This window comes from Pituophis catenifer, unplaced genomic scaffold (assembly GCF_029215685.1).
Source record: "Pituophis catenifer annectens isolate HBS135680 unplaced genomic scaffold, rPitCat1.0.hap2 SCAF_15, whole genome shotgun sequence".
Taxonomy (NCBI): Eukaryota; Metazoa; Chordata; class Lepidosauria; order Squamata; family Colubridae; genus Pituophis; species Pituophis catenifer.
The window spans coordinates 19939864-20011952 of NW_027256895.1; the positions used below are offsets into that span (position 1 = coordinate 19939864).

A 72089-nucleotide genomic window follows, 5' to 3' on the forward strand; every position below is an offset into this window, starting at 1 on the left:
GGACGTTGTGATCGCATGAATTCCATGCTTTAAAAACTATGCAATCCTCACTTAACAATGGTAACTGGGGTCTGCCAAAATTATTGTTGCTAAACCGCATGGTCAAGTGATGTCACAACTTATACCTGCATCACTTAGCAATGGAAACTCAGGTCCCAATGACCGTCATTAAGTAAACACTGCCAGTAAAATTTACAATATAATCAAAGATAGACTTACTTTTATGAAGTAAAATCTAAAATTAATGACCTACCCCGAAAATACAACCTAGCATGTTTTTTCATGCTGTTCGCAATATAAGCCCTAGTTCAGAGAATCAGCAGCGGTGGTGGGGCGGTTGGGGTAGCCAGCATAGGAGGTGGCAAGGATGCACATGGGGAAGACGATGTCCGGAAGCAGGTTCAGCCTTTATGGCGCCAGGGAGAAAGGAATGTAATACGTTCCACCACCTGTCTTTCCTTGCAGAGTGTGTGGCAAAGCTGGAGGACCCTATTTGTCAGTTGGAACTGCAAAGGCAGGGGCTGTACCATGGCACCACCTTACCCCACCATTTGCTGGCTGTGAGAGGCGGTGCAGTCAGCATGGCTCCACTGGCAGCAGGGGGGTGGTCTGGAGGTCATAGATCTGGGACGACTCGGGTAGCCGAGAGCAGCACTACCAGGAGGGCAAAGAGACCCCATGAGGTCAGCAGCAGCATAGGCCACTGTTTGGAGGCCAGCGGTTGAGAAGTGCCCTGGTAGCAACAGGGCCAGTAAGCATTGGGACCAAGAGAACGGGGCTGGTTGGCTTTCCATCCCCTGTATGTTAAAAAAATAAGAAACCCGAAAATAAGCCCAAATTCTTATTTCGGGGCCTAAAAGAAAATAAGACCAGGGCCTATTTTTCAGGGAAACACGGTATATTCTACCTAGGAAATAAAGTCTTAGTAGAAGAGGTTAGGCAATGGGAATTGAGGACCAAAGGGCAATGACTTCTGGGTGAGATCATCCGTAGCTTTGGGGTGAAGTGTCAACTGTATGCCGATGACACGCAGTTGTACATTTCAACCCCAGGCCACCCCAATGATGCCCTTGACGTGATGTCCCGCTGCCTGGAGGCCGTGCGGATCTGGATGGGGAGGAACAGGCTCAGACTCAACCTCTCCAAGATTGAGTGGCTGTGGCTCCCGATGGCCCGATATAGCCAACTAGAACCATCGCTGGCTATTGGTGATGAGATCTTACGCCCCTCAGAGAGGGCTTGCACCTTGGGCGTCCTCCTGGACTCACGGCTGTCTTTGGAAGATCATATGACGGCCGTGGCCAGGGGGGGTTTCTATCAGGTTCGCCTGATCTCCCAGTTGCGTCCCTTTCTGGATCGGGATGCCCTGCGCACAGTCACTCATGCCCTCGTCACTTCCCAGCTGGACTATTATAATGCTCTGTACATGGGGCTCCCCTTGAGGAGTACCTGGATGCTCCAGCTGGTCCAGAATGCAGCCGCATGAGTAATAATGGGGGTGACTCGTCGCTCCCATGTAACACCCTTCTTGTGCGAGCTGCACTGGCTCCCGGTGGTCTCCGGGTGCGTTTCAAGGTGTTAGTTACCACCTTTAAAGCGCTCCATGGCTTAGGACCTGGTTATCTACAGGACCGCATTCTGCCAGCAATTGCCTCCCACCGACCAATATGCTCCCACAGAGAGGGCGTCCTCAGAGTGCCGTCGGCCAAACAATGTAGGCTGGTGACCCCCAGGGGGAGAGCCTTCTCTGTGGGGGCCCCGGACCTATGGAACGAACTGCCCCTGAACATACGAAGGATCCCTGACCTCCGCGCCTTCCGTCATGCTCTAAAGACCCTATTATTCCAGCAAGCTGGTCTGACGGGATAAAGGATTTTAAATTGGGTTTTGATAGGGGTTTTAAAATGATTTTAGTTGGGTTTTTAAATTCGGCCAATGATTGAATTATTTTAATTAAGTTTTTAAAATGTTGTTGTATATTGTTTTTACCATGGCTGTTCACCGCCCTGTGTCCTTCGGGAGAAGGGCGGTATATAAATATAATAAACTAACTATCTAATGACATTTCTTTTATTGGATGCATTAAAGTAGAACCAGAGTCAACATCAGCAGGGCTGCTGGAATTTAAAATCCTGCATTAAGCGGATGCTGAATATGATGACCGAAATGTCTATCATTTGAAATCTATGATTGTTTCATCCAATGGGAGTACACTGCGCCGAGGTGGTGCAGTGGTTAGAGTGCAGTACTGCAGGCTACTTCAGCTATTTCAGCTGACTGCTAGCTGGAGTTCAGCAGTTCAAATCTCAACAGCTCAAGGTTGACTCAGCCTTCCATCCATCCAAGGTGGGTAAAATGAGAACCCAGATTGTTGGGAGCAATGTTGTAAACTGCTTAGAGAGGGCTTTAAAAGCACTTTGAAGCAGTATATAAGTCTAAGTGCTATTGCTATTGCTAAATGTCTCACATTAATATCTCACATAGGCTCAAATTAACATCCCACCTTGGTCCTCTTCTATTTAGTGCCTGAGATATTAAAAACACTTTTACTCCTTTCCCTTCTTCTCGCAGAGCCGTGTTCCTAGAAGCATATAAGGCTGCTCTCATTCCATCCATTTGCTCTAAAACTATGCATGTGTTGTTATGAATAACTGAGTGTTGAAATGCAGGTGACTCTCAAATGGTCTATGAACAGGTCAGAACCAATGCCTCATAAAATGGGAACATTACAGCTGGCTGAATCTTCTTTGAATAAGAATGACACAATATATCAGTCCTTCCTCTTCCACCCATGGATTGTATGGGAAGATCCTAATCAGGAAATACCAAAAAATATTGGCATGATTCAGTGGTGGGTTCCACTTGCCTTCACTACCAGTTCACTATCGTGAATGCAGATGCCCAGAACGTCCATGATGAAATCCGGGCGGTGGGCGGAGCCTCCTGCCATTGCCACTACCGGTTCACGCAAACCTGGGCGAACTGGTAGGAACCCACCACTGGCATGATTGTACTTTCAAGAATCAATGAATTGTGTCTGCAAATGCAAACATTCCGAATAAAGCATATATAGATCAGAACGAAAACCGAACAGTTGATATACAACTCACAGAAAGGAAATTAGGATGGAGATCAAACCCGCAAAAAGTCAAGAAAAAAAGAAATAGGTCTCACAAAAATAAAAATTTTTAATCTAGGCAACAGCGAAGCCAGTTATCTAAAAGATGACTGAATACATGAAAAGACAGTTGAGGTGAAGTATTGGTTAATATCATCCTGAGGAGAGTGACAGATCTCTGCAATGCCGTATTTTTGGGATGTGAAAAGGCCTTAAACTGTTGGATTGGAACTATCTATTTTGGATTCTTTGATAAATGTATTACGTTTATGATGAGTTATATGGCAAGAGAGTTATGATGGGGCACGCAGAAGATCTGGTTATTACCCCATTATGATGTTTGGAATTAATAATCCTGAAGGAAGCCACTACCACAGATACTATATGGAATATAATTATAATGTTACTCGGGTGGTTGTTTTCTTTTTTTATATATACATACATACATGAAGATATCTATTACTGATGGGGGCAGATAATAACTGAGGATTCTGAATATTTTGTTGGAATTAGGATGTGATATAACCCTAATATGGATGATGGAGTCAACAATCCAGTTTAAAGACATTACAGAAGACATTATATGGAATATAAGTTTAAAGTTATTGACTTTATCTATATAAGGGATATCTTTTTTTTTTTCTTAGTTGGGTGGGCAGAAGAATAAAGATATTAAGAATTGTTATTTTGTAGGAAAGTGGGTGGAGATAGGTCAGCTTACTGATTGTTTAGTTTACGAAAAGGGAAATCTAAGAGATATATTTATGAGAGTGGAGTAGACTAGGAGTTGAATATAAGTAAAATCAGGATTTATTATATAGTTTTATAGTGGAAGGCCGCTTTGAAACGTTATATTATTATATATAAAAGAATAAATATTAAATTAGGATTAATTATATAGTTTTAGTAGAAGGCTGTTTTGAAATGTTATATTAATACATATAAAAGGTTTGACTTAAGAGATATATGTATGGGGGAGGAGAAAAAGGGCAGATTACTGCTAAATCAGAATGTTATTTTGAAATGTATAGTAAAAGGGGGATATAATAATATTATTAGAAAGAAAGGGTCAGTATTTGGGGGATAGAGTAAGGGAATGGTAAAGTATTATACAATCTGTTATGAATTTGGATTTTACTTTGAAGAAGTCACAGGGGGAGGGGTGGTGAGGGGGGGTTAGGGAGGAGGGGGGAGAAAAAAGGGGGGGAAATTTGTATTTGAAAAACTTTTTCAATAAAAAAAAAAGAATCAATGAATTGTGTCTGCAAATGCAAACATTCCAAATAAAGCATATATATAAAAAACAACCACCAATACAGCTTCAACATTCAGTAATAACCTCCCTCCATTTATTCATAGACTGAATTTATGGAACAATAAGGAAGTGGCTTCGCAGGATGGAGGGGGAGCATTTCAGAGAAGTAAAAGACAATTCAGACAATTATTCACAGAATAAATTGCAGATACAGATAGGAGAGTGCTCAGATTGACAAAATTTTATCTATACAAGAAGAAATAATCTTAGAAGAATTACTATCTGTCATTCTTGATTTTGGGCTTGACAGGAGGCTAATTTCATGGAGAGAAACATATTTTAAGAAATTTTGTAGAAGGCCATTTACAATTTTAATATCAGCCTATGAATATTTTGATTACTTAATCCATTATTAAATCTCACTTTTGGGTTTTCAGACATCAATATCCCTGGAGAATATTGTTTGCTGGAGTTTTTGGACACATGTTGCAACTACAGATATGGTGGTTTCTCACTACCCTGATAACACACTTACCTGCCACCACACTTGATTGTGAAAATGTTTCCTTCTTTCTTTTATCATTGTTGTTTCTCTAGATTTGGATAGAGAGAGAGATTGCAAAGCATGTGCCACAGCATAGACCGCATTGTAAATATTATAACTCTGGCCACTCATGCTTGTTTCAAACACAGATGTAGGAAGGGTTTCAAGCTTCTCCTGTCCAGTACATTTCTTCTCAGACTCCTCCATTTTTGAGTTTGGGAAGAAACAACTGAATGCCTGTTCCCAGAAATCTTTCCGAAAATGATCATTCTGATTGTTGGTTGGATTTAGATTGTGAAGAAATTCCTGGAAGTTTTGGATCTCCTTTGTGTGAACTGCAAAGGATACAGCACCGTGCAGAGAATGGATATCCCAAGTTTTATGAACGGAAATTGAAGTATAATCTGTTTGAGCAGTTATAAGCCAAATCTTATTCTTCTTTGGTATATCATCCACTTCTGAAATCTGGAGGATAGTTCTGAGAACTGTTAAGGACTGAATTTCACCATATAAGATTATTACATTGGCTGTGCTGTTCATGAGAACATGGTATATATGTCGGACTTCATCTACGGTTTCATCAAAATCACTGTAAAAAGCTCCATTTGGGAATTCTGCTATGAATTCAGTGCAGATGCCATGCTCAGAAAATGTGGGGAGTACCTTTTGGAGGAATATCTCTCCTTTTTCATCTGTTACTATAAGAATTCCAATCCAGATCCATCTAAAATACAGCAATAACTGCAGGAGGCCCTTTTGTTGGTGGGATTCATTTGGAAACATTTGTTGGAAGAAAACTGCTTCAGTCTCTTTATCTATGACTGGAGAAGAGCCATAGGTTAACTACAGAAAGATAAACATATGCAATTGAAAATTCTATTGTATGTGAGCCTCTGAAATCATATATTCATTTCAGTTGGGTATCTTTCACCTTTTAAACTGAAATTATGCAACTAGTTGTGTTTATTATGAAATATCAACCAAGATGTCACTCTTGAGGTATCAGAAAATATTTTTTTTCCCCTGAAAGTAGTCTCATTGTGAATATTTCAAATTTGAGCCTTAGTTCAATGTCTGGAACGGGGGCACATTTTGCTGTGTCAAATATCACCACCATCGGTTCAGAGTGACAATGATTCATAGTGCTATGATGATTCTATCAAGCAGATAATAATATCTAGGAATCTGAAAGGTCTCTCTTTTTACAAAAAGAAGCATACCAAAGTTTGTGGAGATATGGCAAAATGATAATGTATATCCTCATCACATCTTACCTGAGGAACTTTGTAGATTCCCAATACAGTTACCATGTGAAGAGACATGTCCGGTGCCCCAATGACTGCAGCCAAGGTATTTGTGATCCCACACTTGTAGTTAGGGTTGAATTTGCCCTGAGTGAAAGGCAGAAGCATTGAGGCAAAGAAAGTCTGGCTTGGACTAAAATTGCTGTTAAAAATGTGGAAGCCCAGCGTGACATTGGGTAGGATCTGGGGATTTTCATTTATCTCTTTTACAGTAAACACTAAAGCCAGGATATGCTGGTAATTCTGAAAAACTATTCTGTAAAACAGAATTAGAAACAGCACATTAAGAAAGGTCTGTGTCTCATTATGGCACTTACAATCCTTTCGTACAACATATTTTGTGGAATGTGTGAAATAATTCTTGTTTCTATATGTGAGAATGGTTCACTATCAAACTGCAGCTTTTAAGAATGGCTTACATGGAAAAGGAAATTGCTACATTTTGGTACCTGAAATAAAGAATGAGAAAACATGTCATGGGAAATATGCTTTTTCTTCCGTAATGGTAGAAACAGCTTCATATTCATATGGAATTAATTTGTATGGAATTAAGCCATACATACCTGTGATTTGTTATAAATGGAGATTTGATCTCCATTTCAACTATTTCAACTTTAGCTAGAAACTGAAAATATAACATCAGATAAAATAAACTGAGGCATCATATTTTAGATGTTTCTATCAGGAGTTTTTACCACCAGTGGAAAACATTTCAAGAATGATATGATTTACCAGTAAAGTTCAGAGCTTGACAATAAATTAATGATATACTTACATAAGTCCATCATGAAATGCCTGCGAAGGATGTTGAGTGAACTCAATGGGGTCAGAAAATATCATGAATGCAGAAATAATGCCAGCAATGTTAACATCTCCAAGCTGATGATAGGTGTGCCGAATAGGAAGAGGCTCCCGAAAGTCACATTGAAGGATAGGATTATTCTTGCACAGCACTTTAGGCAATACTATTAACAGTATCTCCACCAATAGTAACATCTTTGATGAGTGTCTTCTTTCTATGTAGAAATGCCTCTGTCTTCTACAAGATCTTTGAAATAGACCAGAGAGATCTGCCTCCTGGTGATGTTCTTCAGACAAAACTAGGGAGTGCAACAGACTATCAAATCAACTCACAGAGCTTTGGGGCTCCCAGCCATGGGTTGGAATAGGATGGGGACAATAATTATCATTATTCAGTGTTAGTTGCTCCTATTTTCATGGAGTCCCATAGCATTTGGAAGAGGCAAACTGGCTAATTTTATTATGATCGTGAGGCAGTCACATATGTCTCATTCACAATTTCAAGACATGTGAGGACTTGCAGAGGCAGGAACGCATGAGCCACAAGACAAAAAATAAAATCATTAGGTCCATAAAGCGAAATAGAGCTGAAAATATATGTATTTATAAAGGCATTACTGTAATTCTATTCTGTCCTGTCCTGTCCTGTCCTGTCCTGTCCTGTCCTGTCCTGTCCTATCCTATCCTATCCTATCCTATCCCATCCCATCCCATCCCATCCCATCCCATCCCATCCCATCCCATCCCATCCCATCCCATCCCATCCAGAGGTGGGTTTCAGCAGGTTCTGACCAATTCTGGAGAACTGGTAGTGGAAATTTTGAGTAGTTCGGAGAACCGGTAGTAAAAATTCTGACTGGCATTGCCCCGACCTATTCTCTGCCTCTCAAGTTCCAGCGGATTGGGAGGAAATGGGGATTTTGCAGTATCCTTCCCCTGGAGTGGGGTGGGAATGGAGATTTTACAGTATCCTTCCTCTGCCATGCCCACCAAGCCACACCCACCAAGCCATGCCATGCCATGCCACGCCACCCAAGCCATGCCATGCCATGCCATGCCATGCCATGCCAACCAAGCCACAAACACAGAAACGGTAGTAAAAAAATTTGAAACCCACCACTGATCCCATCCCATCCCATCCCACTCCATTCCATTCCATTCCATTCCATTCCATCCCATCCCATCCCATCCCATCCCATTCATTCTTATACTATACTACACCACATTCTCTACCCCATTGCATTCCACTCCATTCCAGCTGGTGTAGTGCAGTTATTTGTGGGCTTTCATGAAATGCCTTTTCACCACGGGTTGATTGCTTCACTTTTTAAAAATCTATTGTTAATTATTTGATCTAGTCATTGGTATTTTCATGATTGATTCTTGTATATTACATCATCAATATTTTTTTTTCTGGAGACCCATAGGAAGACATGTGAAACATCACAATGAGACTGATAGGAGTATGAATTTAATAAATCTATCAATTATAACTCTGGTCCAACTAAGAGTGCCTTTTATTTATTTCATTCATGAGTTCAGGATGAGATTGAAGAAAATATCCTATGGGTGCAATATAAACAAAAAAAGGACGCAGGTTTGCATCATACAGACATCGAAGCAGGGGAAGATACAAATTCCAACTTCCTACAATCCATTAGACTACAAAATATTGAACCAGCTAGGATCAAACTACTGGCAGTTGGTAGAATTAGACTCCAGTACTGCATTCAAATCACTGTGCCACCACAGTTCTTTGATGCCTCACTTAATGATTTCACCACTTAATAATGAATGTTGAGGTACCAATGGTGGCTGTAAATTGCAAACTACCTGAAGTTTTAGATTAAGTTGACAAATGTCTCAGCTAGAGGGCAGGGAATGGGCCACAAAATCTGTCTTCTTCAAAGCCAGAAAGAAAGTTTGCAGGTGTGGGGAAGGGAGGGTGAGGATGAGGGGGGAGAAACAATTGTTGTGCCTCTCATTCAAGGGTTGCAAAACTATCTATTCAAAATGACTTATGACCATTGAACCTCCGGTTCTACCCAGTTATTCAAGTGTTTCAAAGCTCTTATCTACTCAAACAGACTTATGACCATGAAACATGCTGTTCTACACAGTCATCATACTTGATTGAATCTCTTAAAAGGAGACAATTATGCAAATTGGATACTAGCATGTATTGGACTTCTGAGGGAATTTATTTGAATTTACTAGAATTATTTTTTGTGCCAGAGATTTCTTTGATCTTTGCTATTGAGAAGAAGACATATGGCCTGCATTTTAATTTACCCCATGTTTCGTACGTGACAACTACAAGTGATGTGCATCGGGGAATTCCCCGTCTGACTGCTTCAGAAAAAAAATAAAATCATAGAGTTTCCCTGTTTAAACAAATTCTCATTTCTATTTAACTGCACTTCTTTTTACACTTTCTTTTTTTATTGGTTTTACCACAACAATACAACACAACACAACATACAAAACACAAACACATGATATGTGTTTCTTTTTACACATCAGTTTCGTTCCTCTTACTTTCTACTATATACGTTCCCCATTTTTCCCATCCTTTATTATCATTATCTTTATCGTCCCTTTATTTTTAATTTTCTTCATTTACACTATTTTGCACATTTGTCACCTTCTTGTATCAATCACTTATTCACATTTACTTTTCCTAATCTCGAGCCAATCATACCATTTAGTCCATACTAGATACTATTCTATATCTTCCTTTTCTTTTATTTCTTTCGTTAATTTATCCATCTCTGCACAGTCCAGGATTTTCTTAATTATTTCTTCCTCTATTGCAATCTTTTCACTTTTCCAAGACTGTGCATAGACTATCCTTGCTGCTGTAATTATATGCAGAATCAAATATCTAATTTCTTTACTAATTTCTTTACTGTAAGTTCTGTTCAATATCCCCAGTAAAAACATTTCTGGTTTCCAATCCACATTATAGCCAATTATCTCTTCTATCCAACTTCTAATTTTAATCCAATATTTTTTCGCATTGGAACATGTCCACCAGAGATGATAATATGTTCCGGGGACTTTTTTACATTTCCAACAATTTGGAGAATTGTTCAAAGACATTTTAGCAAGTCGTACTGGTGTGAAGGGCTATCTGTAGAACATTTTTAACTGGTTTTCCTTGAATGCCGTTGAAAGAGTCAATTTAATATTTATTTCCCATAATTTTTCACATTTCTCCAATTCTATATTGTAACCAAAATTTTTGGTGCATCTAATCATGGTATCTTTAACTACCTCTTCTTCCATTTTATACCTCAGTCGCTACTGGTATATATTACTAATTAATTTTATCTCTGTTCCACAGATAATTTAATCTAAATCTTGTGGCTTCTTTCGTATTTCATACATCTTTTTATCTCTTGCAAATTTATATTGCACTTGTGCAAATGTCCACCAATCCATCACCCTACCAATTTCTTGCTCCAATTCTTGTTTCATTTTCAAATCTCCTTAATCATTTACCAATTCCTTATATCTAATTATCTTATTTTTCTCCAATAAATTTGGATATATTTATTTATTTATTTATTTATTTATTTAATTTAAATTTGCATACCGTCCTTCTCCTGGTGGACTCAGGGCGGTGCACAGCCAAGTAAAAAACATCCAATACAAAATTTAAAAATTTAAAAGAATTATACCCTTTGGCCAAAAATTAAGAACCTTACGACTAAAACCCATTAAACAATTAAAAATCTAATATCTCAAAAATGGGGGGGGGGTTCACGCCAGCCCTGCTTGATGGAAGAAAAAAGTTTTAGGGCGCGGCGAAAAGCCCGGAGATCTGATATCCTCCGTATCTCTGGGGGCAAATCGTTCCAGAGGGCAGGTGCTGCCATAGAGAAGGCCCTCCCCCTGGGGGTCGCCAGCTGACACTGCTTAGCTGACGGCACCCTGAGGAGTCCCTGTGGGAGCGTACTGGCCGGTGGGAGGCTATTGGCGGCAGAAGGTGGTCCCGCAAATACCCAGGTCGGATGCCATGGAACACTTTAAACGTGGTAACCAGTACCTTGAAGCGCACCCGGAAGTCCACTGGGAGCCAATGCAGCTCACGCAGGAGAGGTGTCACATGGGAGTGCCCTCTCGCTATCAATGCTCCTGTTGGCGATAACCACATTGGAATGCTAATATAGTGTTTTTGTTTTATTTTTTTCCAAATCTGTAGCAATGCTTTCCTGATCAAATGCGTTTGAAAATATTTATGTGATTTATATTTCTTATGTTTCGTAATGTTCCATTCTACTAATTTCTTGTGTACATTTGTAAAGAATTCTTGTTGATTTTTATTTGGTGCATGAATTACTGTAAGTAGCATTTGTTTCTGTTCTATCTCCAATTCCACCATCAAAATTCTACCTTTGTCATCTGCATATCTTAGATTTGATTTGATTTTTTCCTTTACATATATGGCAATACCCCCTTTCTTTTTATCTGCTAAAGTTGTGTATAAGGTTCCTAATTTTCTATTTTCTAATAATTTTCTATATTCTTTTTGTATATGAACCTCTTGGAGGCATATCACTTCAACCCTTCCAAGCTATCCAAATCTCCAGAAGACGGGGCAACATAGAACATCACTGTCTCAATACATTGTTCTCTGGCTTAAATGTTGAAGTGGGGAAGTTCCCAAACATGTACATATAAAGAATATCAGGCAAACATAAAGATTTATTAAAGCTTTCTCTTCATGAGCTGGTGCTTATCATTAAGCTCAGGTCTCATCACAATGATAAAACACTTGGGAAAAAAGATGCACACCAATAAGCCAGCACTGGAGGAGACCATGGAGAAGATCTCCACAGCCAACGTATATTTTCCCCTTGTGCTTAGATAGGTTGGAATAAAACACAACCAAACACTGCAGAAGACCAACATGCTGAAGGTGATGAATTTGGCTTCATTGAAACTGTCAGGTAAATTCCTAGCTAGAAAAGCAGCAGAGAAGCTAAGCAGAGCAAGAAAACCCATAAAGCCCAAAACACAGTAGAACATGACCGAGTCTTCATTGCACTCCAGGATAAGTTCTTCAGGTATTGAATGTGCATCAAAATCTGGATATGGTGGGGATGTTATCAGCCACACAGCACAAACACATATTTGAATAAGGGAGCAGGATAGAAGAATAAAACTGACCATCCTTCCCCCAACCCATTTCCTCAATCTGGAACCGGGTTTGGTGGCCATGAATGCTAGAACCACAACAAAGGTTTTGGCCAAGACACAAGAAACCGCCACAGAAAAGATGAGGCCAAAAGCTGGTTGTCGAAAGAGACACACAATCAAATTGGGCCTCCCAACAAATAGAAAGACACAAAGGAAAGAGAGGAGAAGAGAAAGTAGGAGTGTATAAGTGAGATTCCGGTTGTTGGCTTTGACGATGGGAGTGTCTTTGTGTTTCATGAAGATTGTTATTACCAAAGCTGTCATTAAAGAAAAGCAAAGAGAAAGAACAGTCAGACTGATCCCCAAGGATTCTTCATAGGACAAAAAGGTGATCTGCTTTGGAATGCACATATTTTTCCCGGGATTGGGGTATTGATCTTCTGGACATGGAGAGCAGTCATCTATGTCTGAAAAAGAATGCAGATGAGTTGATATAGGAAATTATAGTGTTGTCTTAATCCCAGTATAACTGAAATTTTCCTACCCTTCTCGTTTGATATTTTCCCCTCTGGACATAGATGGCAATCATAGCAACAAAACAACTTTCCTTCTTTCTTGGCCTTGCTGTGTCCTGTCTCGCAAGGATCATTACATAAAGATAAAGGTAATGCCTATCAACAAATGAAGAAGAATATATTAAGATACAAAGAGGAAAGGAAGTGCTTTGAGTGTTTCTATGGAATCAGCAGATTAAAAATGAAGTAGCAGGATGACATAATTTTAGATGTAATTGCTCTGAAATTATAACTAATTAAATTTCTACAAGAATTGTATCGATAGCCTTTGTTAACCATCATCACTCTTCATAGACAATTTCTGTGCTAGTTAGTTAAGGTTGGTTTTTTCAACTTCTGAATTTTGATGTCAGCAAACTGAAGAGATTTATTGTCCTGGCTTGCAGCTTTTACTTAAAAACTGTTAAAACCATTGCCCATAATTAACAGGGATCCAGGAAAGTATATTTCCTAATATTTAATAGTAATTGCTAGAAAATTAAAGAAAAAACCCAAACTTACTGATATCATTCCTTTTCCAGGAAATTTCTACCTAGATTAGTCAGAGATGATACTGTGAGACTTTCATCAATAAAGATATTTAAACAAAGACAAACAAATCTGTATTCAAAAAACTAACCTGGTTAAAGCCTACTGGCCATATGATGGAATCTACAGAAATACTGAAGAACTTCTCTGCTGGAACTGTGGGATCTATCACTCCAACTTTGACCCTAAGAAAGGATTGGTTTGGGAATGTGATCCAGTTGATAATATCAAATCCACCAATGAATTCTCCATTTTTATCAAAGGAGATCTTTTCACCAACACTGTTGTTGAATCTGACACTTCTCAGCAAAGAATGAACCTGAAACACAAAAGCAATCAGAGAGGAACAAACCAAGGAAGGGAAAAATAATTCATATATTCAAAACATGCATATGAATGTTTCTTTAAAGTTGTAATCCCTCAAACAAATAAATAACAATCATTCTAAAACAGAGATAGAGATATCAGATTTCTGAAATAAAATTAACATAGAATTGCAAAATAAACAACCATAATAAAATAAAATTAAACTCTAGTTTACTTGCAAAAACTACTTAAGCCAGATCACTTCTAATAAATATATAATAAATATATAATAAATACTATGATGTATAAAACAACCATATAATTGAATTCATTTTATACACTAGCAAGGTTATATTCAAAATTCACTAGCAAGGTTATATTCAAAATGGTACAAGTTAGGCTTCAGCAGTATGTTAACTGAGAACTAAGAAGTACAAATAATTTTTTTGAAAAGGCAGAGGAACTGGAGATCAAATTTCCTTCATTTGCTTGATTATGAGACAGTAGGGTAGTTACAGAAAACCATCTATTTTGCTTCATTGACCATGCTAAACCATTTGATTATGTAGATCACAACAATCTGTGGCAAGTTCTTAAAGTGTTGGGAGTACCAGACAACCATAACTGTCACCTGAAAAGGCTAATGTCAGCTCTTCCTGATTCAGCTTGGCACCTCACCTGCTTCCTGCCATTAAAGGCCAGAAGTGGAGGGGATGAAGGATTAAAGGGCAATAAAGCTGTGTTTATATGTGATGGGAAATCAGGAGAGTGGAAGGATAGGTGATAAGGACCAGAGCAGCCAGATCCTGTTTTTACCAGCATCCCAAGGCCAAGCACCCAGAGAAATATGTGGATTATCCCCAAACATCTCAGCATTCTCAAAACATCTTGCTGAGCTGTGGTTGGCTGGAAATGGACTGGTTACAGGGGGGTAAGAATGGACTCTTGGTGAACCTTTTTTGTATCTTGCAAATGCTGGAGAATTCAGAGCTGGCTTTATATTACTGCAACCAACACCTTTAGCAAAAGAACCCTTTACTTTTACCAAATGGAGTCAAAGGTCTTCCTTTCCTAAGGGATCAGTTTAGGGCAGACCTGACATCTGTATGACAGCCAAGAAGCAACAGTTAGAGACAGACATGGAAGAATTGATTGCTTCAAAATAGGGTAATAAGTACAACAAGGCTCTATATTATCACCTTGCTTATTTAAATTATATGCAAAGTACATCTTGTGAAATGCCAGGCTGGATGAATCACAAGCCAGAATTAGGATTGGTGGAAGAAATATCAACAACCTCAGATAAGCAACTATACCACTCTAATGGCAGAAAGTGAAAAGGAACTAAAGGGCCTCTTGATCAGGTAAAAGAGTAGAGTGCAAAAGTTGGCTGGAAACACAATATAAAAAAAGCTAAGTTTATGGCATCTGGTGCCATCACTTCATAGCCAATAGAAGTGGAAGAAATGAAAACAGATTTTATTTTCATGGGCTCCAAGATCACTGCAGATCCCCCTTTTTTAAAAAGAAAAAATCCTTTTCAAATTTTTAAATTGCTTTTTTCAATTTTTTAATTATTTGTTCCCAATTTTAATCTTTTTTCAACTTTTAAATATTATTTTTAATTTTTAATTATTTCTTTTCAGTTTTTACATCTTTTTCCATTTCTTTTTTCAACTAAACATTTGAAAACATATAGTTTACTTATTTTAATTCTGTAGAAATTTTTAAATTCTTAATGCTCTAAGTGGAAACATAAATAAAAAACCACAGAAAAAAGAGACAGACACTTAAGACAGGAAAGATAGTGATGAAATTTTCAAGAGAACAAATGGTCAAGAACTCTTATAAACTATTAGCAATGGGGAATGTATTTAAATTTTTAGAAATGTTTAACTTTTTAGCAAACAAAGAAAAAAAGTGATGGAAATGGACACTGACAGTATAATTACTTGCAATGTTTGCCATATGTTTCAGCTTATGCCCACATAGCTCAGATACTTTGGCACACTTTGGACTCATTGGACACCACCCTGAGGTTGTGAAAGATTGAAGGCAAAAGGAGAAGTGGATAACAAAGGATGAGATGGTTAGGTAGTGTCATCAGCACAATGAACATTAATATGGGCAAATTGTAGAAGATACTGGAGGATAGGAGTGCCTGGGGTGCTATGGTTCATGGGATTGCAAAGATTCAGAGAGGAGTTAGTGACATACCAACAACAATAACTGAGGTAGCACAGCAACCCATAAGTACAGGTGTTTATTGTTTAATGACTGCTTGTTCAGCAACCATCTGAAATTATAAGAAATTGTAAGTGCAGAACAAGTGATACTTATGATTTCCTTACTGTGCTTGTATGATCACAATTCGGGAAGTCAGGAATGGGCCTTTATTTCTGACTGTCATGGCATTCCACAGTTACTTTTTTTTTTTTAATTTGATTTATATGCCGCCCTTCTCCGGAGACTCAGGGCGGCTTACAATGTGTTAAGCAATAGCCTTCATTCTTTTGTATATTTTATACAAAGTCAGCTTATTGCCCCCACAAACTGGGTCCTCATTTCACCTACCTTAGAAAGGATGGAAGGCTGAGTCAACCTTGAGCCTTGGAGAGATTCGAACCAGCAGAAATTGCAGGCAGCTGTGTTAATAACAGGGTGCACTAAACCACTGTACTATCAAGGCTCTTGATTGTTTAGTTTAGTTTAGTTTATTTGATTTGTATACCGCCCTACTCCCAAAGGACTCAGGGCAGTGAACAGCCAGAAGATAAAAACACATAAATACAAAATTTAAAAACAGAATAAAACCAAATTAAACAATTTGGCCGAAGACAGATTTAAAAACACCTCAATAAATTAAAAACAAATTAAAATTTGTGTTTTAAAAGGGAAAAAGGGAAAAATTAGGCCTGGCCAGCCTGATGGAATAAAAAGGTTTTAAGAGCGTGGCAGAAGGTGCGTAGATCCGGGATCCTCCGTATCTCTGGGGGGAGTTCATTCCAGATAGTAGGTGCCCCCACAGAGAAGGCTCTCCCTCTGAGGGCCGGCAGTAGATATTGTTTGGCCGACGGCACCCGGAGGAGCCCCTCTCTATGAGAGCGTACCAGCCGATGGGAGGCTACTGGTGGCAGCAGGCGGTCCCGTAGATAACCATGGAGCCATGGAGCACTCTAAAGGTGGTAACCAAGACCTTGAAGCGCACACAGAAGACCACCGGGAGCCAGTGCAGCTTGAGCAGGAGAGGTGTTACATGGGAACGCCATGTCGCTCTCATAACCACCTATGCGGCAGCACTCTGCACCAGTTGGAGCCTCCGGGTGCTCCTCAAGGGGAGCCCCATGTAGAGAGCATTGCAGTAGTCCAGGCGGGAAGTGATGAGGGCATGAGTGACCGTGCGTAATGAGTCCCGATCCACAAAGGGACGCAACTGGCGAATTAGGCAAACCTGATGAAAAATCCTCCTGGTCATGGCCATCAAATGCTCTTCTAAAGACAGACGTGAATCCAGGAGGATGCCCAAGTTGCGAGCCCTCTCCGTGGGGGCCAGCAATTCACCCCCAATAGTGAGTGATGGCACCAACTGACTATATCAGGACGTCGGAAATCACAGCCACTCAGTCTTTGATGGGTTGAGCCTGAGCCTGTTTCTCCCTATCCAGATCCGCACGGCCTCCAGGCACCGGGACATCACTTCAAGGGCATCGTTGGAGTGGTCTGGGGTGGAGATGTACAGCTGAGTATTGTCAGCGTACTGATGGTACTTCACCCCGAAACCACAGATGATCTCACCCAGCGGCTTTACATAAATGTTGAACAGAAGGGGTGAGAGGACTGACCCTTGTGCACCCCACATATGAGGTGCCTCGGGGTCGACCTCTGCCCCCCTGCCAACAGAGACTGCAACTGGTCGGAGAGAAAGGAGGAGAACCACGCAATACCATGCCCCCCACCCCTAACTCTTTCAACCAGTGCAGCATGATACCATGGTTGATGGTATCAAAAGCCGCTGAGAGATCTAATAGGACCAGGACAGAGGAGCAACCTCTGTCCCGAGCCCTCCAGAGATCATCAACCAACGCGACCAATGCCATTTCCGTGCTGTACCCAGGCCTGAAGCCCAACTGGAACAGATCCAGATACGTCATTTCATCCAGGTGCTGGGGGAGCTATCGCACAACCACACTCTCAACAACCTTCACCACAAAGCGAAGGTTGGAGACCGGACAATAATTAGACAATACTGCCGGGTCCAGGGAAGGCTTCTTGAGGAGGAGGCAGGGAAGTCACCCTAACCCAATGAAGCATTTATAATCCCCTGGAGCCAGCCTCGCGTCACCTCCCGAGAAGCCAGCACTAACCAGGAGGGACACGGGTCCAACAAACATGTGGTCGTGTTCAGTCTACCCAGAATCCTGTCCACGTTGTCAGGAGTCATAGGATCAAACTCATCCCAGATAACATTCTCAAGACCTGCCTCCGTCATCCCCCCTGAAACTACCCAGTCGGAGTCCAGACCTTCCCGAATCTGAGTGATTTTGTCATGCAGGTACTGTACAAAGTCCTTGGCTCTACCCTCCAAGGGGTCTCCCGCACACCCTAGTGGAGCAAGGAGTGGGTCACCCTAAACAGAGCGGCCGGGCGGTTCTCTGATGATGCAATAAGAGCAGCAAAATAATTACATTTTGGTGCTTTTATTGCCACTAGGTAATTCTTAATATGAGATCTTACCAGTGTCCGGTCAGATTCAGAAAGACTGGTCCTCCAACTACTCTCTAGGCATCTTTTCCGGTGCTTCCTCTCCCTTAGCTCCTCAGTGAACCAAGGAGCCAGATGAGATCGGCGCCGGGTCTGAGGCCGCAAAGGCACGACGTGATCCAGAGTTCCAGCGGCCGCCCAATCCCAGGCGGCCACTAGGTTTCAGTTGAGGTGTGAGCCAGAGCCTCAGGAAATGGCCCAAGCTCCATCTGGAACCTCTCGGGCTCCATCAGGCTCCTAGGGCAGAACCATCTTACCGGCTCCGCCTCCCTGCGGTGAGGTGCAGTGGTTCGAAGGTCAAGGCAAAGGAGAGAGTGATCTGACCATGACAAGGGCTCGGTGACTATATCCCCTATCTCAAGATCACTCAACCACTGTCCAGAGACAAAAACCAGCATATTTCCCCCCGTGTGGCTAGGGCCATGAATTAGCTGGGTCAGGTCCATAGCTGTCATGGAAGCCATGAACTCCTGAGCCACCTCAGACGTCTCACCCATGGACGGCAGGTTAAAATCCCCCATGACCATAAGTCTAGGGGTGTCAACCGCCACCGCTGCGATAATGTTGAGGAGCTTGGGCAGGGCTGCTGCCACGTGGCAGGGAGCCAGGTATGTGATCAGCAAACCCATCTGTACCCCATGACCCCACTTCACAAGGAGGGACTCACAGCCGGCGGTCTGAGGAACAGTGGCCTCCCTCGGTCTAAGACCTTCTTTAATAATAATCGCTATCCCCCCACCCTTCCTCTTCCACCCATGGATTGTATGGGAAGATCCTCATCAGGAAATGCCAAAAAATATTGGCATGATTCAGTGGTGGGTTCCACTTACCTTCACTACCGGTTCACTATCGTGAATGCAGATGCACAGAACGTCCATGATGAAATCTGGGCAGTGGGCAGAGACTCCCACCACCGCCACTACCGGTTCGCACAAACGTGGGCGAACTGGTAGGAACCCACCACTGGCATGATTGTACTTTCAAGAATCAATGAATTGTGTCTGCAAATGGAAACATTCCAAATAAAGCATATATAACAACAACCACCACCAATACAGCTTCAACATTCAGTAATAATCTCCTTCCATTTATTCTTAGACTGAATTTATGGAACAATAAGGAAGTGGCTTCCCAGGATGGAGGGGGAGCATTTCAGAGAAGTAACAGACAATTCAGATTGGATATTGTGTCTGTGAGAAAGAGAACTTAACAACCCCTCCCCCTAGTAACACACAGAGTAAAATCCAGATACAGATAGTAGAGTGCTCAGATTTTTACAAAATTTTATTTATAGATGTAAAACAAGAAGAATTCAGCTTATAAGAATTACTATCTGTCATTCTTGATTTTGGGTTGACAGGAAACTAATTTCATGGACAGAAGCATATTCTAAGAAATTTTGTAGAATGCCATTTACAATTTGAATATCAGTCTATGAATATTTTGATTACTTAATCCATTATTACATCTCACTTTTGGGTTTTCAGACATCAATATCCCTGGAGAATATTGTTTGCTGGAGTTTTTGGACACATGTTGCAACTACAGATATGGTGGTTTCTCACTACCCTGATAACACACTTACCTGCCACCACACTTGATTGTGAAAATGTTTCCTTCTTTCTTTTATCATTGTTGTTTCTCTAGATTTGGATAGAGAGAGAGATTGCAAAGCATGTGCCACAGCATAGACCGCATTGTAAATATTATAACTCTGGCCACTCATGCTTGTTTCAAACACAGATGTAGGAAGGGTTTCAAGCTTCTCCTGTCCAGTACATTTCTTCTCAGACTCCTCCATTTTTGAGTTTGGGAAGAAACAACTGAATGCCTGTTCCCAGAAATCTTTCCGAAAATGATCATTCTGATTGTTGCTTGGATTAAGATTTTGAAGAAATTCCTGGAAGTTTTGGATATCCTTTGTGTGAACTGCAAAGGATAAAGCACCATGCAGAAAATTTATATCCCAAGATTTATGAAAGGAAATTGAAGTATAATCTGTTTGAGCAGTTATAAGCCAAATCTTATTCTTCTTTGGTATATCCTCCACTTCTGAAATCTGGAGGATACTTCTCAGAACTGTTAATGACTGTTCACCATATAAGATTATCACATTGGCTGTGCTGTTCATGAGAACATGGTATATATGTCGCACTTCATCTACGGTTTCATCAAAATCACTGCAAAAAGCTCCATTTGGGAATTCTGCTATGAATTCAGTGCAGATGCCATGCTCAGAAAATGTGGGGAGTATTTCTTGGAGAAATTTCTCTACTTTCTCATCCTTTATTACAAGAATTCCAATCCAGATCCACCTAAAATATAGCAATAGCTTCAGGAGGCCCTTACGTTGGTGGGATTCATTCGGAAACATTTGTTGGAAGAAAACTGCTTTATTTATGACTGGAGCAGAGCCGTAGGTCAACTACAGAAAGATAAACATATGCAATTGAAAATTCTATTGCATGTGAGCCTCTGAAATCATATATATTCATTTCAGTTGGGTATCTTTCACCTTTTATACTGAAATTATGCAACTAATTGTGTTTATTATGAAATATCAACCAAGATGTCACTCTTGAGGTATCAGAAAATATTTTTTTTTTCTGAAAGTAGTCTCATTGTGAATATTTCAAATTTGAGCCTCAGTTCAATGTCTGGAATTGGGGCACATTTTGCTGTGTCAAATATCACCACCATCTGTTCAGAATGACAATGATTCATGGTGCTATGATTCTATCAAGCAGATAATAATATCTAGGAATCTGAAAGATCTCTCTTTTTACAAAAAGAAGCATACCAACCTTTGCGGAGATATGGCAAAATGATAATGTATATCTTCATCACATCTTACCTGAGGAACTTTGTAGATTTCCAATACAGTTGCCATGTGAAGAAACATCTCAGGTGCCCCAATGGCTGCAGCCAAGGTATTTGTGATCCCACACTTGTAGTTAGGGTTGAATTTGCCCTGAGTGAAAGGTAGAAGCATTGAGGCAAAGAAAGTTTGGCTTGGACTAAAATTGCTGTTAAAAATGTGGAAGCCCAGCGTGATGTTGGGTAGGATCTGGGGATTTTCATTTATCTCTTTTACAGTAAACACTAAAGCCAGGATATGCTGGTAATTCTGAAAAACTATTCTGTAAAACAGAATTAGAAACAGCACATTAAGAAATGTCTGCATCTCATTATGGCACTTAAAATCCTTTCGTACAACATATTTTGTGGAATGTGTAAAATAATTCTTGTTTCTATATGTGAGAATGGTTCACTATCAAACTGCAGCTTTTTAAGAATGGCTTATATTCAAAAGGAAATTGCTACATTTTGGTACCTGAAATAAAGAATGACGAAACATGTCATGGAAAATATATGCTTTCTCTTCCTTAATGGTAGTAACAGCTTCATATTCATATGGAATTAATTTGTATGGAATTAAGCCATACATACCTGTATATTAATAGTTATTGAGATGTGATTTGTTATAAATGGAGATTTGATCTCCATTTCAACTATTTTAACTTTACCTAGAAACTGAAGTAAAATATAACATCAGATAAAATAAATGGAGGCATCCTATTTTAGATGTTTCTATCAGGAGCTTTTACCACTAGTGGAAATATTTCAGGAATGATATGATTTCCCAGCAAAGTTCAGAGCTTGACAATAAATTAATGATATACTTACAGAAGTCCATCATGAAATACCTGCGAAGGATGTTGAGTGAACTCAATGGGGTCAGAAAATATCACGAATCCAGAAATAATGCCAGCAATGTTAATATCTCCAGGCTGATGATAGGTGTGCCGAATAGGAAGAGGCTCTTGAAGGTCACATTGAAGGCTACCATTCTTACACATCACTTTAGGCAAAACTATTAACAGTATCTCCACGAATAGTAACATCTTTGATGAGTGTCTTCTTTCTATGTAGAAATGCCTCTGTCTGCTACAAGATCTTTGAAATAGACCAGAGAGATCTGCCTCCTGGAGATGTTCTTCAGGCAAAATTAGAGAGTGCAACATACTATCAAATCAACTCACAGAGCTTTGGGGGTCCCAGCCATGGGTTGGAATAGGTTGGGGACAATAATTACCATTATTCAGTGTCAGTTGCTATTTTCATGGAGTCCCATAGAATTTGGAAGGGGCAAACTGGCTAATTTCATAATGATAGTGAAACAGTCACATCATGTCATTTCAAGACATGTGAGGACTTGCAGAGGCAGGAACGCATGAGCCACAAGACAAAAAATAAAATCATTAGATCCATAAAGCGAAATAGAGCTGTAAATATATGTATGTGTAAAGGCATTATTGTAATTCTATTCTATTCTGTTCTGTTCTGTTCTGTCCTGTCCTGTCCTGTCCTGTCCTGTCCCGTCCCGTCCCGTCCCGTCCCCTCCCATCCCCTCCCGTCCTGTCCTGTCCCGTCCCATCCCATCCCATCCCATTCATTCTTATACTATACTACACCACATTCTCTACCCCATTGCATTCCACTCCATTCCAGCTGGTGTAGTGCAGTTATTTGTGGGCTTTCATGAAATGCGTTTTCACCATGGGTTGATTGCTTCACTTTTTAAAAATCTATTGTTATTTATTTGATATAGTCATTGGTATTTTAATGATTGATTCTTGTATATTACATCATCAATATTTTTTTTCTGGAGACCCATAGGAAGACATGTGAAACATCACAATGAGACTGATAGGAGTATGAATTTAATAAATCTATCAATTATAACTCTGGTCCAACTAATAGTGCCTTTTATTTATTTCATTCATGAGTTCAGGATGAGATTGAAGAAAATATCCTATGGGTGCAATATAAACAAAAAAAGGATGCAAGTTTGCATCATACAGACATCGAAGCAGGGGAAGATACAAATTCCAACTACCTACAATCCATTAGACTACAAAATATTGAACCAGCTAGGATCAAACTACTGGCAGTTGGCAGATTTAGACTCCAGTACTGCATTCTAATCACTGTGCCACCACAATTCTATGATGACTCATTTAATGATTTCACCACTTAATAATGAATGTTGAGGTACCAACTGTGGTTGTAAGTTCTAAATTACCTGAAGTTTTAGATTAAGTTGACAAATGTCTCAGCTAGAGGGCAGGGAATGGGCCACAAAATCTGTCTTCTTCAAAGCCAGAAAGAAAGTTTGCAGATGTGGGGAAGGGAGGGTGAGGATGAGGGGGGAGAAACAATTGTTGTGCCTCTCATTCAAGGGTTGCAAAACTATCTATTCAAAATGACTTATGACCATTGAACCTCCGGTTCTACCCAGTTATTCAAGTGTTTCAAAGCTCTTATCTACTCAAACAGACTTATGACCATGAAACATGCTGTTCTACACAGTCATCATACTTGATTGAATCTCTTAAAAGGAGACAATTATGCAAATTGGATACTAGCATTATTGGACTTCTGAGGGAATTTATTTGAATTTACTAGAATTATTTTTTGTGCCAGAGATTTATTTGATCTTTGCTATTGAGAAGAAGACATATGGCTAGCTTTTTAATTTACCCCATGTTTCGTACGTGACAACTACAAGTGATGTGCATCGGGGAATTCCCCGTCTGATTGCTTCAGAAAAAAAATAAAATCATAGAGTTTCCCTGTTTAAACAAATTCTCATTTCTATTTAACTGCACTTCTTTTTATACTTTCTTTTTTTATTGGTTTTACCACAACAACACAACACAACACAACATACAAAACACAAACACATGATATGTGTTTCTTTTTACACATTTCTTCATTTACACTATTTTGCACATTTGTCACCTTCTTGTATCCATCATTTATTCACATTTACTTTCCCTAATCTCAAGCCAATCATACCATTTAGTCCATACTAGATAATATTCTGTATCTTCCTTTTCTTTTATTTCTTTCGTTAATTTATCCATCTCTGCACAGTCCAGGATTTTCTTAATTATTTCTTCCTCTATTGCAATCTTTTCACTTTTCCAGGACTGTGTGTAGACTATCCTTGCTGCTGTAATTATATGCAGAATCAAATATCTAATTTCTTTACTGATTTCTTTACTGTAAGTTCTGTTCAATATCCCCAGTAAAAACATTTCTGATTTCCAATCCACATTATAGCCAATTATCTCTTCTATCCAACTTCTAATTTTAATCCAATATTTTTTCGCATTGGGACATGTCCACCAGAGATGATAATATGTTCCGGGGACCTTTTTACATTTCCAACAATTTGGAGAATTGTTCAAAGACATTTTAGCAAGTCGTACTGGTGTGAAGTGCCATCTGTAGAACATTTTTAACTGGTTTTCCTTGAATGCCATTGAAAGAGTCAATTTAATATTTTTTTTCCATAATTTTTCCTATTTCTCCAATTCTATTTTCGGCTCATCTAATCATGGTATCTTTAACTACCTCTTCTTCCATTTTATACCTCAGTAGCTATTGGTATATATTACTAATTAATTTTATCTGTGTTCCACAAATAATTTTATCTAAATCTTGTGGCTCCTTTTGTATTTCATATATCTTTTTATCTCTTGCAAATTTATACTGCACTTGTGCAAATGTCCACCAATCTATCACCCTACCAATTTCTTGTTCCAATTCTTGTTTCATTTTCAAATCTCCTTGATCATTTACCAATTCCTTATATCTAATTATCTTATTTTTCTCCAATAAATTTGGGTATATCACATTGGAACCACATTGGAATGCTAATATAGTGTTTTTGTTTTATTTTTTTCCAAATCTGTACCAATGCATTCCTGATCAAAAGTGTTTGAAAATATTTATGTGATTTATATTTCTTATGTTTCGTAATGTTCCATTTTTCCTTTATCTTTTTTATTTTGTGGATCCTTTTGTACTTCATATTCAATTTTTTAAAATACTTCCTGCAAATTTTCTACTTGTACTCCACTCTAACATCTGTCTATATTTTTTTCTTTACACAAATTCTGATTCATTGTTCATCATTTATTTTGTTTTTGGGTTTTCCATTTTAATATAATTGGATTGTGATCGGCCCAATCATTTACTCCTATTTCAATTTCTTCTATTTCATTTTGAATTTCTGCTGTTGTCCAGGCCATATCGATCCTGGACCACAATTGATGTGAGTATGAATAAAATGTATATTGTTTATGTGTTCTATGTGTCTCTCTCCATTCATCTTGCAGATTGAACTCAGATGCTATATCAAAAAAGGCTCTTGGTAACACACTTTTTTTCTTTTTATTCTTTTTACTACTTTTATAGTCTCTTTCAACTTCCACCACTGAATTAAATTCCCCAATCATACAAATCCTTTCATAGTCCATGTCTACTAATTTCTTGTGTACATTTGTAAAGAATTCTTGTTGATTTTTATTTGGTGCATACATTACTGTAAGTAGCATTTGTTTCTGTTCTATCTCCAATTCCACCATCAAAATTCTACCTTTGTCATCTGCATATCTTAGATTTGATTTGATTTTTTCCTTTACATATATGGCAATACCCCCTTTCTTTTTATCTGCTAAAGTTGTGTATAATGTTCCTAATTTTCTATTTTCTAATAATTTTCTATATTCTTTTTGTATATGAACCTCTTGGAGGCATATCACTTCAACCCTTCCAAGCTATCCAAATCTCCAGAAGACAGGGCAACATAGAACATCACTGTCTCAATACATTGTTCTCTGGCTTAAATGTTGAAGTGGGGAAGTTCCCAAACATGTACATATAAAGAATAACAGGCAAACATAAAGATTTATTAAAGCTTTCTCTTCATGAGCTGGTGCTTATCATTAAGCTCAGGTCTCATCACAATGATAAAACACTTGGGAAAAAAGATGCACACCAATAAGCCAGCACTGGAGGAGACCATGGAGAAGATCTCCACAGCCAATGTATATTTTCCCCTAGTGCTTAGATAGGTTGGAATAAAACACAACCAAACACTGCAGAAGACCAACATACTGAAGGTGATGAATTTGGCTTCATTGAAACTGTCAGGTAAATTCCTAGCTAGAAAAGCAGCAGAGAAGCTAAGCAGAGCAAGAAAACCCATAAAGCCCAAAACACAGTAGAACATGACTGAGTCTTCATTGCACTCCAGGATAAGTTCTTCAGGTATTGAATGTGCATCAAAATCTGGATATGGTGGGGATGTTATCAGCCACACAGCACAAACACATATTTGAATAAGGGAGCAGGATAGAAGAATGAAACTGACCATCCTTCCCCCAATCCATTTCCTCAATCTGGAACCGGGTTTGGTGGCCATGAATGCTAGAACCACAACAAAGGTTTTGGCCAAGACACAAGAAACCGCCACAGAAAAGATGAGGCCAAAAGCTGGTTGTCGAAAGAGACACACAATCGTATTGGGCCTCCCAACAAATAGAAAGACACAAAGGAAAGAGAGGAGAAGAGAAAGTAGGAGTGTATAAGTGAGATTCCGGTTGTTGGCTTTGACGATGGGAGTGTCTTTGTGTTTCATGAAGATTGTTATTACCAAAGCTGTCATTAAAGAAAAGCAAAGAGAAAGAACAGTCAGACTGACCCCCAAGGGTTCTTCATAGGACAAAAAGGTGATCCGCTTTGGAATGCACATATTTTTCCCGGGATTTGGGTATTGATCTCCTGGACATGGAGAGCAGTCATCTATGTCTGAAAAAGAATGCAGATGAGTTGATATAGGAAATTATAGTGTTGTCTTAATCCCAGTATAACTGAAATTTTCCTACCCTTCTCGTTTGATATTTTCCCCTCTGGACATAGATGGCAATCATAGCAACAAAACAACTTTCCTTCTTTCTTGGCCTTGCTGTGTCCTGTCTCGCAAGGATCATTACATAAAGATAAAGGTAATGCCTATCAACGAATGAAGAAGAATATATTAAGATACAAAGAGGAAAGGAAGTGCTTTGAGTGTTTCTGTGGAATCAGCAGATTAAAAATGAAGTAGCAGGATGACATAATTTTAGATGTAATTGCTCTGAAATTATAACTAATTAAATTTCTACAAGAATTGTATCGATAGCCTTTGTTAACCATCATCAGTCTTCATAGACAATTTCTGTGCTAGTTAGTTAAGGTTGGTTTTTTCAACTTCTGAATTTTGATGTCAGCAAACTGAAGAGATTTATTGTCCTGGCTTGCAGCTTTTACTTAAAAACTGTTAAAACCATTGCCCATAATTAACAGGGATCCAGGAAAGTATATTTCCTAATATTTAATAGTAATTGCTAGATAATTAAAAAAATAACCCAAACTTACTGATACCTTTCCTTTCCCAGGAAATTTGTACCTAGGTTAGTTAGGGATGACACTGTGACACTTTCATCAATAAAGATATTTAAACAAAGACAAACAAATCTGGATTCAAAAAGCTAACCTGGTTAAAGCCTACTGGCCATGTGATGGAATCTACAGAAATACTGAAGAACTTCTCTGCTGGAACTGTGGGATCTATCACTCCAACTTTGACCCTAAGAAAGGATTGGTTTGGGAATGTGATCCAGTTGATAATATCAAATCCACCAATGAATTCTCCATTTTTATCAAAGGAGATCTTTTCACCAACACTGTTGTTGAATCTGACATTTCTCAGAAAAGAATGAACCTGAAACACAAAAGCAATCAGAGAGGAACAAACCAAGGAAGGGAAAAGTAATTCATATATTCAAAACATGCATATGAATGTTTCTTTAAAGTTATAATCCCTTAAACAAATAAATAACAATCATTCTAAAACAGAGATAGATATATCAGATTTCTTAAATAAAATTAACATAGAATTGCAAAATAACAACCATAAAAAAATAAATTTAAACTCTAGTTTATTTGCAAAAGGTACTTACGCCAGATCACTTCTAATAAATATATAATAAATACTATGATGTATAAAACAACCATATAATTGAACTCATTTTATACACTAGCAAGGTTATATTCAAAATGGTGCAAGTTAGGCTTCAGCAGTATGTGAACTGAGAACTAAGAAGTACAAATATTTTTTTTGTAAAGGCAGAGGAACTGGAGATCAAATTTCCTTCATTTGCTTGATTATGAGACAGTAGGGTAGTTACAGAAAACCATCTATTTTGCTTCATTGACCATGCTAAACCCTTTGATTATGTAGATCACAACAATCTGTGGTAAGTTCTTAAAGTGTTGGGAGTACCAGACGATCATAACTGTCACCTGAGAAGGCTAATGTCAGCTCTTCCTGAATCAGCTTGGCACCTCACCTGCTTCCTGCCATTAAAGGCCAGAAGTGGAGGGGATGAAGGATTAAAGGGCAATAAAGCTGTGTTTATATGTGATGGGAAATCAGGAGAGTGGAAGGATAGGTGATAAGGACCAGAGCAGCCAGATCCTGTTTTTACCAGCATCCCAAGGCCAAGCACCCAGAGAAATATGTGGATTATCCCCAAACATCTCAGCATTCTCAAAACATCTTGCTGAGCTGTGGTTGGCTGGAAATGGACTGGTTACAGGGGGGTAAGAATGGACTCTTGGTGAACCTTTTTTGTATCTTGCAAATGCTGGAGAATTCAGAGCTGGCTTTACATTACTGCAACCAACACCTTTAGCAAAAGAACCCTTTACTTTTACCAAATGGAGTCAAAGGTCTTCCTTTCCTAAGGGATCAGTTTAGGGCAGACCTGACATCTGTATGACAGCCAAGAAGCAACAGTTAGAGACAGACATGGAAGAATTGATTGCTTCAAAATAGGGTAATAAGTACAACAAGGCTCTATATTATCACCTTGCTTATTTAAATTATATGCAAAGTACATCTTGTGAAATGCCAGGCTGGATGAATCACAAGCCAGAATTAGGATTGGTGGAAGAAATATCAACAACCTCAGATAAGCAACTATACCACTCTAATGGCAGAAAGTGAAAAGGAACTAAAGGGCCTCTTGATCAGGTAAAAGAGTAGAGTGCAAAAGTTGGCTGGAAACACAATATAAAAAAAGCTAAGTTTATGGCATCTGGTGCCATCACTTCATAGCCAATAGAAGTGGAAGAAATGAAAACAGATTTTATTTTCATGGGCTCCAAGATCACTGCAGATCCCCCATTTTTTAAAAGAAAAAATCCTTTTCAAATTTTCAAATTGCTTTTTTCAATTTTTTAATTATTTGTTCCCAATTTTAATCTTTTTTCAACTTTTAAATATTATTTTTAATTTTTAATTATTTCTTTTCAGTTTTTACATCTTTTTCCATTTCTTTTTTCAACTAAACATTTGAAAACATATAGTTTACTTATTTTAATTCTGTAGAAATTTTTAAATTCTTAATGCTCTAAGTGGAAACATAAATAAAAAACCACAGAAAAAAGAGACAGACACTTAAGACAGGAAAGATAGTGATGAAATTTTCAAGAGAACAAATGGTCAAGAACTCTTATAAACTATTAGCAATGGGGAATGTATTTAAATTTTTAGAAATGTTTAACTTTTTAGCAAACAAAGAAAAAAAGTGATGGAAATGGACACTGACAGTATAATTACTTGCAATGTTTGCCATATGTTTCAGCTTATGCCCACATAGCTCAGATACTTTGGCACACTTTGGACTCATTGGACACCACCCTGAGGTTGTGAAAGATTGAAGGCAAAAGGAGAAGTGGATAACAAAGGATGAGATGGTTAGGTAGTGTCATCAGCACAATGAACATTAATATGGGCAAATTGTAGAAGATACTGGAGGATAGGAGTGCCTGGGGTGCTATGGTTCATGGGATTGCAAAGATTCAGAGAGGAGTTAGTGACATACCAACAACAATAACTGAGGTAGCACAGCAACCCATAAGTACAGGTGTTTATTGTTTAATGACTGCTTGTTCAGCAACCATCTGAAATTATAAGAAATTGTAAGTGCAGAACAAGTGATACTTATGATTTCCGTACTGTGCTTGTATGATCACAATTCAGGAAGTCAGGAATGGGCCTTTATTTCTGACTGTCATGGCATTCCACAGTTACTTTTTTTTTTTAATTTGATTTATATGCCGCCCTTCTCCGGAGACTCAGGGCGGCTTACAATGTGTTAAGCAATAGCCTTCATTCTTTTGTATATTTTATACAAAGTCAGCTTATTGCCCCCACAAACTGGGTCCTCATTTCACCTACCTTAGAAAGGATGGAAGGCTGAGTCAACCTTGAGCCTTGGAGAGATTCGAACCAGCAGAAATTGCAGGCAGCTGTGTTAATAACAGGGTGCACTAAACCACTGTACTATCAAGGCTCTTGATTGTTTAGTTTAGTTTAGTTTATTTGATTTGTATACCGCCCTACTCCCAAAGGACTCAGGGCAGTGAACAGCCAGAAGATAAAAACACATAAATACAAAATTTAAAAACAGAATAAAACCAAATTAAACAATTTGGCCGAAGACAGATTTAAAAACACCTCAATAAATTAAAAACAAATTAAAATTTGTGTTTTAAAAGGGAAAAAGGGAAAAATTAGGCCTGGCCAGCCTGATGGAATAAAAAGGTTTTAAGAGCGTGGCAGAAGGTGCGTGGATCCGGGATCCTCCGTATCTCTGGGGGGAGTTCATTCCAGATAGTAGGTGCCCCCACAGAGAAGGCTCTCCCCCTGAGGGCCGGCAGTAGATATTGTTTGGCCGACGGCACCCGGAGGAGCCCCTCTCTATGAGAGCGTACCAGCCGATGGGAGGCTACTGGTGGCAGCAGGCGGTCCCGTAGATAACCATGGAGCCATGGAGCGCTCTAAAGGTGGTAACCAAGACCTTGAAGCGCACACAGAAGACCACCGGGAGCCAGTGCAGCTTGCGCAGGAGAGGTGTTACATGGGAACGCCATGTCGCTCTCATAACCACCTATGCGGCAGCACTCTGCACCAGTTGGAGCCTCCGGGTGCTCCTCAAGGGGAGCCCCATGTAGAGAGCATTGCAGTAGTCCAGGCGGGAAGTAATGAGGGCATGAGTGACCGTGCGTAATGAGTCCCGATCCACAAAGGGACGCAACTGGCGAATTAGGCAAACCTGATGAAAAATCCTCCTGGTCATGGCCATCAAATGCTCTTCTAAAGACAGACGTGAATCCAGGAGGATGCCCAAGTTGCGAGCCCTCTCTGTGGGGGCCAGCAATTCACCCCCAATAGTGAGTGATGGCACCAACTGACTATATCAGGACGTCGGAAATCACAGCCACTCAGTCTTTGATGGGTTGAGCCTGAGCCTGTTTCTCCCTATCCAGATCCGCACGGCCTCCAGGCACCGGGACATCACTTCAAGGGCATCGTTGGGGTGGTCTGGGGTGGAGATGTACAGCTGAGTATTGTCAGCGTACTGATGGTACTTCACCCCGAAACCACAGATGATCTCACCCAGCGGCTTTACATAAATGTTGAACAGAAGGGGCGAGAGGACTGACCCTTGTGGCACCCCACATATGAGGTGCCTCGGGGTCGACCTCTGCCCCCCTGCCAACAGAGACTGCAACTGGTCGGAGAGAAAGGAGGAGAACCACGCAATACCGTGCCCCCCACCCCTAACTCTTTCAACCAGTGCAGCATGATACCATGGTTGATGGTATCAAAAGCCGCTGAGAGATCTAATAGGACCAGGACAGAGGAGCAACCTCTGTCCCGAGCCCTCCAGAGATCATCAACCAACGCGACCAATGCCATTTCTGTGCTGTACCCAGGCCTGAAGCCCAACTGGAACGTCATTTCATCCAGGTGCTGGGGGAGCAATCGCGCAACCACACTCTCAACAACCTTCACCACAAAGCGAAGGTTGGAGACCGGACAATAATTAGACAATACTGCCGGGTCCAGGGAAGGCTTCTTGAGGAGGCGGCGGGGAAGTCACCCTAACCCAATGAAGCATTTATAATCCCCTGGAGCCAGCCTCGCGTCACCTCCCGAGAAGCCAGCACTAACCAGGAGGGACACGGGTCCAACAAACATGTGGTCGTGTTCAGTCTACCCAGAATCCTGTCCATGTTGTCAGGAGTCATAGGATCAAACTCATCCCAGATAACATTCTCAAGACCTGCCTCCGTCATCCCCCCTGAAACTACCCAGTCGGAGTCCAGACCTTCCCGAATCTGAGTGATTTTGTCATGCAGGTACTGTACAAAGTCCTTGGCTCCACCCTCCAAGGGGTCTCCCGCACACCCTAGTGGAGCAAGGAGTGGGTCACGCTAAACAGAGCGGCCGGGCGGTTCTCTGATGACGCAATAAGAGCAGCAAAATAATTACATTTTGGTGCTTTTATTGCCACTAGGTAATTCTTAATATGAGATCTTACCAGTGTCCGGTCAGATTCAGAAAGACTGGTCCTCCAACTACTCTCTAGGCATCTTTTCCGGTGCTTCCTCTCCCTTAGCTCCTCAGTGAACCAAGGAGCCAGATGAGATCGGCGCCGGGTCTGAGGCCGCAAAGGCACGATGTGATCCCAGGCGGCCACTAGGTTTCAGTTGAAAAATCATAGAGTTTCCCTGTTTAAACAAATTCTCATTTCTATTTAACTGCACTTCTTTTTACACTTTCTTTTTTTATTGGTTTTACCACAACAACACAACACAACACAACATACAAAACACAAACACATGATATGTGTTTCTTTTTACACATCAGTTTTGTTCCTCTTACTTTCTACTATATACGTTCCCCATTTTTCCCATCCTTTATTAACATCATCTTTATCGTCTCTTTATTTTTAATTTTCTTCATTTACACTATTTTGCACATTTGTCACCTTCTTGTATCCATCATTTATTCACATTTACTTTCCCTAATCTCGAGCCAATCATACCATTTAGTCCATACTAGATAATATTCTGTATCTTCCTTTTCTTTTATTTCTTTCGTTAATTTATCCATCTCTGCACAGTCCAGGATTTTCTTAATTATTTCTTCCTCTATTGGAATCTTTTCACTTTTCCAGGACTGTGCATAGACTATCCTTGCTGCTGTAATTATATGCAGAATCAAATATCTAATTTCTTTACTGATTTCTTTACTGTAAGTTCTGTTCAATATCCCCAGTAAAAACATTTCTGATTTCCAATCCACATTATAGCCAATTATCTCTTCTATCCAACTTCTAATTTTAATCCAATATTTTTTCGCATTGGGACATGTCCACCAGAGATGATAATATGTTCCGGGGACCTTTTTACATTTCCAACAATTTGGAGAATTGTTCAAAGACATTTTAGCAAGTCGTACTGGTGTGAAGTGCCATCTGTAGAACATTTTTAACTGGTTTTCCTTGAATGCCATTGAAAGAGTCAATTTAATATTTTTTTTCCATAATTTTTCCTATTTCTCCAATTCTATTTTCGGCTCATCTAATCATGGTATCTTTAACTACCTCTTCTTCCATTTTATACCTCAGTAGCTATTGGTATATATTACTAATTAATTTTATCTGTGTTCCACAAATAATTTTATCTAAATCTTGTGGCTCCTTTTGTATTTCATATATCTTTTTATCTCTTGCAAATTTATACTGCACTTGTGCAAATGTCCACCAATCCATCACCCTACCAATTTCTTGTTCCAATTCTTGTTTCATTTTCAAATCTCCTTGATCATTTACCAATTCCTTATATCTAATTATCTTATTTTTCTCCAATAAATTTGGGTATATCACATTGGAACCACATTGGAATGCTAATATAGTGTTTTTGTTTTATTTTTTTCCAAATCTGTACCAATGCATTCCTGATCAAAAGTGTTTGAAAATATTTATGTGATTTATATTTCTTATGTTTCGTAATGTTCCATTTTTCCTTTATCTTTTTTATTTTGTGGATCCTTTTGTACTTCATATTCAATTTTTTAAAATACTTCCTGCAAATTTTCTACTTGTACTCCACTCTAACATCTGTCTATATTTTTTTCTTTACACAAATTCTGATTCATTGTTCATCATTTATTTTGTTTTTGGGTTTTCCATTTTAATATAATTGGATTGTGATCGGCCCAATCATTTACTCCTATTTCAATTTCTTCTATTTCATTTTGAATTTCTGCTGTTGTCCAGGCCATATCGATCCTGGACCACGATTGATGTGAGTATGAATAAAATGTATATTGTTTATGTGTTCTATGTGTCTCTCTCCATTCATCTCGCAGATTGAACTCAGATGCTATATCAAAAAAGGCTCTTGGTAACACACTTTTTTTCTTTTTATTATTTTTACTACTTTTATAGTCTCTTTCAACTTCCACCACTGAATTAAATTCCCCAATCATACAAATCCTTTCATAGTCCATGTCTACTAATTTCTTGTGTACATTTGTAAAGAATTCTTGTTGATTTTTATTTGGTGCATACATTACTGTAAGTAGCATTTGTTTCTGTTCTATCTCCAATTCCACCATCAAAATTCTACCTTTGTCATCTGCATATCTTAGATTTGATTTGATTTTTTCCTTTACATATATGGCAATACCCCCTTTCTTTTTATCTGCTAAAGTTGTGCATAATGTTCCTAATTTTCTATTTTCTAATAATTTTCTATATTCTTTTTGTATATGAACCTCTTGGAGGCATATCACTTCAACCCTTCCAAGCTATCCAAATCTCCAGAAGATGGGGCAACATAGAACATCACTGTCTCAATACATTGTTCTCTGGCTTAAATGTTGAAGTGGGGAAGTTCCCAAACATGTACATATAAAGAATAACAGGCAAACATAAAGATTTATTAAAGCTTTCTCTTCATGAGCTGGTGCTTATCATTAAGCTCAGGTCTCATCACAATGATAAAACACTTGGGAAAAAAGATGCACACCAATAAGCCAGCACTGGAGGAGACCATGGAGAAGATCTCCACAGCCAACATATATTTTCCCCTTGTGCTTAGATAGGTTGGAATAAAACACAACCAAACACTGCAGAAGACCAACATGCTGAAGGTGATGAATTTGGCTTCATTGAAACTGTCAGGTAAATTCCTAGCTAGAAAAGCAGCAGAGAAGCTAAGCAGAGCAAGAAAACCCATAAAGCCCAAAACACAGTAGAACATGACTGAGTCTTCATTGCACTCCAGGATAAGTTCTTCAGGTATTGAATGTACATCAAAATCTGGATATGGTGGGGATGTTATCAGCCACACAGCACAAACACATATTTGAATAAGGGAGCAGGATAGAAGAATGAAACTGACCATCCTTCCCCCAACCCATTTCCTCAATCTGGAAACGGGTTTGGTGGCCATGAATGCTAGAACCACAACAAAGGTTTTGGCCAAGACACAAGAAACCGCCACAGAAAAGATGAGCCCAAAAGCTGGTTGTCGAAAGAGACACATAATCAAATTGGGCCTCCCAACAAATAGAAAGACACAAAGGAAAGAGAGGAGAAGAGAAAGTAGGAGTGTATAAGTGAGATTCCTGTTGTTGGCTTTGACGATGGGAGTGTCTTTGTGTTTCATGAAGATTGTTATTACCAAAGCTGTCATTAAAGAAAAGCAAAGAGAAAGAACAGTCAGACTGACCCCCAAGGGTTCTTCATAGGACAAAAAGGTGATCCGCTTTGGAATGCACATATTTTTCCCGGGATTTGGGTATTGATCTCCTGGACATGGAGAGCAGTCATCTATGTCTGAAAAAGAATGCAGATGAGTTGATATAGGAAATTATAGTGTTGTCTTAATCCCAGTATAACTGAAATTTTCCTACCCTTCTCGTTTGATATTTTCCCCTCTGGACATAGATGGCAATCATAGCAACAAAACAACTTTCCTTCTTTCTTGGCCTTGCTGTGTCCTGTCTCGCAAGGATCATTACATAAAGATAAAGGTAATGCCTATCAACGAATGAAGAAGAATATATTAAGATACAAAGAGGAAAGGAAGTGCTTTGAGTGTTTCTGTGGAATCAGCAGATTAAAAATGAAGTAGCAGGATGACATAATTTTAGATGTAATTGCTCTGAAATTATAACTAATTAAATTTCTACAATAATTGTATCGATAGCCTTTGTTAACCATCATCACTCTTCATAGACAATTTCTGTGCTAGTTAGTTAAGGTTGGTTTTTTCAACTTCTGAATTTTGATGCCAGCAAACTGAAGAGATTTATTGTGCTGGCTTGCAGCTTTTACTTAAAAACTGTTAAAACCATTGCCCATAATTAACAGGGATCCAGGAAAGTATATTTCCTAATATTTAATAGTAATTGCTAGATAATTAAAAAAATAACCCAAACTTACTGATATCATTCCTTTTCCAGGAAATTTCTACCTAGATTAGTCAGAGATGATACTGTGAGACTTTCATCAATAAAGATATTTAAATGAAGGCAGAGAAACCTAGATTCAAAAAACCAACCTGGTTAAAGCCTACTGTCCAGGTGATGGAATCTACAGAAATATTGAATAACTTCTCTGCTGGAACTGTGGGATCTATCACTCCAACTTTGACCCTAAGAAATGATTGGTTTGGGAATGTGATCCAGTTGATAATGTCAAATCCACCAATGAATTCTCCATTTTTATCAAAGGAGATCTTTTCACCAACACTGTTGTTGAATCTGACATTTCTCAGAAAAGAATGAACCTGAAACACAAAAGCAATCAGAGAGGAACAAACCAAGGAAGGGAAAAGTAATTCATATATTCAAAACATGCATATGAATGTTTCTTTAAAGTTATAATCCCTTAAACAAATAAATAACAATCATTCTAAAACAGAGATAGAGATATCAGATTTCTGAAATAAAATTAACATAGAATTGCAAAATAACAACCATAAAAAAATAAATTTAAACTCTAGTTTATTTGCAAAAGCTACTTACGCCAGATCACTTCTAATAAATATATAATAAATACTATGATGTATAAAACAACCATATCATTGAACTTTTATACACTAGCAAGGTTATATTCAAAATGGTGCAAGTTAGGCTTCAGCAGTATGTGAACTGAGAACTAAGAAGTACAAATATTTTTTTTGTAAAGGCAGAGGAACTGGAGATCAAATTTCCTTCATTTGCTTGATTATGAGACAGTAGGGTAGTTCCAGAAAACCATCTATTTTGCTTCATTGATCATGCTAAACCCTTTGATTATGTAGATCACAACAATCTGTGGCAAGTTCTTAAAGTGTTGGGAGTACCAGACGACCATAACTGTCACCTGAGAAGGCTAATGTCAGCTCTTCCTGATTCAGCTTGGCACCTCACCTGCTTCCTGCCATTAAAGGCCAGAAGTGGAGGGGATGAAGGATTAAAGGGCAATAAAGCTGTGTTTATATGTGATGGGAATTCAGGAGAGTGGAAGGATAGGTGATAAGGAACAGAGCTGTCAGATCCTGTTTTTACTATCATCCCAAAGCTAAGCACCCAGAGAAATATAATAATAATAATAATAATAATAATAATAATAATAATAATAATAACCCCTCCGAGGAGCTCTACCTTGTCGTGGTGGAGGGGCTTGCGTGCTCTAGTGATTCTAAGGGCTATGCTGAACAGGTTCAACTATATCAGACAGACCTTAGGTGAAGGGCCAGACAAAATCTGCTCCACAACCCATTCAAACATGGTGAATACAGAAAAAATGAAATTTATGCCGGCTGAACCGTCGCTCGGATTAACAAGGGTTCCGTTGGATGCTATGGCTCCTGGGCATTCTACGCAAAATGAGTTACAGGGCTCAGCTCCCTCTGCTAGGCCACCAGGGCATGGAGCCGACAAGCTACTGGCAGAAAAACCCAAAAAGCGAAAAATCTAGACTAGGGAAGAAAACACCTCTATTATGAAAGCTTACTATTAGTCTGAGCCAGCAAAACATGGATTTCAAAAAAGAATGTATCGGATTTGGAAGATGAACCATATGGACTGTGACACCAGTGAACAAAGGTTAATGGACCAACAAGTGTAATCTTAAACCACAAATTTTTCACTACAGAAGAATTAATAGCAATAGAAGAGAAAGCAATTAATGGTCTGAGTACATCAACAAAGAAGAGTAACATCAAGAATGATTTCCAGACAGAAAAGCAAATTGAGGAAGAAAGCGAAGAAGAGGATACTGAAATGGATGAAGATAAAGAACAAGGAAGCACTAAAGAACAAACACCAACAGATAGTGCTCAATTAGCTGGAAAAATAAAGCACCAAATGGAAGATGCTGAAAGAACACGTTTGCCAAAGCTGAACCAAGTGAACTTGAGAAATGTACTAAAAAAGGTCAATGAGGCTGTGCAAACTATTCGAACCACTACATTAGTCGAAACAAACCAACTGATGTATGCAGCAGCCGTCATAACCACCAAAGAACTGGGGTTGAAAATACAAAAGAACCAAAGAGGCAAGAAGGGGAAGCCTAAGTGGAAAATTCGGTTAGAATTGAAGATCAAAAAAGTACGTGGAGATTTGAGCAACTTGAAGAACCTAAGGCAAGGTCAGCTAAAGAACAAGCAGATCAAAAGCAGCCTGGAAGCAAGATACGATCTGAGGAATAAGGAGATTGTGGTAGTAATTGAAGAGCTGAAGCAGAGGGTTGTTGCCATCACTGAAAAGATTAAAAGGTATGAAAACCGAGTAACTCAGTTCAAGGAAAACTCACAGTTCAGAGCAAATCAGCACCAGTTTTATAAGAGTTTAGAAAGTGGAAACGGAGTAACAACAAATGAAAAGCCTGATAAAGAGAAAGCTCTGAAATTCTGGAAGAATTTGTGGGAAAACAACAAGAAGCACAACAGAAATGCAAAATGGATCAAACAGGTTGAGGACTCTATTAAAGTGCATAAAATGGAAGACGTGAAAATAACAAAAGCAATGGTGCAAAAACAGTCAAGAAAAGTGAAGAATTGGAGTGCACCTGGACTGGATGAGCTGCATGGCTTCTGGTTAAAGGCACTTACAAGTCTGCACAAAAGTTTGGCAACCCAGATGAACCAGATCCTAAAAACACCTGAAAATGATGAATGGATGACAACTGGAAGGGCATTTTTGATCCAAAAAGATAAAGAAAAAGGAAAGGACCCTGGAAACTATAGGCCAATCACCTGTTTGCCAACAACATACAAGCTTCTTACTGGTATCATTGCAAACCAAATTTATGGATACCTGGAAAGAAATAACTTGCTTCCTGTAGAACAGAAAGGATGCTGCAAAAACTCAAGAGGAACAAAGGATCAATTGCTGATCGACAAGCTAATCCTAAAGAACTCAAAGAAAAGACGAACCAACCTGTTCATGGCGTGGATAGACTATAAGAAAGCGTTTGATTCAGTTCCCCATAGCTGGATCAAGAAATGCCTGGAAAGGACTTCCTGTCTGGCTTCCGGCGCTGCCAGACGGTCCTCCGTGACCGCCGCCCCGTTGCCTGTAAAAGAGTCACCTTTACACCTGAAAGGCGGCTCGAAAAACTCCATTTCCTGATGGAAATGTGAGTCTGAGCAGGCGAGGGCAGGTAGAGTCCTCTGCGAAGTCCCCAGAGGTTTTTTTTTAACTCTTGGGGACGAGCAGGTTGAGGCCCCCTATTTCCCCTCGCCGTTGCTCCAGGCATCGGGCGCACTCTGCCTTTTTGCAGAGCTAGGCGCTGGAACCGGACTAATCAATGAATCTAACAGATGGATTAATTAAAAAAGATGAGACTTGGACTTGGGACCCTAAATTGCAAGTATCCCTAATGAATTTATAAGCATTTCAGAGTGAAAGAGAAAAAAGGGAAAAAAATTTTAAAATGGCGATCGCTGAGGCTTGGGACGTAGAAGAAAGCCGAAAGTGAGAGTCCTTCCATAACAGATACAAAGTAGCAGGAAAGAGGTTCAGGTGACGTCAGCGTGATAGGAACCGAGGGGACAGCGCTCCGTTCCTAGGTCCCAATTTTCGGTCTGAAAGCTGAATTTTTTAGCTCTATTGACCACGAAGAGGTCAATAGATAAAAGGGAAAATCCTGAGGACCTCGGGAGTATCAAAAATTGCCCCGAAGGTTCAAGGAAAGTCCCTTAATTCAGCCCGGAAAAAAACCAACCTCTTGTCGGTTGGCCAGAACGCTGACGGTTGCTTTTAAAAAAGGGAAGCGAGGATCGAGCAAACAGCATCAATAAGAATAACTAATTACTCTTATTCTAAAACATTTAAATATTTAAAACATAACTAAAAAGAGAAACTGATCGGCAAGGCAGAATTTTAAGAAGAAACGGAGTGAAAATATAACGGAGTGAGTTAACGAGGCTAATTGAAGTGTGAGGGGGCGAAACTGACAGGCAATGGAGCTGAGGCGATTTTGAGGAAGTGCAACGGAGAGGTGTGGATTGGAAATAAAACACATAGTTATAAATTTACCAGACAGAAATTGGGAAATAGACAAAGATTATTCATTTGGGGAAAGGAATACAGATCCAAGTGTTGGACTTATTTTAAAAAAAAGAAGGTGGTGCGGAGACAATAAAGAAGAGACGAAGAAGAAACAGTATCTAGTTTCGGGAGTGACTGTGAGGGATTTAAAAACTTTGTAACGGTGGCAGAGCTTCAGTGAACAGATACTGTAACTATATTAGAGTATTAACTTGCAAATAAATAAAAAACATTGAGGCTCTGGAAGAGGTGTTTCAAATATTTTTAGAAGGCAAATTGAAGGACTTTGGAAACAAACTAGACGACTGAAAAGACACAAAACCAAGTGAGGATTGCAAAGACTTCAATTCTGGAACCTAATACAACGAAAGAAATTTATTTTATTGTTTGAGAGACTTAATTTATTTGAATTATTTTAATTGAATTATTTTAATAATATTTTAAGTACTTTTAAGTACTTTTATCTATTTATTTGTTTATTTATGTAATACTTAATGTTTTAATATAGAATATAGTATATAATATTATAGCCCAAGTAGTATAAGGTTTAGGATTACTTAAGTTTAAATATTAAATATATACTTTTTAATATATTCTGGAACCTAATATAATGAAAGAAATTTATTTTATTGTGTGAGAGACTTAATTTATTTGAATTATTTTAATTGAATTATTTTAATAATATTTTAAATACTTTTAAGTACTTTTATCTATTTATTTGTTTATTTATGTAATACTTAATGTTTTAATATAGAATATAGTATATAATATTATAGCCCAAATAGCATAAGGTTTAGGATTACTTAAACTTAAATGTTAAATATATACTTTCTAATATAAGTAAGAAAAGTTGAAATATATAAGTTTTGAATAGATATAATAATATAACACATAACATATCTGTTTTTTCTTATTTCTGTTTTATCTTGTTTTTCTATTCTAATAGTTTTTTATGTGACACAATTTAATATTAATTTAAAAATTGATATGGTGTTAAAAGAATGAATTGAAAATTGATTATTAATATTGATATATATTGATTTAAATAAGAATAAATTTATTAAAATTGATAAAATTTATTAGAGATATAACTAAAGATTTAATAGAACTTATTAGAATTAATAATATATTTAAATAGAATATTTAGTTTAAAAACTGAAATATGACTTGCTGAGATATCATATTTTATCCCTGCTCCTCATTTAAATTTAATTAATCCCTCATATAATGATATTATAGTTTGAAATTTGACTGTATTTGAAAACTAAACAAGTGATATTGGCTTCTGTAATTATCAGAAGGAAAATCTTACTATATACTATAGACAGTGCGTGAAAATTTGGGAACTATTAAATTAGAAAATTAAGACGACAACTACTGGCTTATTAATAATGACAAAACCAGGTAAAAAGGCAATAGCCAACCAAGCAATGTCTATTACGTCATCAGCACAACAGAAAACAATAGACACAATGTTACTTTCAGAAAAAGAGAAATCTCCTCAATCAATTAACATCAAAAACATTCACTCAGTATTATCAATGATACAAGAGAGTATGAACAAAACACAGGAATCAATTGCTGATAACCATCAAGAAAGTAGGAAAAACCATGAGGATTTGAAAATGGACATAGGTGAAATTAAAGATAATCTTAAAAAAATGGATAATAAGATGGAGAAAATTCAACAAAATATTGCTAAAAATGAACAAAGGATCCAAAATATTGAAGATAAGATGGACAAAGTAGAAAAAAAGATAGAAGAGTCAGAATGTGCTCAAACAATAATAAACAAAGAACTGGAAGATTCAATTTCATTTTTAGAAATGGAAAAGGCGTTATTTTACCTAAGATTTCAAAATATAGTGGAAAACAGAGAGGAAGATTTGAGAGATGTAATGGTGGGAATTCTGGCTGAAGCAACGTTAAAGAATAAAGAAGAAATTAATAAGGAAATTGATGAAATTTATAGAGTATTCACAAATTACGCCCGAAGAAACAGGTTACCAAAAGAGGTTCATATTAGATTTGTAAGGAAGTTGGTGAAAGAGGAAATATACAAAAAAATGAGAGAAAAACCAATTATATATAAGGGAAAAGAAATAATTACATTAAAACAAATACCAAGAAGAATAAGAGAAACAAGGAAAAATTATAACTTTCTGACAACAGAATTACACAAACATAAAATAATGTTCCGGTGGTTAACGCCAGAGGGACTGCTTGTTTCATGGCAAGATAAAAAATATAAACTTGATACACTAGAGAAAGCACAGCAATTTTTTGATAGCAACTTTTTTCCTGAGGAAGAACAAGAATCTGAACCACAGCAAGAAATTGCAAATCAGGAGAACAAATCGAGAAAAATACAGCAAGAAGAAAGAAAAAGAGGGGAGAAAGAAAGAATGGAAAGAGAAGGAGCAAGGGATAAAATACAAATTACAGGGAAAAAAAGACACTAGGAAAATAAGAACATTAAGAAAATAGAAATTTGAAATGGAGAAAGATTTAAAATTGATATCAATTAACATAAATGGACTAAACATTCCATCAAAGAGATCACGTACTTTTAAAAATTTACAAAAATTGAAGATAGATATTATAACATTACAAGAAGTTCATATTAAAAAACAACAACGCAGTTTATTAGAGAACAAAAGATTAGGAAAACTTTATACGGCACTAACAGAACAAAAAAAGAGAGGTATAGCAATGTACATCCGGAATCATATACAATCAAAGCAATTATTTGCAGATGAGGAGGGTAGGATGCTGATGGTTGAAATTGAAACAGAAAAGAAGAAGATATTACTAGTATCACTTTATGCACCAAATGGAACCCAAATTGATTATTTTAAAAAGATGCACAACAAAATTAAGGAATTGGAATACCAAAACATATGCATAATTGGAGATTTTAATGCAATTGTAAACATAGAGAAGGACTATAGGAGTTGTAAACATAATAAATCCAGGAAAAAAACACTTCCAGAAACATTTTATGATATAGTAGAAGAATTTCAATTACAAGATGCTTGGAGGGAACTCAATTATGATAAACAACAATACACATTCTATTCAAATCCACATCAATCGTGGTCCAGAATTGACATGGCTTGGATGACAGCAGAGCTTATAGCAGACATTAAACAAATAGAAATTACAACAAACACATGGGCTGATCATAGCCCCATTGAAATAACATGGAAGGGACACCAAAAGCATAAAAGGTGGATGATGGATAGAGATATTATAAATGACAAACAATATGTGGATATGATCCAAAAAGAATTGAAAATATTTCTACAAATTAATGTGAAAGAGCACACCAGTCTACAAAATCTATGGGACACAACCAAGGCATATATCAGAGGCTTAACAATTGCCTATACTGCACAAAAAAATAAAAACAAACAACAAATAAAACAAAATTTACAGACAATATTACATCAATATGAATTAGATCTACAGAAACAGCCATATAATCAAGAAATTAAGGAGAAAATAAATTTAACAAGGCATAAATTAAATTTGATCACAACAACAGAAATAGCAAGAAAAATAAAAATCGCTAAACAAAACCAATTTGAACATGCAAACAAAACTGGACGGTGGCTAGCATATAAATTGAAAATAGAAAAACAGAGGAATATTATAATACAGTTAAAAGATGTAGATGGTTGTTTATACCAGAATATTGAAGACAAAAAACGAATTGCAAAGGAATTTTTCAAAAACTTATACGCAAAGGAAGAGATTAGAGAAGAAAATATCATAGAATATTTAAATAAAATAAAGATTCAAGAATTAGAAGAAGAACATATAGAATTATTGAACAGACCAATCTCAATGTTAGAATTAATAGAAGCGAGAAAGAAACAAAAAAATAACAAGACACCGGGAACAGACGGTATACCGGCAGAGTTTTATAAGACATTCCAACAACCATTAGATGATATATTAATACAAGTTTTCAATGATGCATTAATGGAAGCTGAAATTCCGAAGTCATGGAATGAAACAATAATCACATTAATACCAAAACAAGATTCGGATCCCACGGAAATTAAAAATTATAGACCAATTTCTCTTCTCAATGTAGATTATAAACTATTCACATCAATTATAACACAGAGATTGAAAAACCTAGTCAAATACTATATACATCCTGATCAAAATGGTTTTATTCCTGGAAGACAAATTCATAACAATACAAGAACAATTATTGACACTCTGGAATTCTATGAGCAAAGATCGGAAAACCAGTTAGCTCTAATTTTCCTAGATGCGCAAAAAGCATTTGATAATCTCAACTGGACATTTCTATTAGCACAATTAGAAAAAATGAAATTTGGAGAAAGATTTATAAAAATGATTAAAAAGATATACAACACCCAAACAGCAAAAATACAAATTAATGGAGATACAACTGAACAATTTGATATAAAGAAAGGAGTGAGACAAGGATGCCCATTATCTCCTATATTGTTTATATTAACATTGGAAATATTACTAGAAGAAATCAGGAAAGATACAGAAATAACTGGACTAAAAATAAAAAATCAAGAATATAAACTGCAAGCCTTTGCAGATGATATAGTATTCATTTTAGATAAACCCATACAATCTGGACCAAAATTAATGATAAAAGTACAACAATATGGAGAAGTAGCGGGATTGAAAATTAATAAACAAAAAACTAAAATTATAACAAAGAATCTTAACAAGTATCAAAAAGAAGAATTGGAAAATATATTAGGGATACAAATAGCAAAGAAAGTTAAATACTTAGGAATATGGATTACAAACAAAATATCAACTTTGAAGGAAGACAATTATATTAAATTGGCTAAACAAATAGAAAAGGATTTGGAAAAATGGGCAAAACTCCAATTGTCTCTTTTAGGCAAAATTGCTACCATTAAAATGAATATTCTGCCAAGAGTGTTATACTTATTTAGGGTAATACCAGTAAACCCAGGAAGAACATATTTTAAAGATTTAGACAGAATGATATTAAAATTTATTTGGCAGGGAAAAAAAGCAAGAATCAAATTAAAACATCTACAAGACAAAAGAGAGAGAGGGGGAATGGGACTCCCTGATTGGCAGAGTTATTACAAAGCCTCAGCGTTAATATGGATAAAAGATTGGATCGAACTCAAAAACATAAGAACATTAATATTGGAAGGTTTTGACTTAACAAGAGGTTGGCATGCATATCTTTGGGGAGAGAAAATTACAAAACAAGAACAATTTCGCAAACATATTGTAAGAGATAATTTGCTTAAAATATGGAATGAAATCAGAAAATATCACTATGATAGGATTCCTAGGTGGACTTCCATAATGGAAGCACATATTTATCCAAATACAATAGATACAAATAAATTAAAAACATATAAGGACATCTTAAATGAAGAAGGAAAACTAAAAACAAGAGAAGAATTGAGAATGCAAAATGTGGAAATAGAGTGGTGGTCATATTTGCAATTAAAATCCAGATATAAATCTGATATGGAAAAAACTGGAATTCAAATGGAACCAAATCAGTTGGATAAAATTTTATTAGGCCCCAATGAGAAATTAATAACCAAAATTTATAATTTTCTATTGGAATATAAACTAGCAGAGGAAGTAGTTAAAGAGAATATGATCACATGGGCGACAAATTTTGGGTATGCAATAGAATTAAACAAGTGGGAAAATTTGTGGAAAAATATTAATAAATTAACATTATCTGTACCATACAAAGAAAATGCTTATAAATTGTTCTATAGGTGGCATCTACCACCGGCGCGAATTTCTAAAATGTTTCCCGGCACATCTCCACTCTGTTGGAAATGTAAAGCGCATAAAGGGACATATTATCATATATGGTGGTCATGTCCCAAAGCTAAAAAATTCTGGAACAATATAAAAATGCAACTGGAACAAATAATATCTCAAAAGGTGCCATTAAAGCCAGAAACTTATTTATTAGGAATACCTACAAGCAAATATGAAAAAGAAATAATATATTTAATAACACACATTTTGACTGCAGCAAGAATTATATACGCACAAAATTGGAAACAAGAAGAGGTCCCGACTCAAGAGAAATTAATATCCAAAATTATGGAATGCGCTGAGATGGATAAACTTACCAAGGAGATCCAAGGAAAAGAAGAATCTGAATATTATCTGGTCTGGCAAAAATGGTATAAATGGTTAGAGGGAAGTGAAAAAAGAAGAGAAGAAGAAAGAAAGAAAAATTGAATAAAAGAAAAGATATCAATAGAGTAAAATAAAGTTTTAAATCAAATGAAATTTAAGAAAGAGACACGAGATATCAATAAAATAATATCATTATATAAGGTGAGAGAAATATTGTATATTGAAGAATATAGGATATTGATATTGTAACAATTCAGATATTATAGGTAGATGTTATAAAGATGATGTTTGTTGTAAATTGTTTTACTTGCATTTATAAATGTATTATGTGGTTTCTTAAATTAATAAAAATTTTAAAAAATTAAAAAAAAAAAAAACAAAGTAGCAGAATATATAGTGCTGGCTACAACTTGGAAGAAAATTAGTTATTTTAAGTTCCTCTCTTCTTGGGGATTTGTACTTGATCTTGTTTGGAGAAAAAAAAAGTTTGCTGGCAGGATGGCGTTACTAATAAAGCCTGATAGACAAGAAGGGGGAGGGTGCTCCCCCACTCACAACTGTTTGAACAAGCTCTGAGCTTACAGACTCTGCAGAATGGTTTTAATTTAAAAGAATTTATTCAGGAGGAAATGGCAAAATATTATGAGACTGTGAACCAGAAATTTGAAAAATTAAGGCAGGAAATTAAAGAAATGATACAACTAAAGTATGATAATTTGCAACAAAAGATTGTGATAGTGACTAATGGTTTTTCAGAAATTGTTATAAAGTTGGATACAAATATTAAGTTGTTAGAGTCTAAAATGGATAAAATTGATGATAAGATTTATAATTTGGACAATAAAATATTAAGAATTGAAAAGGATTTAATAAATATTCAAGACAATAGTTCAGAAGTAAAGTCTAAAGAGGAAGCTGGTCACGAGACTTATAATGCAGAAGATATAAAGCAAGGAATTGAAAGAGAAGTTGTAATGATGCAATACAAGTTTACAGAATTTGCGATCAGAATCAGAGGCTTGCAGGAAAATAACAGTGATGATCTAAGAAAAACATCCGCCCAAGTTTTGGCTGGGATCTTAAAGGTTCACCCTGAGGAGGTATTCTGTAAAATTGATAAGGCATATAGAGTAAATTCTTGGATTGCAAAGCAAAGGCAACTGCCTAGAGACGTGGTGATTTATTTTATAGATAAAGAAATAAGAAATGATATTGTGCAAAAATCTTTTAATTCTACAACTGCATGGGAGAAAAATTTGGATATATAAAGAATTGCCACCTAAGATGTTAAGAGATAGAAAGAAATTTGGACTTTTGGTGACTGAGTTAAGGAAACAAAATATTTCATTCAGGTGGGATGTCCCAGTGGGTATAATATTGAGATATCAAGGAGTAAGATATCAGTTAAATACTGTTGAAAAAGCGGAAGAATTTTACTACAAGGTCCTTAAAAAGCAAAATCAACAAGAGACAGAATTTCAAGAAAAGCAGAAGGAGATGGAAGTAATGAAGAAACAACAAATTATAGAGGTTTCCACAGATGAGCCGCTTTCGGATTCTTTCTCAGAGGTCTCAGCTGGATTATTTAATATAAGAGAGGCGGTTCCGGACCCTAATGCAATGATGTATCAAGCCACAAATCAGCATGGAAGTCAACCAGTTGACATACAATTTACAGAACCAGAAAGATTTCAGCCACAAAAGCAAAACCAATGAGATCAAGTTATAGATCAGCATGAAAACCAAATAGTCGATACACAATTTACAGAAAGGAATGTAGGGTGGAGATCCAACCCACAAAAAGTCAAGAAAAGAAGAAGTAGGTCCCACAAAAACAAAAACTTTTAAAATAAACAACAGTGTAATGCCAGTTACATATGAGAGGACTGAATATATGAAAAGATAATGGGCAAAGTATTGGTTTTTTTATCCTGAGGAGAGTGACAGATCTCTTCAGTGCTGAAATCTTTGGGATGTGAAAAAGGCCTTAAATCGAATGGTTGGAAATATCTTGTTTGTTTTTTTGGATTTCTTGATAAATATATTACGTGTATGCTGAGTTACATGGCAAGAGATTTACTGGATTGGGGCACGCAGAAGATCTGGCTGTTACCCTATTATGGTGGTTGGAATTAATAATCTGGATACAAGACACCTCTATAGACATTATATGGAATATAAATATAAAGTCACTCGGGTGGTTGTTGTGTTCTTTTTTTTTTCTTTTTGCAATATGAAGATATTTGTTACTGATGGGGGCAGATGGTGATTGAAGATACTGAGAATACTGTTGGAATTAGGATGCGATGTTACCCTAACGTGGGTGATGGAGTTTATCATCCAGTTGAAAGACATTACAGAAGATATTATATGGATTACAATTCTAAAGTTTTTTTTTTCTTTTAGGATTTTATTTACATAAGGGAATATTTTTCTAGTGGGGTGGGCAGAAGAATAAACAATTATGGTAGTTTTGTAGGAAAGTGGGTGGAGATAGGTTAGGTTATTGATTGTTTAGTTTAAAAAAAAGGGATATTATGTTTAAATGTGAATATATGTAAAAGATTTGAGCTAAGAGACATAATGATGGGGGGGAAGGAAATGGGTAACTGAACTGAATAAATGTTAAATTAGGACTTATTGTATAGTCTTATAGTGGAAGTATGTTCTGAAATGTTATATCGTATGGGGGGTAGTAAAAGGGTAGATCATGAGTGGAAATCGTTAAATTGGGAGATATAATAACATTATTATGTTAACTTAGGAGTTATTAGATAATGTTATAATAGAATGTCACTTTGAAATGTATATTATAGTATAGGATAAGGGGGATATAATCGTTAAATTGGGAGATATAATAACATTATTATGTTAAATTAGGAGTTATTAGACAATGTTATAATAGAATGTTACTTTGAAATGTATATTATAGTATAGTATAAGGGGGATATGATAATTTTATTAGGAAGAAAGGGTCAGTATATGGAGATGGAGTAAGTGGATGGTAAAGTATGATATAATCTGTTATGAATTTGGGCTTTATTATGAAGAAGTCAAAGGGGAAGGGGGGGGAGGGGGGTTAGGGTGGAGGGGGGGGGAAAGGGGGAAAAATTTGTATTTGAAAAACTTTTTCAATCAAAAAGAAATGCCTGGAAATATTAGGCATCAGCAGCAACATACAAAAATTCATGGAATCTTCAATGAACCTCTGGAAAACGAAACTTATGGCTAATGAAGAAGAACTGGGTGAAGTTGAAATTAAACGAGGCATTTTCCAGGGCGATTCCCTTTCACCCCTACTTTTTATACTCTCAATGCTACCATTGACAATCATTTTGAAGAAGATGAACTGTGGATACGAACTTGCAAAGAAAGGACTGAAAATCTCGCACTTGATGTACATGGACGATTTGAAGCTGTTTTGTAAAACAAAAGCTGAACTGAATTTATTAATTGAAAACACAAAAGAATTCAGCCAAGACATAGGTATGCAGTTTGGAATTGACAAATGTGCAACAATAGCAACCAAAGCAGGCAAGATCATAGAAGAGGATGGAATAGAACTAGAGAATGAAGAAATGATAAAGGCAGTAAAATCAGAAGAAGGCTACAAGTACTTGGGGATTTTAGAAGCCTCTGACTTAATGCATAATAAAGTCAAGGAATTAACTTCAGCCAAGTACATTCGGCGAATTCGTAAGATATTAATGTCCAAATTGAGTGGAGGAAACATCATAAAAGCCATAAATACCTGGGCTATACCTGTGATTAGATACTCTGCAGGAATAATTGACTGGACCCAGATGGAGTTAGACAATTTGGACAGAAAAACAAGGAAGCTTATGACAATGAAGCATGCCTTGCACCCTAAAAGTGATGTTGACCGATTATATTTACCAAGAGCAGAGGGTGGTCGAGGACTCCTACAAGTAAAGCAGACTGTGGAAGAAGAAAAATGCAGCTTGAATGATTACATCCAGAAAAGAGAAGAACCAATGATTAAGGAAGTAAATAAAGGAGGCCTTTTAAAGACAACTAAAACAAAAGCAGAATATAAGAAAGAAGTAATTGAGCAGCGAGCTGAAAATTGGAAACACAAAGCTCTGCATGGCCAATACTTGAAAAGTATTGAAGGCAAAGCTGACCAGAAACTAACTTGGAACTGGTTAAGATCAGGAGTACTGAAAAAAGAAACAGAAAGCTTTATTTTGGCAGCTCAAGAACAAGCCCTAGCCACAAACTGCATGAAGGCAAAAATTCAACATGTTACCACCAACAGCAAATGCCGCCTCTGCAATGAGAAAGATGAGACAGTCGACCACCTGATCAGTGGATGCAGCAAAATTTCACAAACTGACTACCTACAATGCCATGACCGTGTTGCTAAGATCATTCACTGGAAATTGTGCAAGAAGTTTGGATTTGAGTACAGCAAAAACCACTGGGAACATCAGGTTGAAAAAGTTTTAGAGAATGAGAAAGTCAAGATCTTGTGGGACTTTAGGATTCAGACTGACAGGCACTTGGTCCACAACACACCTGACAACAATAGTTGAAAAGAAAAAAGTATGGTTCATTGACATTGCAATATCTGGTGATGCACGGATTGAAGATAAGCAGCAAGAAAAAATCACAAAGTACCGGGATTTGCAAATTGAAGTTGAGCGACTGTGGAAAAAGAAATCGTGTGTTGTCCCGATTGTAATTGGAGCCCTTGGAGCAATACCCAAAGGGCTACCCCGCTATTTAGAAATTCTAAATTTGCCGGACTTGAACATTTTGACTCTACAAAAAAGAACCTTACTCGGAACAGCTTACATCCTCCGACGATACCTTAACAGTTCCTAGGTCCTTGGTTAGGACTCGAGCTGCTGAGCTATTAACCAGCCTCAAAGGCTGTGAATCTCACTAAAGATTAACTAATAATAATAATAATAATAATAATAATAATAATAATAATAATAATAATATAATTTTATTTATATACCGCCGTCCTCCCGAAGGACTCGGGGCAGTGTACAGCCAAAATTAAAACATAAATATACAATATCATACTTAAAATTAATTAAAATCATTAAATAGTTTTGGCTGAATTTTAAAACCCAAAGTTAAAACCCAATTTAAAATCATTCAATTAGACAGCCCTGCCTGTCAGAACAGTAGGGTCTTGAGGGCACAGCGAAACCCAGAGATTAGAGATGTTACGAATATCCAGGGGCAATTCATTCCAGAGGGCAGGGGCTCCGACAGAGAAGGCTCTTCTCCTGGGTGTCGCCAGCCAGCATAACTTGGCCGATGGCACCCTGAGGAGTCCCTCTCTGTGGGAGCGAACTGGTCGGTGGGAGCTGTTGGTGGCAGAAGGTGGTTCTGTAGATATCCTAGTCCTATGCCATGGAGCCCTTTAAAGGTGGTAACCAACACCTTGAATTGCACTCGGAAGAACACTGGGAGCCAGTGCAGCTCATGCAGGAGAGGTGTTATATGGGCGTAATGAGGTGCGCCCATCACCACCCACGCGGCCGCATTCTGGACCAGTTGGAGCCTCCGAGTGCTCTTCAATGGGAGCCCCATGTAGAGAGCATTACAGTGGTCCAGACGGGATGTGATGAGGGCGTGAGTGACTGTGCACAAGGCATCCCGGTCCAGAAAGGGATGCAACTGGTGGATCAGGCGAACCTGATAAAAAGCCCCGCTGTCTACGGCCGTCATGTGCTCTTCTAAAGACAGCTGTGAGTCCAGGAGGATGCCCAGATTGCGAGCCCTCTATGTGGGGGGCAGAGATTCACCCCCAATAGTCAGTGATGGCACCAGCTGACTATACCGGGATGCCAGAAGCCACAGCCACTCAGTCTTGGAAGGGTTGAGCTTGAGCCTATTTCTCCCCATCCAGACCCGCATGGCCTCCAGGCAGCGGGACATCACATCAAGGGCATAATTGGGGTGGTTTAGAGTGGAGATGTACAGCATACTGGTGGACTTTCACCCCAAAACCACAGATGATCTCACCCAGCGGATTCACATAAATGTTGAACAGAAGGAGTGAGAGGACCAATCCCTGCGGCACACCCCAAGTGAGGCGCCTTGAGGTTGACCTCTGCCCCTCTGCCAACACAAACTGCGAGCAGTCAGAGAGGTAGGAGGAGAACCACCGTAACACGGTGCCTCCAATTCCTAATCCTCCCCACCGTGGAACAGTGGCCTCCCTCAGACAAAGACTTTCTCTAATAATTGCCGCTCTCCCCCCCCACCCCTCCCCTGAGCCCTTGGCTGATGAAATGCACAGAAGCCTGGAGGGCACATTTCAACGAGGGGAACCCCCCTCCTGGCCCAACCAGGTCTCCGTAATCATAGCCAGGTCTGCACACCCCTCCATAATAAGATCACAAATGAGGGGGGCTTTATTAATTACCAACCTGGCATTACATAACATCAGTCGAGGACCCAGGGCCTGAGACTCTGTGCAATCCAGGACATGAGCCACGCTATGGGGGCTGGAGTGCGCAATCGCTTGAAGACAGTGCATGCACACCCCCAGAACCTGATATGGCCCCCTGCGTCCACCATACCTGCCCCTCCCACTTATCACATTAATGGAACTGCCCTTCTTTTCGCCAGCTGGCGCCCCAGTCAGATTACCTTTCTCATGTCCTCCGCTGCGCCCAACCAACCCACCACCCCACACAGTGGCTATATGGACCCCCCCGGTCCATCGCTACAGCCCCCTCTCCCCTTCTCAGGTCCCCTTAAAAACCCCTCCCCCCTCCCAGACCCTCTTAAAATACAAGATGAAAATTTAACTAAAAAACCCCACAACCTCCTCCTCGCTGCATGCCACCTCTCTGGGTTCCAAAACCATTCATTGAGGTAGGCCCTGGATAGCATAGAGGGCCAAATTTGCGAGAGGGGGGAATCTCGCAGATTAAGGAGTTCAGTCCTAGAATACATCTGGGGGACTGTAATAATGATAGATAGGCTGACATAGTCCGGGAAACTCAAAAGAGGAAACTTCATCGGCTGATGACAAAGTCCAGGGAGAAATGTAGCAAGTGATGAAACAAAAGCCCTCCCCATTGTCCTCTCACTGCAACGTGGGGGAATCTGAAGGTCAAGGACCACATGGACCACTCTCTCACATCGGCCATGTTGGGAGCACTAAAACCCCAGTCCTGCCGCTGGCCGCAAAGTTCCATCAGTCTGGTACATCATCCCTGGTATCTCCTGAAGCGGGAATCTCAGCATTCTCAAAACATCTTGCTGAGCTGTGGTTGGCTGGAAATGGACTGGTTACAGGGGGATAAGAATGGACTCTGGGTGAACCTTTTTTGTATATTGCAAATGCTGGAGAATTCAGAGCTGGCTTTACAGTATTGCAACCAACACCTTTAGTAAAAGAACTCTTTGCTTTTACCAAATGGAGTCAAAGGTGTTCCTTTCCTAAGGGATCAGTTTGGGGCAGACCTGATATCTGCATGACAGCCAAGAAGCAACAGTTAGAGACAGACATGGAAGAATTGATTGCTTCAAAATAGGGTAATAAGTACAACAAGGCTCTATATTGTCACCTTGCTTATTTAAATTATATGCAAAGTACATCTTGTGAAATGCCAGGCTGGATGAATCACAAGCCAGAATTAGGATTGGTGGAAGAAATATCAACAACCTCAGATATGCAACGATACCACTCTAATGGCAGAAAGTGAAAAGGAACTAAAGGGCCTCTTGATCAGGTAAAAGAGTAGATTGCAATAGTTGGCTGGAAACACAATATAAAAAAAGCTAAGTTTATGGCATCTGGTGCCATCACTTCATAGCCAATAGAAGTGGAAGAAATGAAAACAGATTTTATTTTCATGGGCTCCAAGATCACTGCAGATTCCCCTTTTTTAAAAAAGAAAAAATCCTTTTCAAATTTTCAAATTACTTTTTTCAATTTTTAATTATTTGTTCCCAATTTTAATCTTTTTTCAACTCTTAAATATTATTTTTATTTTTTAATTATTTCTTTTCACCTTTTACATCTTTTTTCATTTCTTTTTTCAACTAAACATTTGAAAACATATAGTTTACTTATTTTAATTCTGTAGAAATTTTTAAATTCTTAATGCTCTAAGTGGAAACATAAATAAAAAATCACAGAAAAAAGAGACAGATGCTTAAGACAGGAAAGATAGTGATCAATTTTTAAAGAGAACAAATGGTCAAGAACTCTTATAAACTATTAGCAATGGGGAATAATATTTAAATATTTAGAAATGTTTAATTTTTTAGCAAACAAACAAAGAAAAAAAGTGATGGAAATGGACATTGACAGTATAATTACTTGCAATGTTTGCCATATGTTTCAGCTTATGCCCACATAGCTCAGATACTTTGGCACACTTTGGACTCATTGGACACCACCCTGAGGTTGTGAAAGATTGAAGGCAAAAGGAGAAGTGGATAACAAAGGATGAGATGGTTAGGTAGTGTCATCAGCACAACGAACATTAATATGGGCAAATTGTAGAAGATACTGGAGGATAGGAGGGCCTGGGGTGCTATGGTTCATGGGGTTGCAAAGATTCAGGGGGGAGTTAGTGACATACCAACAACAATAACTGAGATAGCACAGCAACCCATAAATACAGGTGTTGATTGTTTAATGACTGCTTGTTCAGCAACCATCTGAAATTATAAGAAATTGTAAGTGCAGAACAAATGATACTTGTGATTTCCTTACTGTGCTTGTATGATTACCATCCAGGAAGTCAGGAATTGGCCTTTATTTCTAACTGTCATGGCATTCCACAGTTACTTGATTGTGATTTGCATAACTGAACATTAATACTATGTTTTAGATATCTGAGCAATTTCTTTATGGCATCCCAGTGGAATGTAGTGGGTTTGCTTACATGCCTCGATAATAAGTTAACAGCTAAAGCAATGTCAGGTCTAGTCCAATTTGCAATGTACAGTAATGATCCAATTGTGGATCTGTATAATTTGTTATCAGAAAAGGGTTCTGCTTCATTGTACATATTTTTCAAAAAATCTTGTTGCATGGGAGTTTCGCTGGGTTTTGCTTCTGACATTTTGCATTTTAATAAAAGTTCTGCTATTTTCTTTTTTTATGAAAGTCTGAAACCTTTGTTTGTTTTTGTTACTTGAACTCCCAGGTATTTGTCTATTTTTCCTAGTGATTTTAATGAAAAGTGGTTCCCTAATTCAGAGACGAATTTCTCACATTTGAGAAATTCCTCAATTCTTTGAGAATTTACCTATATACAATATGTTGTCCATGTAGACGAGGATGCCTTCAAAAGATTCCTTCTCTCTCTTTATAAAGAAGCATTTGTCTGCGGAGGTGGTGGTGAAACCCATTGAGTTTAGGGCCTTAGCAAGGCACTCATACCACCTCTTGCCTGATTGTTTCAGTCCATATAAGCTCTTACTAAGGAGCCATGTGCTGTCTTTTCCTTTGTTGTATCCTGGTGGAGCTTTTACATAAATTTCTTTGTCCAGTTCAGCATGGAGGTAGGCAGTTTGAATGTCAAATTGAAATACATCCAACCCTAGGATGGTGGCTATTACAAGGGCACTCTTGATGCTCTCAGCCCTGACTGTTGGGGAGTAAGTATCTGTATAATCCTCTGGGTACTTCTGTGTGAAGCCCTGTGCTTTATAGTCTTGCTTTATACAGTACGTTGTTGTTTTCTAGGGTCTTGACTCTGTACACCCACTTTGTCCCTATGGGTTTTTTGTTTTCTGATGTTTGTGCTGGTAAATATACTTGCAGGTCTCTGAGACTTTTCATCTCTTTTTCCATTGCTTCTTCTCATTTTTCTCTCTCTTCTAGGGGAAGTTTGAGTATCTCTTCATAGGAACTGGGTGTAATGTTGTTGGTTTGGATGGACATAATGTAGTCTTCGAGTCTTTTTGGTATCTTGTTTCTATTCTCTCTGATTGGTCTGTCATTTGGTTTGTTTGTTTCGTGCAGGTATTCAGTATCTTCGTCAGTGAGTTTATCTAGGTTCAAAGTGGGGTGTTCTTCCTTCCATTCTTTTACCTTTATTTCGTGGTGTTTGGGTTTGTATGTTTTTGTTGCTTTTTCCCCTTCAGTGATCAGTTTCTTATTCTCTTGTTTCTGTGTATGTGTATTTCTATTAATAAAAATGTTGTTGGAGTGCAACCTTGACCAATTTGAATGCTCATGGAAGTCTGCAGATCTTGATACAACAAATTTGTTATTTTGGTCTATGAATCTGAAACCTTTTGTTCCTGGCTCATATCCCATAAATCTCATTCTTTTGGATATTTTATCTCCCTTTTTCCTTAATTGTCTGGGGATATGAACATCTGCTGGAACGCCAAATATGTGTAGGTGGGCCAGGTTGGGTTTTCTTTTATACATTACTTCATATGGAGTTTTGCCAATTGAACTAGACTACAACCTGTTTAATGTGTAATTTGAGTAATGTAATGCCTCTGACCAAAATGATTTTCCCATCCCAGCATTCTCTAGGACACACTTTATCATGGTTTGGAGTACGCCGTTTTTTCGTTCTACAACTCCATTTTGGAAGGCCAAAAAAGGCGAAGAAGTAAAATGTAATATGCCTTGTTCTCTTACCCACCTTGTGAAGTCTCTAGCCATGAACTCTGAACCTTGATCAGTCATTAGTTGTTTGATTTTGGTATTATGTTGTAATTCTACTCTTTTGTAAAATTCCTTAAACCTTTAGAATGAAGAATTCCTTAAAGCATTCTTCATTTTTGTGTCTGAGTGAATATACGTAACCATATCGACTGTAATCATCCACAATGGTTAGGAAGAATCTCTCTCTATATCTAATGGATGGTCTCAGTGGTCCTACCAGGTCCATGTGCACCCATTGGAATATAGAGTCAGTAGTTTGCTCTGATTTTTTTGGTCTTGCTTTGACCTTAATTTTAGAACATTTGCACACAGAACACTCCAAGTAATTATCACAATTTTTTACTTTCAAACCTTCGGCGCATTCCAACATTTTCTTGACAATTGGGAAACTGATATGCCCTAGTTTTCTATGGAGAAGGTGAGCACAATTGTTGTGCAAGGGCTTGCCTACAGGTATTTTACTTTTACTTGGTAAATTACAGTTCTCTGTTCCTTCTGTTTTTTTGTTTCCCTCTGCCCTATCAAAAGCGTTTATGTTAACACTTCCCTCTTTATTTTCTTTAGGCGTAAAGAAAGGTAGCCCGTCGTGTATGATAACTTCCCCAATGTTTTCCCCTTGATTTGATATGTATACTTTGCCTTTCTTAAACATCACTTCGGTGTTTGTGTCTTGTGTGAGTTTTGTTGTTGCCAGCATGTTGTACGGAATATCTGGCACATGCAATACCCCCTCTATTTCTCCTATTCCTGGGATATGTACGCTTTTTTTTTTTAATTTGATTTATATGCCGCCCTTCTCCGGAGACTCAAGGTGGCTTACAATGCGTTAAACAATAGCCTTCATACTTTTGTATATTTATACAAAGTCAGCTTATTGCCCCCACAAACTGGGTCCTCATTTCACCTACCTTAGAAAGGATGGAAGGCTGAGTCAACCTTGAGCCTTGGAGAGATTCGAACCAGCAGTAAATTGCAGGCAGCTGTGTTAATAACAGGGTGCGTAGGCCACTTCCTTTACCTATTACTTTAGCCTTACTTTGGTTGGCTACTTTGATTTCAAAATCTGTTTCTGTAAGAGAGATGAATAATCTTGGATCATGTGAGGAATGGTTAGTGGCTCCCGAATCTAGGAGCCACATGTTCTCGTATGTTCCTAGCCTGGTGTTTGTGTTCTCATGTTTAAAACCGTACATCGATTTTGTGTTTCTATCTTGTGAGCTGTTTCTATGTTCGTTATTTCTCCTGGTGTTGGGAGACCAACCACATTCTCTTTCTCTAAATGTTCTGGTATCTGGTGAGCTTCCCCTTAGGTGCCTCCTTCCATGCTCAAGTCTCTCCCTGCGATCAGTGTACCCTTTGTTTCTGTGGTTCCTGGGACAATCCCTTTTTAAATGGTTCCTAGAACCACAAGAAAAAACATTCCTGGGTATTGCTTATTCTATCTTGGAATTCAACTCTTTTTATAGGCCTGGGTTCTCTTCTAGATATATGGCGGTCTCTTCTCAGATTATCTTCCGCAATCAAGCGATTTGTGAGTGTGCTCATGGATATCTGTTCTATGCTTAGACTATCTAATTGAGTTACAAAGTTGTCCCAGCTAGAGTCTAATGAATTTATAATAATATTCATCATGCTTTCTTCAGTTATTACCTCCCCCCTTTGCAATAGTTCAGCCCTTGTAGCATTAAATTTCAATAGGTGTTCGCTCATGGGAATCCCTGGCCTGAGTCTTGCAGAGTGAAACTCTCTGGATATTCTGGTGGTGGTTGCTCTGCTTTGACTGTAGAAAAAACTGTATATTTTTGGCATAACTTCTTACACAGTTAGGTTGTTATCTATGCTAGGGTACATAGTGGGTGGTATGCTAGTTAACAATAGACAGAATGCTTTGTGGTGAATACAATCAATTTCAAATGACCAGGGCTTTTGGGGGGGTTTAGAAATTAAGAAAAGTAAATTTTCTCTCATAAAAATAATTTGTAACTGCTGGCTCCATTCTAAAAGATTTCCCCCATCTATTTGTAATTTTGGAAAATTAATAGGTAGTGTTCCAGAATTGTTAGAATAATTACTTACTGGGGGTAGCTGTGGTCTAGACCCATGGTCTAGGATGTGAGTGAATTCACAGTAGGGCAATGGGATGCTTGAGCATCTTTTCAGGTGAGTATTGAGCATGCGCGAAGCTCATTTCGTGCTGGGAGTCGTCGGGTGAGGAGCTCGTGGCTGCGGCTCCCAGGCCTAGGCCCAGGCCTGTCAATGGAATGCTGGATTAACCCCTTGTACATCTGGACTCCACGCTGGATGCGGGGAGTTGTTGCTGGGCAGCTGGATCCCCGGCGAAGATTGGCAGAAGGCGCGGCGGCATGGCAGTCATAGAACGAGGACTATCGGAGTTCGAGGTTTCTGCGGCGGCGGTGATAGCAGCGGCAGCGGTGAATTCCAGTTCACGGATGCTGGCCCCTAGATGGGCAGAAAAGCCCGGTGGAGGTCGTAGGATGTGTGAGTAGTTGATTTGATTTTCTTTTCTTGGGTCTCGTTCCGTCAGTAGTTGGGGTGGTGAGTTCGAGTCTTGCCACGTAATTGATTTGTAGGCAGTTGGTGTTTTTTGTTCTCCACGGTGGTGTGTCTCTTCTCGAGGTGGTGTTGGGGTCAGTATTTTGTTGCTGGCAGTCATTTCGGTGTATGTTTGGCTTTCTGGGTTCTTTTTGTATTTTGTGATTGGCGCAGGAGGTTTAAACGTGGGACCAAAGGCTGCCGCTAGAGTCTCGATAGCTTTTTCTATTTTAAGCTCGGTAGGCAAGCTCCTGTTATCTTGTATTTGTTTTTTATGGTTGTTTTCGGGGTGTCCCCCGTTTGTCTTAGGGTTCTAGTTGATTCGCGCTATTGAGTTTAAATTCCAGCTTTCTATTGGTTGTGGCAATTCCAAGATGGCTGCCAGAGAAAAAGCGCGGGAATGGATTCGGCTATCTCTGGGTCGTCTGACTGAGGTAGCCTATCTTTTACTGAAGTGGTGATTTCTTGAAGCATCGCTGGGGCTTCAATAGTTGTTCCATGGCTTACCAGTAGTTTTTGGAGGTTAGCGATAAGAGTTTCTTCGCTGGTGGGCACTTCCATTAACTTCTGTATGGACAGTCTTAGTTCATCACCTCTCTGTGGTGTTTCTTCTTGCTGTTCCTTGTTTCTGAGCAGTGAGTTCAGATTGCTGTCCTGCTCACTCTCAGTTGATGTAGTACTTGTTGTGACATCTTTGATTGTCAGTTATGCAGCCATTTGCCTGGTGAAGGCTCTTGTGTTCACTCTGTTTATATTTTCAGAGTGAGCATTTTGTTCAGTCATTATTCAGAGTTATGGGTAACCATCCTCTGTTAAGGATGATGGTTCTAGCTCAATAACTCATTAATCAAAGAGTATTTTATTTTCAGTCTTTTATTCTAGACCTGGATAGATCCTAGGCCTTTTATTCAATAGTTATTAACCTTATGTTTATCTCTTACAGATACACAGCTAGAACTGGAACAAGATTACCTCAGAGAGTCCTTTTTATACCAAAGGGGAGGAGTCAGGAATCAGGTAGGATTATGGAAATGAGAGGGCGTGTGATATTGTTAACCCTTGCAGAACTGTAGGGAGGTAGGGATACAGACAAGATATAGACAAGTTAGACATTTTACATAATATATTTTTCAGGGAAACATGGTATATTCTACCTAGGAAATAAAGTCTCAGTAAAAGAAGTTAGGCAATGGGACTTGAGGACCAAACGGCAATGATATTTCTTTTATTGGATACATTAAAGTAGAGCCAGAGTCAACATCAGCAGGAGCTGCTGGAATTTAAAATCCTACAATAAGCTGAATTTGATGGCTGAAATGTCCATCATTTGAAATCTATGATTGTTTCATCCAATGGGATGAAACCCATGGGTTATAGTGCAGTACTGCAGGCTATTTCAGCTACTTCAGCTGACTGCTAGCTGCAGTTGAGCAGTTCAAATCTCACTGGCTCAAGATTGACTCAGCCTTCCATCCTTCTGAAGTGGGTAAAATGGGGGCCCAAATTGTTAATCGCAACCTTGTAAACTGCTTAGAGAGGGCTGTAAAAGCACTTTGAAGTGGTATATACAGTAAGTCTAAGTGCTATTGCTATTGCTATTGCTAAATATGTCACAAAATGTAGGCTCAAATTAACATCCCACCTTGGTCCTCTTTTATTTAGTGCATTAAAAACACTTTTACTCCTTTCCCTTCTTCTCCTAGAGCCGTGTTCTTGGAAGCATATAAGGCTGCTCTCATTCCATGCATTTGCTCTAAAACTATGCATGCGTTGTTGTGAATAACTGGGTGTAGAAATGCAGGTGACTCTCAAATGGTCTATGAAGAGGTCAGAACCAATGCCTCGTAAAATGGGAACATTAAAGCTGGCTGAATCTTCTTTGAATAAGAATGACACAATGTATCAGTCCTTCCTCTTCCACCCATGGATTGTATGGGAAGATCCTCATCAGGAAATGCCAAAAAATATTGGCATGATTCAGTGGTGGGTTCCACTTACCTTCACTAGTGATTCACTATCGTGAATGCAGATGCACAGAACCTCCTGCCACCGCCACTACCAGTTCGCACAAATCTGGGCGAACTGGTAGGAACCCACCACTGGCATGATTGTACTTTCAAGAATCAATGAATTGTATCTGCAAATGAAAACATTCCAAATAAAGCATATATAACAACAACAACCACCAATGCAGCTTCAACATTCAGTAATAACCTCCTTCCATTTATTCTTAGACTGAATTTATAGAACAATAAGGAAGTGGCTTCCCAGGATGGAGGGGGAGCATTTCTGAGAGGTAAAAGACAATTCAGATTGGATATTGTGTCTGTGAGAAAGAGAAGTATCAACCCCTCCCCCTAATAACACACAGAGTAAAATCCAGATACAGATAGTAGAGTGCTCAGATTGACAAAATTTTATCTATAGATGTAAAACAAGAAGAATTCAGCTTAGAAGAAATCAAGAATCATTCTTGATTTTGGGTTTGACAGGAAACTAATTTCATGGAAAGAAACATATTTTAAGAAATTTTGTAGAATGCCGTTTACAATTTGAATATCAGTCTATGAATATTTTGATTACTTAATCCATTATTACATCTCACTTTTGGGTTTTCAGACATCAATATCCCAGGAGAATATTGTTTGCTAGAGTTTTTGGACACATGTTGCAACTACAGATATGGTGGTTTCTCACCCTGGTAACAGACTTACCTGCCACCACACTTGATTGTGAAAATGTTTCCTTCTTTCTTTCATCATTGTTGTTTCTTTAGATTTGGATATATAGAGAGATTGCAAAGCATGTGCCACAGCATAGACCGCATTGTAAATATTATAACTCTGGCCACTCATGCTTGTTTCAAACACAGATGTAGGAAGGGTTTCAAGCTTCTCCTGTCCAGTACATTTCTTCTCAGACTCCTCCATTTTTGAGTTTGGGAAGAAACAACTGAATGCCTGTTCCCAGAAATCTTTCCGAAAATGATCATTCTGATTACTGCTAGGATTTAGATTTTGAAGAAATTCCTGGAAGTTTTGGATCTCCTTTGTGTGAACTGCAAAGGATAAAGCACCGTGCAGAGAATGGATATCCCAAGTTTTATGAATGGAAATTGAAGTATAATCTGTTTGAGCAGTTATAAGCCAAATCTTATTCTTCTTTGGTATATCATCCACTTCTGAAATCTGGAGGATAGTTCTGAGAACTGTTAAGGACTGTTCACCATATAAGATTATCACATTGGCTGTGCTGTTCATGAGAACATGGTATATATGTCGCACTTCATCTACGGTTTCATCAAAATCACTGTAAAAAGCTCCATTTGGGAATTCTGCTATGAATTCAGTGCAGATGCCATGCTCAGAAAATGTGGGGAGTATTTCTTGGAGAAATTTCTCTACTTTCTCATCCTTTATTACAAGAATTCCAATCCAGATCCATCTAAAATATAGCAATAACTGCAGGAGGCCCTTACGTTGGTGGGATTCATTCGGAAACATTTGTTGGAAGAAAACTGCTTTATCTATGACTGGAGCAGAGCCGTAGGTCAACTACAGAAAGATAAACATATGCAATTGAAAATTCTATTGCATGTGAGCCTCTGAAATCATATATATTCATTTCAGTTGGGTATCTTTCACCTTTTATACTGAAATTATGCAACTAGTTGTGTTTATTATGAAATATCAACCAAGATGTCACTCTTGAGGTATCAGAAAATATTTTTTTTTTTCTGAAAGTAGTCTCATTGTGAATATTTCAAATTTGAGCCTTAGTTCAATGTCTGGAATTGGGGCACATTTTGCTGTGTCAAATATCACCACCATCTGTTCAGAATGACAATGATTCATGGTGCTATGATGATTCTATCAAGCAGATAATAATATTTAGGAACCTGGAAGGTCTCTCTTTTTATAAAAAGAAGCATACCAATGTTTCTAGAGAAATGGCAAAATGATAATGTATATCCTCATCACATCTTACCTGAGGAATTTTGTAGATTCCCAATACAGTTGCCATGTGAAGAGAGATGTCAGGTGTCCCAATGACTGCAGCCAAGGTATTTGTGATCCCACACTTGTAGTTAGGGATGAATTTGCCCTGAGTGAAAGGTAGAAGCATTGAGGCAAAGAAAGTCCGGCTTGGTTTAAAATTGCTGTTAAAAATGTGGAAGCCCAGCGTGATGTTGGGTAGGATCTGGGGATTTTCATTTATGTCTTTTACAGTAAACACTAAAGCCAGGATATGCTGGTAATTCTGAAAAACTATTCTGTAAAAGAGAATTAGAAACAGCACATTAAGAAAGGTCTTTATCACATTAATGCACTTACAATCCTTTCGTACAATATATTTTGTGGAATGTGTGAAATAATCCTTGTTTCTATTTGTGAGAATAGTTCACTATCAAACTGCAGCTTTTTAAGAATGGCTTATATGCAAAAGGAAATTGCTACATTTTGGTACCTGAAATAAAGAATGAGAAAACATGTCATGGGAAATATATGCTTTTTCTTCCTTAACCGAAGTAACAGCTTCATATTTGTATGGAATTAATTTGTATGGAATTAGGCCATACATACCTGTATATTAATAGATATTGAGATGTGATTTGTTATAAATGGAGATTTGATCTCCATTTCAGCTATTTCAACTTTACTTAGAAACTGAAGTAAAATATAACACCAGATAAAATAAACTGAAGCATACTATTTTAAATGTTTCTATCAGGAGTTTTTACCACCAGTGGAAAATATTTCAAGAATGATATGATTTACCAGCAAAGTTCAGAGCTTGACAGTAAATTAATGATATACTTACAGAAGTCCATCATGAAATACCTGCAAAGGATGTTGAGTGAACTCAATGGGGTCAGAAAATATCGCAAATGCAGAAATAATGCCAGCAATGTTAATATCTCCAAGCTGATGATAGGTGTGCCGAATAGGAAGAGGCTCCCAAAAGTCACATTGAAGGATAGGACTCTTGCACATCATTTTAGGCAATACTATTAACACTAACTCCATGAATAGTAACATCTTCGATGACTGTCTTCTTTCTATGTAGAAATGCCTCTGTCTGCTACAAGATCTTTGAAATAGACCAGAGAGATCTGCCTCCTGGAGATGTTCTTCAGACAAAACTAGGGAGTGCAACAGACTACCAAATCAACTCATGTTGATCAACTCCCAGCCATGGGTTGGAACAGGTTGGGGACAATAATTATCATTATTCAGCATCATTTGTTCCTATTTTCATGGAGTCCCATAGCATTTGGAAGAGGCAAACTGGTTAATTTCATAATGATAGTGAGGCAGTCACATATGCCTCATTCACAATTTCAAGACATGTCAGGACTTGTAGAGGCAGGAAGGCATGAGCCACAAGACAAAAAATAAAATCATTAGATTCATAAAGCGAAATAGAGCTATAAACATATATATGTGTAAAGGCATTACTGTAATTCTATTCTATTCTGTTCTATTCTATTCTATTCTATTCTAGTCTAGTCTAGTCTAGTCTAGTCTAGTCTAGTCTAGTCTAGTCTAGTCTAGTCTAGTCTAGTCTAGTCTATCCCATCCCATCCCATCCCATCCCATCCCATCCCATCCCATCCCATCCCATCCCATCCCATCCCATCCCATCCCATCCCATCCCATCCCATCTTATTCATTCTTACACTACACTACACCACATTCTCTAGCCCATTGCATTCCACTCCATTCCAGCTGATGTAATGTAGTTATTTGTGGGCATTCGTGGAATGCCTTTTCATCACAGGTTGATTGCTTCACTTTTTAAAAATCTATTGTTATTTATTTTATATACTGTATTTTTCAGAGTATAAAATGCACCTTTTCCCCCCTAAAAGGGGATGAAAATTTAGGTGCATCTTATACACCAAATGTAGCCCTGCCCACCCACTGGACCGCACCCTTTGGCCTGTGCCTCGCAGTTACCTCCTTGCAAGCAAACACCAAGAAAAAACAGCTCCTTTCAGCTTCAGCACAGACTAATTAGCACAAGTTGATTAGATCGGCCTCCCGACTCTCAGCTGATTTGCTCTCAGCTGTTTTGTGCAGGGCTCTGCTGCTTGCTCCAAAGAGGTAAATTGCTGGAGCAGATTTTTTTTCCTTGTGCTAATCAAGCTATGCTGAAAACGAAATTGAAAGTAAAGCAGGCTATTTGCTGTTTGCTGCAAGGAGGCAAAATTAGGCAGAGGCAGAGGGAGATTTCTTTTTCTTCTTTTTCCTCACCAAAAATGGTAGGTGCAAACAATGGGAAATTTAGGGCAAAAGAGGAGAGTTCAAGATTTTAAACACAAAAGAAAGAAAGGAGAAAGAAAAAGACAATAAAAATGGGAAGGGAGAAAAAGAAATGAAAGAGAAAAATGTTATACATATTTAGAATTGAAATATGAATAGTAGTAAGAAATAAATGGGAAATCATGATTGTAAAAATGAAATGAATAATAATTGGAATATTTCTCTTCGTATTTTTGAAATCTAGACAATGATAAGTTTTTATTTTTTTTTATTTTTTTAGAAATATGAATAAGTATAAACTGTAACAATTGAAATACCTTTAATGGTATATGGTGGTGAAAGTAAAAAGAATTAAGTTGTAGCTTGGATAACAACTAGAACATTTTTAAATTTAATTAGGGAAATTGTAATGATTGACATATTTTTAATTATACTGTATATTGTGATGAAAGTAGAAATGATTAAGTTGTGATTTGGAGGATTATATGGGAAAAACTATGTGGGTTATTGGGAGAGTTTAAGATGTGAAAATGAGTAACATAAGAAAAGAAAATTATTTGGTTTATTATTATTGGTAAATATAATTATTTGATCTGTAAGAAATTGGATTGCATGGAAATAATTGGAATATTCATGTTCATATTGATTAATATACAAAAAAGATAGTTATATAACTAATTGATTTATATTAAAATGTTGAATTTGTATGAAACAATTGTAATATTACATAATTAACCAATGTGTGGATGGATATAAAAATAGATGACAATGGGAAGGGGTATAATATAGAACAGAAGGGAAAAATTGAATTTGATTAAGATTAGAGATGAGGATGAAGGGTAATATTGATTTTTAAAAAAAATAGATGAGGAATAAATATGGCAAAAAGGAAATATAGAAATTGTAAATTTAATTGAAATGATTAAACACTGGTTAAATTTGTGAACCAGCCAAATACTCTGTTCAAAGAAAATACATGTATGTTTGTATGTGTGTTTGTCTAAAAAATAAAAAAAAAACCTTTATAAAAAAACCAAAAAAGGTAGGTGCATCTTATACTCTGAAAAATACGGTAATCATTGGTATTTTCATGATTGATTCTTGTACACCATCAATATTTTTTTCTGGAGACCCATAGGAAGATATGTGAAACATCACAATGAGATTGGTCGGAGTACGAATTTAACAAATCTATCAATTATAATTCTGGTCCAACTAAGAGTGCCTTTTATTTATTTCATTCATGAGTTCAGGATGAAATTGAAGAAAATATCCTATGGGTGCAATATAAATAACGCAAGTTTGCATCATACAGACATCGAAGTGGGGAAAGATACAAATTGCAAGTTTCCACAATCCATGAGACTACAAAATATTGAACCAGTCAGGATTAAAGTACTGGCAGTTGTCAAAATTAGACTCCAGTACTGCATTCTAATCCCTGTGTCACCACAGTTCTATGATGCCTCACTTAATGATTTCACCATTAATAATGAATTTTGGGGTCCCAACTGTGGTTGTAAGTTGCAGGCTGCCTGAAGTTTCAAATCATGTTGACAAATGTCTCAGCTAGAGGGCAGGGTTTGGGCCTCAAAATCTGTCTTCTTCAAAGGCAGAAAGTAAGTTTGCAGGTGTGGAGAAGCAAGGGTTAGGATGAGGGGGAGAAACAATTGTTCACCGAGACATCCCATCAACTGGCACTTAAAATCATTGTGTGTCTCTCATTCAAGGGTTGCAAAACTATCTACTCAAACAGACTTATGACCATTGAACCTCCGGTTCTACCCAGTTATTCAAGTGTTGCAAAAGCTCTTATCTACTCAAACAGATTTAGGACCATGAAACATGCTGTTCTACACAGTCATCATACTCGACTGAAACTCTTAAAAGGAGACTATTATGCAAATTGGATACTAGCATGTATTGGACTTCTGATGGAATTTAGTTGAATTTACTATAATTATTTTTTTGTGCCAGAGATTTCTTTGATCTTTGCTATTGAGAAGAAGACATATGGCCAGCTTTTTAATTTACCCCATGTTTTGAAGGTGACGACTACAAGTGGTGTGCATCATGGAATTCCCTCTGTCCGATTACTTCAGAAAAAAAATCATAGACCTTCCCTGTTTAAACAAATTCTCATTTCTATTTAAATGCACTTTTTTTATACATTCTATTCCATATGAATTAAGATGATCAGTAAAGACAATTTTGCAATTCACATTTAACCAATACATTTAGTCAGAGCTCACCATAACATACTAAAATATGTCAATAAATCTATAATGTCAATAAATACATCAAAACATTAATTTGTTCTGTAATTTATCCTTTTATAGACCTCAGGTTATAATTGCCTTCCAAAAACAAAACCTTCCAAGCTATCCAAATCTGAGAGGATGGGAAAACATAGAACATCATTGTCTCTGTACATCGTTCTCTAGCTTAAATGTCAAAGTGGTGAAGTTCGCCAACATGTACATAGAAAGAATAACAGGCAAACATAATTGATGTTTGCCTGATATTATGAATTATGTCAACATAACCTTGTTGATTTTTATTTGGTGCATAAATTACTGTAAGTAGCATTTGTTTCTGTTCTATCTCCAATTCCACCATCAAAATTCTACCTTTGTCATCTGCATATCTTAGATTTGATTTGATTTTTTCCTTTACATATATGGCAATACCCCCTTTCTTTTTATCTGCTAAAGTTGTGTATAATGTTCCTAATTTTCTATTTTCTAATAATTTTCTATATTCTTTTTGTATATGAACCTCTTGGAGGCATATCACTTCAACCCTTCCAAGCTATCCAAATCTCCAGAAGACGGGGCAACATAGAACATCACTGTCTCAATACATTGTTCTCTGGCTTAAATGTTGAAGTGGGGAAGTTCCCAAACATGTACATATAAAGAATATCAGGCAAACATAAAGATTTATTAAAGCTTTCTCTTCATGAGCTGGTGCTTATCATTAAGCTCAGGTCTCATCACAATGATAAAACACTTGGGGGAAAAGATGCACACCAATAAGCCAGCACTGGAGGAGATCATGGAGAAGATCTCCACAGCCAATGTATATTTTCCCCGTGTGCTTAGATAGGTTGGAATAAAACACAACCAAACACTGCAGAAGACCAACATGCTGAAGGTGATGAATTTGGCTTCATTGAAACTGTCAGGTAAATTCCTAGCTAGAAAAGCAGCAGAGAAGCTAAGCAGAGCAAGAAAACCCATAAAGCCCAAAACACAGTAGAACATGACCGAGTCTTCATTGCACTCCAGGATAAGTTCTTCAGGTATTGAATGTGCATCAAAATCTGGATAAGGTGGGGATGTTATCAGCCACACAGCACAAACACATATTTGAATAAGGGAGCAGGATAATAGAATGAAACTGACCATCCTTCCCCCAACCCATTTCCTCAATCTGGAACCGGGTTTGGTGGCCATGAATGCTAGAACCACAACAAAGGTTTTGGCCAATACAGAAGAAACTGCCACAGAGAAAATGAGGCCAAAAGCTGGTTGTCGAAAGAGACACACAATCAAATTGGGCCTCCCAACAAATAGAAAGACAGAAAGGAAAGAGAGGAGAAGAGAAACTAGGAGTGTATAAGTGAGATTCCTGTTGTTGGCTTTGACGATGGGAGTGTTTTTGTGTTTCATGAAGATTGTTATTATCAAAGTTGTAATTAAAGAAAAGCAAAGAGAAAGAACAGTCAGACTGATCCCTAAGGGCTCTTCATAGGACAAAAATGTGATCCGCTTTGGAATGCACATATTTTTCCCAGGATTTGGATATTGATCTTCTGGACATGGAGAGCAGTCATCTATGTCTGAAAAAGAATACAGTGGAATTGATACAGTTGATTACAGATAGTGTTGTACCCCAAAGACTTAATCCCATTATATTTGGAAATTTCCTACCCTTCTCCTCTGATATTTTCCCCTCTGGACATAGATGGCAATCATAGCAACAAAACAACTTCCCTTCTTTCTTGGCCTTACTGTGTCCTGTCTCACAAGGATCATTACACAAAGATAGAGGTAATGTCTATTAATGAATGAAGAAGAATATTTTAAGATACAAGGAGGAAAGAAAGTGCTTGGAGAGTTACTGTGGAATCAAGAGGTTAAAAATGGGTAGGAGGATGACATAATTTTAAATGTAATTGCTCTGAAATTATAATTAATTAAATCTCTACAATAATTGTATTGATAGCCTTTGTTAACCATCATCACTCTTCATAGACAATTTCTGTGCTAGTTAGGTAAAGACGCTGGTTTTCTCAACTTCTGAATGTTGATGTCAGCAAAGTGATGAGATTTAGTGTGCTGGCTTGCAGCTTTTACTTCAAAACCATGAAAACCATTGTCCATAATTAACAGGGAGACAGGAAAGTATATTTCCTAATATTCAATAGCAATTGTTAGAAAATGGTTGATATTTTTCCTTCCTCAGGAGATTTGTACCAGGGTTATTCAGAGCTCTGAGACTTTCATCAAAAATTATATTTAAATGAAGGCAGACAAATTTAGATTCAAAGAGCTAACCTGATTAAAGTCTTCTGGCCATGTGATGGAATCTACAGAAATATTGAAGAACTTCTCTGCTGGAGCTGTGGGATCTACCATTCCAACTTTGACCCTCGCAAAAGACTGATTTGGGAATGTGATCCAGTTGATAATATCAAATCCACCAATGAATTCTCCATTTGTATCAAAGGAGATCTTTTCACCAACACTGTTGTTGAATCTGACACTTCTCAGAAAAGAATGAACCTGAAACGCAGAGGAAATCAGAGAGGAACAAACTGAGGGAGGGAAAAATAATTCATATATTCAAAACATACATATAAATGTTTCTTTAAACAAAGACATTATAAACACGTTTTTTTATTTTTGTTGTAGGCCAGTATCAAATAAATAACATAGCAATCATACTAAATAGCGTTAGAGATTACATAACAGATTTCTGGAATAAAATTAAGATAGAATTGCAAAATAAACAACCACAAAAAAAATAAAATAAAATTAAGCTCTGTAATTTAATCGCAAAAGCTACTTAAGCCTGATCACTTCTAATAAATATATAATAAATACTATGATGCATAAAACAACCATATCATTGAACTCATTTTATACACTAGCAAGGTTATATTCAAAATGGTACAAGTTAGGCTTCAGCAGTATGTGAACTGAGAACTAAGAAGTAGAAATAATTTTTTTGAAAAGGCAGAGGAACTGGAGATCAAATTTCCGGCATTTCCTGGATTATGAGAAACAATGTAGTTCCAGAAAACCATCTACTTCTGCTTTATTGATCATGCTAAAGCCTTTGATTATGTAGATCACAACAATCTGTGGTAAGTTCTTAAAGTGTTGGGAGTACCAGACCATCATAACTGTCACCAGGGAAAACTAATGTCAGCTGTGCCTGATTCAGCTTGTCATCTCACAGGCTTCCTGCCGTCAAAGGCCGGAAGAGGTGGGGAGGATGAAAGGGCAATAAAGCTGTATTTGTAGGTGATGGGAAATTGGAAAGGAAAATGACAGGTGACAATCTTGTTTGCACCAGCATCCCAAGGACAAGCACCCTGAGAAATATGTGAATTATCCGCAAACACCTCAGCATTTTCAAAACATCTTGGCGAGTTGTGGTTGACTGGAAATGGAACTGGTCTCAGGGGGAGGGGTAAGAATGGGTTGTGGGTGAATCTTTTTTGTATCTTGCAAGTACGGGAGAATTCAGAGCTGCCTTGACATTACTGCAAACAACACCTTTAGTAAAAGAACCCTTTGCTTTAACTAAATGGAGTCAAGGGTC

At 37.9% G+C, this 72089-nt stretch overlaps 4 protein-coding genes across 4 annotated transcripts in view; all 4 read right to left on the reverse strand.

Moving 5' to 3' along the window:
- The window catches only part of LOC139324874 (vomeronasal type-2 receptor 26-like), a 10509-nt gene extending 4282 nt beyond the window's left edge, over window positions 1–6227 (reverse strand). Inside the window, exons 1-2 of the mRNA XM_070954623.1 lie at window positions 6192–6227; window positions 4909–5760 (exon numbers count right to left, since the gene is read on the reverse strand). Of these exons, the coding sequence (XP_070810724.1) occupies window positions 4909–5760; window positions 6192–6227 (888 nt within the window). The remainder of the gene's footprint in view (window positions 1–4908; window positions 5761–6191) is intronic.
- A 5508-nt stretch (window positions 6228–11735) lies between these two features.
- Window positions 11736–32383, reverse strand: LOC139324549 (vomeronasal type-2 receptor 26-like). Its single transcript, XM_070954260.1, has 11 exons — window positions 32284–32383; window positions 28585–28643; window positions 27729–27956; window positions 27079–27205; window positions 24174–24356; window positions 22025–22211; window positions 21192–21477; window positions 19923–20762; window positions 13362–13589; window positions 12712–12838; window positions 11736–12634 (listed from the first exon to the last, which is right to left on the reverse strand). Exons 1-11 carry the CDS (start codon window positions 32381–32383, stop codon window positions 11736–11738), a joined length of 3264 nt encoding a protein of 1087 aa, XP_070810361.1.
- A 2655-nt stretch (window positions 32384–35038) lies between these two features.
- Window positions 35039–37661, reverse strand: LOC139324550 (vomeronasal type-2 receptor 116-like). The gene is made up of 4 exons (XM_070954261.1): window positions 37518–37661; window positions 36665–36892; window positions 36015–36141; window positions 35039–35937 (listed from the first exon to the last, which is right to left on the reverse strand). Exons 1-4 carry the CDS (start codon window positions 37659–37661, stop codon window positions 35039–35041), a joined length of 1398 nt encoding a protein of 465 aa, XP_070810362.1.
- A 31538-nt stretch (window positions 37662–69199) lies between these two features.
- The window catches only part of LOC139324551 (vomeronasal type-2 receptor 26-like), a 6950-nt gene continuing 4060 nt past the window's right edge, over window positions 69200–72089 (reverse strand). The window contains exons 3-5 of the mRNA XM_070954262.1: window positions 70817–71044; window positions 70190–70316; window positions 69200–70098 (exon numbers count right to left, since the gene is read on the reverse strand). Of these exons, the coding sequence (XP_070810363.1) occupies window positions 69200–70098; window positions 70190–70316; window positions 70817–71044 (1254 nt within the window). The remainder of the gene's footprint in view (window positions 70099–70189; window positions 70317–70816; window positions 71045–72089) is intronic.

Coding starts and splice junctions, on each gene's coding strand:
- LOC139324549 (XM_070954260.1), bottom strand. CDS start 32,383: ATGACGGAGGCAGGTCTTGAGAATGTTATCTGGGATGAGTTTGATCCT. Junction 12,839..13,361: donor GGCCAGTAGGCTTTAACCAG/GTTAGTTTTTTG, acceptor ATTTGTTGATAG/GCATTACCTTTATCTTTATG. Junction 12,635..12,711: donor GAAAATATCAAACGAGAAGG/GTAGGAAAATTT, acceptor ATTCTTTTTCAG/ACATAGATGACTGCTCTCCA.
- LOC139324550 (XM_070954261.1), bottom strand. CDS start 37,661: ATGATAGTAAAAACAGGATCTGACAGCTCTGTTCCTTATCACCTATCC. Junction 36,893..37,517: donor CCTTTAATGGCAGGAAGCAG/GTGAGGTGCCAA, acceptor TTTGTGTTTCAG/GTTCATTCTTTTCTGAGAAA. Junction 36,142..36,664: donor GGACAGTAGGCTTTAACCAG/GTTGGTTTTTTG, acceptor ATTCGTTGATAG/GCATTACCTTTATCTTTATG.